Source organism: Panicum hallii, chromosome 1 (assembly GCF_002211085.1).
Source record: "Panicum hallii strain FIL2 chromosome 1, PHallii_v3.1, whole genome shotgun sequence".
NCBI lineage: Eukaryota > Viridiplantae > Streptophyta > Magnoliopsida > Poales > Poaceae > Panicum > Panicum hallii.
Window position 1 is genome coordinate 35,536,345 of NC_038042.1, and position 72,089 is coordinate 35,608,433.

Below are 72,089 nucleotides of genomic sequence, written 5' to 3' on the forward strand. Positions count from 1 at the left end.
CCTTGGTATCAGCAGACGGTTCAGCTTACCAACATCGCTTGGGGTAAGAATCTTGCTAAACAAGAACTCCATCTCAATCACCTCCCTGCCCCTCTTGCTGGCTCCACACAAGCCTAATCCTCCATGAGAATTGCTCAATCCTAAGGGGAAAACTGGTGCGGACATAGTTGCCCATGGAGAGACATATAAACGGGATGAGAAAGGGTTTACCATATGGAAAGGATTCTCACATAGTGGGGCTTTCTCGATCTGCTGCCCCATCTCCCTTGAAATCCTAGTTGCCAATAAAGCCATGGATCTAGAGAAGTAAGAGGTGTGGGAGAGGTAATGGCGAGATTGGGGTTGAGATAGATCTGGCGAGGGGCTGAGGAGTTAGTATATTAACATAGTGCCTACTATGCCTATTTGTTGTGCCTATTAATTTTTCCTTTTGGCATTATGCGAGAAAGTAGCTTTAGTGAGCTGGATCTATATTGGAATCCGCGGCTCGCCCACGGGAAGGTAGAGTGTTCTTTCAAGGGCTTGTCGTATTTGTATGCCTTTAATGTAGCCTTTCTTTTCTCCACTATTCTTTTGTTACCTACATATGTACATGGTGAGCATGTTAACCTGTGAAGCAATTATTTTTTAAAAAGTAAGGCACTAAATGTGAAAAAGTATATAATGAAACCATTTGAACATAATAAAAAAGTGAAATTAAGACATATCCATGAGAAATATGTGGTATGGATAGGTACAACACATTGATCCACTCTAGATCTAAAAGGTTGTGTCACTGCAATGAGTGGATGAGTCAAAGTAAGATTAAACAAGCTAACTTGGGTGAGTGAATTAGAAATGTTTTAACATAGTGCATTATTGATAGTGTAGTCCTAAGTCCAACATCTCATAGAAAGGAAAAAAACCGTGTACACTACTACAAATAGAGTCATTTCCCATGGTTCTTGGGTCTCCTCTACCATGATTCTTTGTACCTAGGCCATTTTTTGCCACAATTTCTATAACTAAATATCTTGCTCTGGCATGGATACGATAGGTGTGAGGATTGGATCAGAGTAACTTGGACATGGGACTTTGTCACTACACAATACGTCCAATCTGACGACATGCTTGACCTGAGACTCGTGTGGATTGGTACCAGACCTTTATGTGACAGGTTATTTTTTGCCTGATTTACTATGGCCCCTACAAGCGATGGATAGAGAGTTATACAATCCCAAGTTGTAGCCTTACACCCATTAGCTCCCTAGCTCAGGAAAAAAGGATAGTGCTAATTGTGTTAGTCTCTTCAGCTGATATTGTCATTACTTAGAAGGTGACTCCATTCTTTGTGGTAATTTGTGTGGATACTTGTTGACAACCAAATTTGGCACAAATCAGGTTTGCTAGACCACTTGGGCGAACTGGCCTGACCGGTCTTACAAACCGTTCAGATCAATTTTAGTAACATTATCAAATTATTAATTGGGATGCAACATTGCATAGATCTCATCGAGACGATCGAAATGCATATGTAGAAAGTCCAGTTTGGAGTTTGGATGAGGAAGTTACGGCTCTAGAAAGACCTCATTTGGGTTAGAGCGGTTCTTGAAACCGATCCAACCGGGTCTTGAAACCAGTCTGATCGGGTTTCACTGATTTACATCTACTCAATCCTTTTGTGGTCCATGCATCCGAGTACTTTTGGTGTGTTGACTGGATTTTGCATCAACATACTTTTTGGCAACTGTTGATAGTCGTTAAGTACCAGTTTTGACTGTCAAAACCTGCATAAGAACATAAAACATAAAGTACCAACACTTGCCATCCCTAGTAATAGGGCTTACATCTAACCATTTCCACAAGTGTTAGTATAAAAATGTATGCAGGTGTGTTTATGTATGAAATGAAGTGAAAACACAAGGAGGATCCAAGGAAACACACTTCCGGCCAACCAGGAGCAAGCACAAGGACCCAAGGGCCCATAAACACAAGAGTAAACTACCTTAATTTTGCATGGATCACCCGTAGTTGTCATAAGGGCCCACAAGGTAGTCACCCAGACAAAGGAGGTGGTGAGAGGCGGTGCCCACGGGTCGGCCGAACCACCATTTTGTCCGAATTGCCCATGGCCCCTCTCATCTCCAGCTTGCACATGTTGACTGCTGTCCTGTCCTAAGGTTGGTTACGCATGTCCCCAGCTGAATTATTGGCCAGAACTGACCTCTACAAGCCTATAAATACAAGAGGAGGGTCTCCATTCAAGACACACCAACACACACTCAACACACTTCACACTTTAATATTTGAGCTCAAGGCTCCATCCTAGAGACTTAGTGCTGCTCTTGTAGCGCTTAGAAAATAGGGAGAGAGTGAGGGGGAAGTCAGAAAAGTGCAGGGTTTGATGAGCCACATCTGCCGATGTACAACGTGGAAGAGGCGCTGACACTTCGTGTCACACCCGGTTTTTAAGGACAAAACCGAATGCATATATGTATGCCAGGATCAAGTTCCATACATATAGTGACTTCATCAGTGAATAATCAGCAACAATATCGCAAAAAGAGAATTAAAAAACTATAAAGATTATCAGAGTTATACAGCTTATCCTGGAAACGATGACTCCAAACTTCACAGGCAATCGACCGGGGGTTGCGTAGGCCTAGAACTCAGCATCATCTTCAAAAGACTTCACATCACTTTCTCCTCTGAGCAGCAATTATAACAAGCATGAGTACACTTATGGTTGGTACTCAGCAAGTGTTGGAAATTATATGACATGAAGGCCAAAATCAAGGAAAGGCTGACTGGCTTACTACGATAAGCAATTTTAGTTGGTCAAATTTTATTAGCACCTGGTTACTGAGGTATAAGTTCATACCAAAACCCATATTAAAAGAAAATAGAAGAGATATAGCAGAAGCACAACCACAACCATAAACATGGCCCACGATTTAATTCAGCTTCAAGTTCATTAATCATGTGAGGATCCAAGCCACTCTTAACCATGAGCACGGCTGATATATCAGTTTTCACTTTGCAGAGGTTGTACATTTTACCCACAACTCGTGTCTTCCGATTTGCCCGAGGTAGCTAGCCTCTTAAACACTTTCGAGGTGAGTGGCAAGGGATTCACTACGAGGCCTTTACAAAGATTCCCTAACTTATGACAATCCACTAAGGTTTCAGGCCGCAGTGGTCATAACCCTCCCTAATAAGGCGGTACCTTAGCCAAGGACCATAAACAAAGCCTCCAAGAGGACCGGGCTATACACCATCAACGCACTCCCCTCTTGCCATTTCGGTAAGATCATCACAAGCTAGAGTTTCTAATTAATTAGTCAAGACTAGAGCCATATAGTATTGTGGTTGCACTATTTTCCTAGGTGGTTCTCCATATTTCGATTAAAATATATATTCTTGTGATTAACAACACAAAAAGTATGAACATGGATAAAACAGCTGTAGCATCATCATCGTTATCATCAGGGTTATATATTATTCCCAAACCATAACAAGTTATAGCAACTAAGCAATAGCTACCCAACAATAAAGGTAAAACCCAGGTTGACAAGGAATGATTGTAAAGACTAGGCATATCCATAATTAGGATCCATCAAAATTAGGACACATGCATGCATAAAGAAAAGTTATATTTATTGTGATTATTAGGACAAAAGCATGATCAAGGAAATACTTGCCTTTCTTTTAGAGATTAGCTGCTCAGAGTCTTCAACTCTTGTTTTCTAAATCTTCAAATCTCTTAGATCACGCTCCTTCTAATGTCACACAAGTATCGGGCCGAAATCATGCAAGCAAACAAACAAACAAGAACAACTAAGAACGGGTACACCAAACAAAAGGAAAGCTTTAAAAGAGCATACTAAAGGATAGGACTCGTTGCTACGGTCACGAGAATGAAGGGAACACGAAAAACGGAGCTAGAGTTCAAAAGAAACAACTATCAGAAGGTTTATATTATAAAAGAAATAAAAGAACTATAGGATTTCATTTATTTTAATTTAGAAAACTAATATAAAAGATATAAAAGAGAAATATCTCTCATTATAATTAACTCATATTATATTTGCATTTATAAAAATGAAGTACAACTTAATCAAATTTTATATATAATTGTCAATGTACAAATTATCCTATTTAAAAAATTAATTATAAAAGAAACTAGTGAGAGCATATAAATGCATAACTTCATATGATTCGTGTTGAACTAACAAATTAAATTACACACACACTTAAGTTGATATTAATCAGATTAACATTAATTATGAAAACTGGAGTAAAGACTTAATTGGATTTTATTTCGGAAAACTAGATGAGAGGATATTATTCAAATTAAATTGATATCTAATTTTAAAAATAGGAATTACGGTACAACAACACTACTAAACGATAGCTTATGGTTTTAGAAGACTAACACAAAAAGAACGGATCGAAACGGATCTAAAACGCGGAAACTATGCATGAAACAATGCTCAGGGACCTATACGTAATTAACTATAGACTTTGGGGGTTAGCAGGAAAGAATTACAAGACACAGGAAATAGTGCTTGCAAATTAGGAAAAGTTCAGGGTTAGATCTGAAAAATTCCACGGTGGGGCTGGATTGAGAAGATGTAATAGATCCAGGGGGTTTTCTGCAAATTTTGCAAGACACGGAATATTACACGATAATTACAGAATTCTTTGGGGACAAAATTGGAAAAAGCTTGAAACAGATAGCAATGGTGACCGGCGGCCACTGTTCTTCAAATTCCCGTCGTTCTAGCGCACGAGAGGTCGCAAGGAGTGGGGCAAATTAAAGAGGACGACGAGGGGATTCGATTTCATACCTTACTTACCGCGGGGACGCATCGTGGCGATCGAATTTCGCTAGAGAAAGAGGCGCCGGCGGTTTGTTCCGTGCGATTTGTGTGCTCGTGTTTGTGGCTCCTCTGTTCATGGCGGCGGTACTGCAGTGGTGGCTCTATTTGGGGCGGCGGCCTATAGGGGGGGCTACCGCTGTAGGGGCTCGGCGTGTAGGGGGGAGGAGGCGGCATCCTGGTGACGCGCAAACTCGGCCGGCTGCGGTTCTGCTTGTCCTCTATTTCTGGGTGGAAGTGTTGAGCAGGGGCGGTGCAGGGGGGAGTGCAGGGCGCGCAGGGGTAGGAGGAGAAGGATGTGACGGCGACGGCTGTGCTGCGGCACTGGTGGCGGCGCACAGGTAGGGACATCCCGCGCGGGGATGAGGTTGTGACGGTTCATGTACTTTTAAGCTAGGCACATTATTTGTTAGTGCGAAGTATGTGCTTGTTAGTGTAAAGCTTGTGTGTGTTTAAGTAAAGCTTTTAAAAACTTAAATGCAAGTAAAAAGGGTATTTTTATAATTACGAAAAAACCTAGGGTTGTTTTTGCAAAATGTAATTGGATAAGAGGTAACTTCAAAATAAGTGAAGGGTGGTTTTGTTAACACGTTTTTCTTACTTTATCCCCTGTAAAAAAATATATATAATAATAATATAATAAAAAAATATATAAAAATATGTATATATCCAAAAGTTTCATTTGAAATGTATGTGTTGAAAAGTGTAAAAAGGTGATTTGTAAAAGTAACTTTCAAAGTTACTAAGGGCTAAAGTGTAAAAAGGTGCAAGTCATCATGACATGTCTATCCAGTCATTATGACATGTCTATCCAGTCATCATAATATGTCTATCCAGTCATCATGACATGTCATAAATACTTGCATTTAGGTCCTAAATGTTATGAAATTTACACCCTTTAGGATAAAAATATTATAATTTTGACTTTAGTCCAAGGTTTTAAATTAACACTTCATTCTTTGAGTTTTTGAATTTAAACTCTAAAACAAAGTTGTAGGATTTGAAAAGTTGCACAACTTTTATTTTAAACACTTTTTCATTTGAACACTAGAAAAGTGGGAAAACTTGGTTTACAATGAGGTCCCTGTATTTTTTGTAATTGCAGAAAAATCCCTGGCTGCATCCCACTTTGCTTCCTCTTCTGTTTCTTTTTCTACGAGCTATGTGCCGTGCCTTATCCTCCTCCTCCTCCTCCTATTTAAGCCTCACACTCTCTTGCTCTCTTGCATTTGTCCTCCTTCCATTCCTACTTGTTCTCCACCGAAGCTAGCAGAAGCTCTAGCTGCCGTCACCTGTGTTCCTCTCTCTCACGATCAAGCCAGCAAGCCAAGCGTCCTCTCCCTTCTCTGATTTCCTCCTCCACCGAGCAAACCAATCACCACCAGCAGCTCCCTATGTTCCATCCTTGCTAAGTGGAGCAGCACGATGATAACCCCAAGCCCGGTGACTCGACACCCCCTCCGTGCTCATTGCTCAAGCGGCCACGTCGCTGCTGCTGCTCGAGACGCCCCTGCATTAGAGCAGCGCAGCCGCAAGCTAGCAGCTTTGCTGATGAAGATGGTGACCACAAGCAGAGAGTGATGAACCGCAAGCTGAAGCCAAGTTGCCGCCTTCCTCGCCTGCAACCTGTTCGACGAAATGCCCCAGCCATATCGCTGTCCGTCGCCGCCGTTCCTGGCGAGCTGAACCGCGAGCCTTCGTCAAGCCAGCCATGTTCTACTCCTTCGCCCCACGAGGAGCTTCACCCCCGTCGACCACCGGAGCACTGTCGTTGTCGATCTCCTCTCCGCCACTGCCTCGGCCACCGTGGGAAACCCCTCTCCGGCCCTTCCCTTTCCTCCCCAAGGCTACTCCTAAGTCCGCCTCGGCCTCCTGAAGCTACTCCACCCCTTGGACCTCGCCGCCGGTGAGTCGTTATGCCGGAACTCCGCCGTCCTTCTCCCTGTTCCTTGTTTTCCTCCGGCCAAGGACTACATTGCTTTGATTCAAAAAGTTCTAGGGTTCTTTCTGTAAAGTAGTCTAAGTTTTCAAATCTATTTCAGTGAACTTTGAAAATTTCTATAAAATTTTAAAAAATTTAGAAAAATGCCAAACCAATTTTATTGGAATCCTTAAGTAAAATTCGACTACTTTTATGTAGGAAGTTTGAGCTGTAGGTGTATATTTTCTGATGTAGATTAAATATTAGGAAATGAGTGTTTTATTTGTATCTCATGATATATGCATGTGTTGTGGCTGATTTTTGGAACTTAGGTTGTATGTCCCATGTGTAGCTTTGTGTAAAAACCTCGAGTTCTTTACTGTTCAATTACTTAGAAATTCGAGTACTTTTGTTGTATGTTGATGCAATGCTTAGATTTTATTTAAGGATGTTTCTATTAATATTTATATCTGAAATTTATACTCTAACTTCCTTTTTGCCTGTGTAATCCATAGTAAAAATATTAGGATTAATATTAAGTTATACACCAAGTTGTGAATTTATACTTGTTTCCAAAGAAAATTCATGAACAATAGCTCTAGTTCATGAAAAATTATGAAATTATTTTTAAGGTGTTACTCTTGAGTAGTGTGTCATATCTATAAAGTTTCAGCCCATGATCAGGTGTAGAACAACTAGGATAAATAGAACTTGATATGATAATGCTATATTCCTGATTAATCAAATTAGGTCCATAATTAAATAATAACCTAGGGTTATTAAATATCATTAGCTAGCCAAATAAAATAATCAAATATTCTACCTCATGCAGTTAATTAAATGTTTAGGGTAACCAACCGTGTTACTTAATGTAACTAGATAGTTTAATTAATACTCAATAAATGATTGCCCAGTAGAAGAATGAATGATATGATTGGTAAATAGAATGTTGTTTATTTTGCATTGTTGATAAGTTTGGTAGTATTAGCTTATAATTTAGTGGTGTTAAATCGATTTACCTAAAAGTATGTGTTACAACTTGTATGCCAAACTGATGTGATGCAAAATATTTTTGTGGTAGATCTGTGTAATGTTTAGTAACCCTTTTCACACGAGTGCTCATGCCTTTGCCCTTGTCTTGATTGCAATCTTGTTAGAGCCCCTTTCTATATAAAGATCCTGGTTATGCCTTGTGTATCGACTGCTTAGTCAATACACCTTTGTAGCTATGCTTCAGCAATCGGCTACTAGCTCAGCCGATTTTTGATAGGCATGACCCTATCGGCCATATGCCTTTTGGCTACGCGTCTGTAAAACGCCCATCAGCTATATGCCTACCCATCACATGCCTTCTTTAGCTGCACATCTATCGGCACAAGCCTATCAACCATATCCTCTTCAGTCTAGTTCCGCGCTTGTGGTTCCATCAGCCTATACCAAGTGTAGTGTTCTGTTCCACCTAGTTCTTGTAGCAAGTTCGGTTTAGATGAACCCATCGGCTGTACGTCAATTGATTATTATACTGATGTAATCAAGTCGATACAACCACACCTAGTTACCTAGAATAACACTTAAGCACATCTTAGTTAGGCACAGTTATTACAGAGTAGGACAATCAGCTACACGGCTGATATGACCCAATAAATATAAGAGAACATTAAGGGTGAAAACCAGCTACACAGCCAACCCACCAATCGACTGAATACGCTGAGACACAGATCATACGGATACATAGTTCGACTAGTCTACCAGTACACCATCGGCTAGTTACTCGCACTAGTCAACTAGCTATGCCGATACATCACTCGACTAGTTCTACCCAATGTGTAAATCAGCTAATGTGCCGATGCGCATAGTGATCAGCTAGACATCCGATTTAGATGGCATATCGGCTGCACTTGCCGAAACACACCACCACAGATCGGCAAGTTAGCACAGTAAGAGTCTCTGTTAGGCACGACCAATACAGCTTTAGCCAATCAGCTAGCACCAGTAGACATCCAATCGACTAGACCTGATGCACATGAATCGGCTAAGGCCAAGGCCAATGCACCAACCAATCGGATAGACCAAAAACTTGCTGATAATCCAATCGGCAAGATCCTTCATTTTTCTATCCTTTAACTTTTCTATCCATATCAGCCGATTTGACCTCAGGTGAACCCAAATCGGCTAATCTTTTTTGCTCATATACAGAGATCGCTCCTGCCGATTTCTCTTCCAAACAGAAATCAGCAGATTTCCTAAAACTGTATTGATAGCTCCCCTCTTTACCAATTCTATGAGCTGAACCCTTATTGTTTCCAATCGGCTTTGTGGTAATCCTCAACATATAACCGATTTTAATCAGTTGTCCAACTAAAGCTCTACCCAAGTTAGTTTCTGATCTTTTTGATTGTTATGTGAGTAGTATGTTAAATGAGTGTTGGATTACAACTTTATTGTAAAGTAAGATAGTTTCGTATGCACACTTTGAATGTAATGTTGCATTGCATGTAGATATGACTACTTCTGCAAACAGTACCTACGAGATCTCCCAGGAGTCTGCAGAGAATGTTTCTGAAGACAAAGGGAACGTCACCAAGGGATTATCGGAAGCCCCGAACCAAAGTTCAGAAGACAACAATACTAACATCCCTGACTTCAGCCCCACCAGTAAAGGCAAGCCTCGGACACAACCTACTATTTTATTTACACTGCAATCTATATCTGTGACAGTTCATGTATTTGTAATGCTAGGCATATATTTTGTTAGTGTGAAATATGTGTTTGTTTGTATAAAGTTTATGAGTGTTTATGTGAAGTTTTTGAAAATTTAAAAGTACAAGTTAAAAGGGTATTTTTGTAATTACAGAAAAATCTAGGGTTGTTTTTGCAAAATGTATTTGGATTAGGGTAATTTCAAAATAAGTGAAAGTGGTTTTGTAAACATGTTTTCCTTGTTTTAACCCTAGTAAAAATATATTCATTTATCCAAAAGTTTCATTGAAAATGTGTATGTTAAAGTGTGTAAAATTTTGGGGAAAGTGGTAAAAACAAGGGTATTTATGTAATTTTATAAAAGTATAAGTCCTTTTACGCAAATATTTGATTTACAAAAGTAATTTTCAAAAGTTACTAGGGGCCAAATTATAAGAATGCAGGTAATCATGGCTTACCTGGAAACTTGCATTTAGGCCCAAGTTGTGTGTAAAATATGTAACAAGGACAAATCTTTATAAAACTTAAAATTTGTCCAAAGTTTCAAAATAAAGATGCATACTTTGAGTTTTTGAAATCAAACCCTAAAGCAAAGTTGTAGAGCTTGAAAAGTTGTACAACTTTCATTTTGGTCATTTCTCCATTAGAGCCCTGTATCAGTGGGAAATTTAGTTTTACTTTCAGACCCTTGAAGTTTTTGCAAATTGCAAACAAGTCCCTGGCGCTCTCCTATTCCTCTTCCTCCTCTGGACGCCTCCTCTGTTCCTCTGCTCCACTGCCGCCGCCGCCAATTTTCCTTAACTCCGGCGTCAGTGCAGGCCCCCTCGCCGCCTCCGTCTCCACCTCAAGCGCCGCCTTATCTCTTCCCCGAGCCTATCCCTTCTCTCCCCGCCCATTCCTGTGCTGCCACGCGTGGGCACCGGCTGCCTGAGCGCCGCCCGCACTGTTTCTGTCCGCCGCCGTGGTTTTCCGGCCGTGCGCCCTCTCTCCTCCCTTCCCTTTCCTATAAATAGCACCCCCGGGACCCATAGAAGCTGTTTCCCCACTCCGTTGCACCCCTCCCACGCTGCAACCGAGATCCCCGCGCCACCGTGCCGTTGCTGTTCTTGCCTCCCGGCGGCGGCCCCTGTTCCGACCGCCTCAAGCCCGGCTAAGGCCTCAATCGGGTGTGTCTCGGTTCCCTCTCGCTCCCCACCCCTTCCCCTTGCGGATTCACCACTCCATCGCCGGAATCGGGGTGAACCCGAGCTTGCTCCGGCCGGCCATGGCAGGAGGGCCTAACTGCGAGAATTTAGTTCTTTTCAAGGGTTCAAATGAAAGTTTCAGCCCTTTCTTCCTTTCCAATGTGCTGAACTTTGAAAATCCCTAGCAAATCGTAGAAAATTCAAAAAAAATGTGGAACCAGTTGTATTTGAATCTTCATTTCAAATTCTATCACCTTTGTTTTGTGACCATGCTGTGATAATGGATAGTTTGTGCTGTATTTAGAATGGAAGTGAATGGATGATTGTTATTTCATGTGAGTGCTATTTTTGACTTGTAAATTCAATAGAGAATTGTAGAAAATTCCAAAAATTGCAAAACCAGTTTTGTTTGAAACTAGATTTTGAACTCTACAACTTCTATTAAGTAACTTTGGTATGAAACAAAATATTTTTGAATCTATATTGAATCTAAGACATGAAAATGTAATATCCAATCCGTAATTCCAATTTTTACCCTACAGGTTAACTTTGTGATCATGATTTTTGATATACAAATTTCTATAGATGATATATAAAGTGATATAAAATCTTCAAATCTAAATTCATGATATAATTTAATTTCTTGTAAGATAATCATTTCAAATTATTTTGAGCAAAAATTTGCTAAACATGCCTTTTAAACTTTAATCAATTAGATCCCTTAATCATGAATTATGAAGTAATCTATTTTTTTTAAATATTCAAATTCTTATAACATTCTTTACTCAAAAAGTTTAAATTCAAATCTAAATCTGAATTTAACTCTAATTTATGTTTTAATATTTATCTTGGATTAATTCAATTTGTTTATAATACAATTAACTAAATCTTTTCAGTGAAGCTTATCTAAATAGATCTTTTAATCAAAATCTTTTAAATACACAATAAGCTGTGTTTAAGTTTTCAAAACTTTATAATTCTAATTATTATTTAAGGTTCACATTCAATTTTGAATTTAATTTAAACTTGAAATATTTTAATTCCTGTTTTCAATTAAATCAATGCTATAATCATGAAATGAATGTAAATGATTCAGAGTTTAGGTTCCCTTTTTGTACCATAAGTTCTTAAGTGTTAACCTATTGGATTGCAGCTAATCTTTGAAATATAGCTTGTGTCCTTCTTGTTTAATCTTATGTAAAAATTTTCAAGTCTTTTCCTGCTCTTTAGCTATGGAATTTAAGTGCCTTTGTGTTGTAGTTGATGAAATGTTTGTATGTAGATTTTAATCTTGCTAGGACCTTTTCTGTAAAATTAAGCACACCCCGGCCTTTATCGATCACATACTTTAGGATACACTTAACGACTACATACCTATTGGCTAGGTACTCTGTCAGATTAAAATGTGAATCGGCTATGTGTGAACCTCTGTTAAACAGCCGATTTATCTGAGTTTCACACTAGATCTTAAGATTCTTGCTTTCGGCTAATCCAAGCTGATTTTAGTTGTTTTCCATATAGGTCAATTGTGTCCGATCAATTCTTAGTTTTCCAATCTTTACCGGCACACTTCTATCTGCCGATCTGTCGGCTAAGAAATCAGTCACGTACAACCCATCAACTATACACCTATCGGCCACATTCTCGTTAGACTAGTTTTGCACTTGTGGTCTCACTAACCTAGTTTAATATTAGTGTTCTGTTACACCTAATTCTTGAAATAAGTCTAACTTAGTTAACCCTATCGGCTGTACGGCACTCAATTGTTGTGTTGACATAATCCAGCCGATGTAACCACACCTAGTTACCTAGGATAACCTTTAAGCACATTTCGGTTAAGACACAACTGCTTTAAGAAGCATCCCTCTGCTAAAGTGATCGATGTTTTCATCGATCAATTAGAAAACCAGTGCACCTATCAATCGGCTACCCAGACCAAAGTGCACAACCTTGAATCAGTAAGATCGCACAGTAGACACGCCTTTGTTAGACATGACCAAAGCACGTCAATCGGCTAAACCTGATGCATCCTCATCAGTTAAAGCCAAGACCTATACACCAACCCATTAGATAACCAAACATGCTACCTAATGAAGTTAGTATAGATGTTTAGAGTAACCCACCCTGTTGCTTAACGTAACTAGTTAGTTTGGTTGATACCCGATAAATGACTGCCTAGTACAGAGTAGTTAGATTGTTTGTCAAAATGTAATGTTCTTTTATTTGAATTGCAACTTTATCGTGAATTGAAATGAAAGTGTATGCATCCATTGAACTCCATCTTGCATATCATGTAGACTCGATCTCTCCCGCCGACGGAAATCATCAGCTAATTCCGGAATCAGAAGGAGGTTATTCTGAAGACCCTAAGAACTTCGTCAGGGAATTCTCTGAAGGCCCGAACCAAAGTTCGGACGTTGTTAACTTGACTAACCCCAGCCCCGCCAGTAAAGGCAAGCCCCGGACATATCCCCTTACTTTGTTTACACTACAATCTATGCCTATCTATATTATAGCTTGCATTAAGTCTAGGAGTTGAAGTGAAACCCTAGATGCATGAATCCTAGGAATCCAATGTAATGCTCCCGAGTCCTTATCGGTTAGATGCTTCACTAATAGGACCGGTAGAAGTCGGGTGATTTCCTGTCACTCGCGCGATATAGGAGTTGTAATGTTTACATTCCTGTTATCACTATAAGGATGCCGGACGGGAGTTTTATGAGGTATCATGGTTGAGGTGATACCCCGTCTGTGTTGATGTAATTTTGATAAGGTCGCGGTGTGTGCCGATCGGGGTTAAGCGTTTGAAAGTACTAACCACATGCCGTGAATTTTGGGTAAGCGGTAAGCCTAGTAGCCAATCGGCCCGAGGAGTGGACATACCTCCCACCACTCGATTTGCTTCTTCTGGTTACTTATGTTCGACTGAGGAAATACGTGTTGCAAGGGCAACCAGGAATACGGGTTTTGTAGTCGCGCTACAGACGTATGTCCTGCACACATTGGGTGTGCGTATGTTCCTGCAGTCGCTTGTGGTGGCTCTGATCCACGAGTCGGAATGAAAGGTAAACGGTTGCTTCGAAATGACCCTGTGGTGTTCCAAGCGTGTGTGTTAAGTTTACCTTGCAAGGTTAAATTCGATTCGAATCGTCCGCCTCTCACGATGATTGAGACTGCTTAATTCCTTTATCACACAGAGTAACAAGAGCAACTATATGATGAGTAATACTGATGGTTGAGATAAAGATCCTACCATGCTTGAGTAGTTATAGGTGCTCACCTAGAAAGGATAATCAACTAGAACCTGAAAGGTAAAAGTTGAAATTAAGGATCTACTCTTTGTTGCTTTTCAGCTAAAACTAAACCCAGAACCATTATAAGCTTTCATAAGTCTAGTTATGGGCTAAGTATACCCAACCCCGGGTAAGCCTTGCTGAGTATTAGTATACTCAGCCTTGCTAGCTTTATGTTTTTCAGGTAAAGCCTTTGAAGACCCTACTCTTTCCTTGTCATGGCCCTGTGCTTTTCCAGAAGATTGGTCCGAGGAATGGGATCCGTCCCCGACCAATACTGATGATCTCGAGTGATGTCGTGTCTGGGCTTAGCATGACATCCACCTTGACGACGTGTTGTAATTCTTCGCGTATGTTTTCCGCTGCTTTTAACCCTAGCTTTACAGTTTGTAATCTTTTCTCTAAATTTGAAACTTCATGCTTCTTTTTGGAAACTCTTGTAATGTAATTCTCGGTAATGTAAAATGTGATGGTGATTGTATCTCTGGACTCACCTTCGTGTGAGGTAACCTTATTTGATCCTGTGTATCGGTGGTTTATCGGGACGTTACCCGACAGGCCAAGGGATTATACCGTTTGAAGCACGTTGGAGCCCTCGGAAGTGGACTCGCGTACTTGAGCCGGTATAATTCAGGTTGGTTCTGCCACAATATCTATTTATATCTATCTATGCATTACGTTCATAGGAATTGTATGAGAAACCCTAGTTGCATTTCCCTGGGAACCAATGTATTGAACACTAGAACTTGAGTTCGAATAACCGCTATGCTAATAGGACCGGTAGAAGTCGGGTGATTTCTTGTCACTCGCGCGATATAGGAGTTGTAATGTTTACATTCCTGTTATCACTATAAGGATGACGGACGGGAGTTTTGAGAGGTATCATGGTCGAGATGATACCCGTCTGTGTTGATGAATTTGATAAGGCCGCAGTGTGTGGTAGTGCGGGTTAAGCGTTTGAAAGTACTAACCACATATCGTGAAATATGGTAAGCGGTAAGCCTAGTAACCAATCGACCCGAGGAGTGGACATACCTCCCACCACTCGTCTTGCTTCTTCTGGTTACTTAAATTCGACGTGTGGGAATATGTGTTGCAAGGGCAACCAGGAGTACGGACATGTAGTCGCGCTACAGGCGTACGTCCTGCACTTTGGAAGTGCGTATTGTCCTGCAGTCGCTTGTGGTGGACCTGTCCACGAGTCGGAATGAAAGGCAAACGGTTGCTTCGGAACGACCCTTTGGTGTTCCAAGCGTGTGAGTTAGGTTTATCCTTGCAAGGTTGAAAATTCGATTCAGAATCGTCCGCTTCTCACGAAGATTGAGACTGCTTGATTCCTTTACCACATAGAGTAACAAGAGAAATTTCATGATTATCAAAGATGATGTTTGGCTAAAGTTTCTACCATGCTTGAATAGCTATAGGTGCCTACCTAGAATGAATAATCAACTAGAACTTGAAAGCTAAAAGTTGACATTAAGGATCTATTCTTTGATGCTTTTCAGCTGAAAACTCTACCCAAAGCTAAAAGCCTTCATAAGTCTAGTTACATGGCTATGTATACCATGAACGGGTAAGCCTTGCTGAGTATTAGTATACTCAGTCTTGCTAGTTATATGTTTTTCAGGTAATGCCTTTTAAGACCCTACTCTTCCCTTGCCTTGGCCCTGTGCTCTTCCAGATGATTGGTCCGTGGAATGGGATCCGTCCCGGCCAATGATGATGATGCCGAGTGATGTCGTGCCTGGGCTTAGCATGACATCCGTCTTGACAACGTGTTGTGAATCATCGCGTATGTTTTTCGCTGCCAAAAACCATAACTTTAACAGTTTGTAATGTTTTCTCTAAACTTGAAACTTCGTACTACTTTTGGAAACTCTTGTAATGTAATTCCCTGTGATGTAAAATATGATGGTGACTGTATCTCTGGACTCACCTTCCTGTGAGGTAACCTTATTTGATCCTGTGTTCGGTGGTTTATCGGGACGTTACCCGATAGGCCAAGGGATTATACCGTTTGAAGCACGTTGGAGCCCTCAGGAATGGACTCACGTACTTGAGCCAGTATAATTCAGGTTGGTTCTGCCAAAGAGGTGAGGCACTGCACTGTGCGTGGAGGAGCGCACACCGGGCAGGGGAAGAAAGGGCGACGCTCCTGGTGGAGGGTAGGGCGCGTATGGCCAGGGGGAGAAGGGCGCACAGGGGTGGCGGCGCTCAGGACAAGGGCACGCGCTGGGGGGTAGCACGGGGAAGAAGGGCAATGCACGGGGGGGGGGGGGTCTAGGGCCGGTAGCAGCAACAGGGGCACCCGGGGGAGAGAGGCAATAGGGAAAAAGAAGGTCGTGGATTCATAGGAGCGTGGAGACCTGAGATTTGGGAAGCAGGGTCGAACAGGCGCATCGGGCTGGGACTCGTTCTTGAGTTTGGATTGCCCATGGGAGACGAGATTGGGCTGACCAGCGGGTCCCACAATTTAGCGAGCAAAGAGATGATAGAAGAGGTAACGAGAATGGTCGAGCGAGTTCGGTTGTGGGCCGAAATAGGTTCGGGTGAGGGCCGAACATGAAAACAAGCTGACAGGGCTGGTTGAACGCGAATGAGTAATTCGGGAGCGCGGAAAAGAGAAGGAAGGGATCAAGCCAAGTCGTTGGGGCTGACGGTGATCGAACATCGTCGCAAAAAACTGAAGACGAGCCACGAGGCATCATTTTCAAGCGTGACTTGATCGGGGAGAAATGTTAGAGAATCTGGAGCTCGATGGGGTATCTTAAGGATTCGGAGAGGATAATGTTAAAAGGATGTACAACAAAGATACGGCTCGATCCGACTACGATGAAAATCAAAATAGAAATATTTTCCAGAACATATTTTTAAGCTTAAAATAAATCTAGAAAAGTCCAGATAAATATTTTAACCCACGAAAACTATATCCGGAAGCACCCCAAAAATTCAAAGGAAAACTCGGGAGATAATTTGGGACTCGAGGATTCCTAATAAAATATTTGGGACTCATGAAAAAGAATTTTAGAGCTTTCCAAATAAAAATGGATCTAGCTCTAGGATAAATAGAATAATTGCTAGAAAAATCTTTAAAATTCTCAAAAAATCCTATTGATAGATGAACACATTGTAAAATATATTCACATCCTCCTCGGCACTCTCACCTCACGTCTCTCCTCATTTTCTATGTGTATTCTTGTAGGGCTTCATGTTTGAGCTTCTCTTCACTTGTTTTGTTAGAAGCGAGGGAGAGGGGTCCTATTTATAATGTGGAGTTGCCTTGGGATTGTGGAACATCTCCTTAATGCAAGGGAATATTCTCCCTCCAAGTTGTTTTCTCTTGCCACCTATCATATGGGGGAGGTCGGTTAGCGCCAAACTCCCACGCCAAGGCATCCTCCCTCTGCCTTCTTGCATATGGCTGAAGGGGACTACGAATCGTTGCTGGTCTAGTTCGGCTGAACTATTTTCTTGTTTCCTACAACCCAATGTTGCCGTTGTTGACGCTCATTATAGACCATTTTTAGAGCATGAATTCCTACATAATACATATAAAATCAGTGGGATAACATTAACATAGGTCCATTATCTAACGAATTCCACATGTCCCCTGGAAAATAGTGCTATGCAGAAATTTGAGCAGAAATGGAGGGAAAACACACCTTTGAATCCAAGGCACAAAATACCGACCAATCACAAGCAAACACAAGGATTGAAGGACCCACATGACAGCCTAAACACACTCTCAATCCAAGGCTAAGCAGCTCCGACCAATCAGAACGCACCGTTTAGGCTCACACGGATCAAAGGGTCCACCAGCATTGGAAACCGACCCAAGGTGCCAAGTCATTTACCAGGGACCAAAGGGCCCACCTGCCAGCCTCCTGCGCGAAGCTGAGGTTAGCTGGTGCCCAACCTGGTTTGGCCAAACCAGGTAGGGCACAACCGACTTAACCCCTACACGTGGCACTTCCTCATTAGCTCCTAATGGTGGTTCAAGGAGGCCTCTGCTGTTTTCCTGGCTGTAGAACCCTAGTGCCACACTTAGGAATCCTCTCCGCTCCTTGCCTCTAGCCAGTATGGTGTTCTTGGATGAACCTGAACCTAAGAGAGTGTACACACGTTCCTTAGTGTGGATACAATACCCTGAAATACTCTCGGGTGAAAGCTACAACGGTATTCCCTGCGCTTGCAGATTTATCTATGACGTTAAAAATACCCAACAAGCTTTCTAGCGCTGTTGCCGAGGAATGATTGCTATATTCTCTTCGGAACTCGTTCTCCCCCATATCTTTTTCATTTCTTTCATTCTATCTTTACCCCCGCTATCCATGGAGTAGCCATCCATTTAAAAGCTCTCCGCACCTAAGGGTGAATTTTGTGAGCCAGCCCATTCTTCTGATCCAATTCTTTCATCTAGCTACGAAATCAGCCCTCGCTACATAGCCAAGGTTCAGGAACATTCCTTTTTAGGATGGGACAATGAAAATCCTTACCGTCATCTGCGTGAATTCGAGCAAGTGTGCTCGTGCCTGAAAATTTCAGGCATGACACATTAAACTCTCAAGTGGAAGTTATTTCCCTTCTCTCTTATAGAGTCTGCAAGGCAATGGTACACATCCAACATAAGAAGTGCGAACGAGGATTGGAATGATCTTCGAGATTGGTTCTGTCTTGCATTTTTTTTCCACTCTCCCATATCTGCACCTTGCGAGTAGAAATTTTGACCTTGCATTTTTTTCCACTCTCCCGTATCTGCGCCTTGCGAGCAGAAATTTTGACCTTCCATCAGAATGAGAAGGAATCTATTTGTGCAACTTGAGCCAGATTGTCATTTTTAGCTTAATCCAGTCCTGACTTGTCTTTACCCGATCACTTGTTACTCCAACATCTTTACACGGGTCTTAGCAAGGAAGATGCATGCTACCTCGATATCACAGCTAGAGGTTCGTTCTCACACAAGACCCTAGCTGAAGTAAGGGAAATCCTCGACAAAATCATGGAAAAAACCTCCTTTCTCTGCAAGCGTGAGCCTCCTTGTGTAGAAATAGAGGTACATCATGAGGAAGCCTTAGCAGCTGTCAGAACGGGTACACAGGACTGTACACGTGGCATACTTTTCCTAGGATAAGGGTTGGGATATGGCCCACGCTCTACATCCATTGTAACTACTTGTAGTCTAGTAGAACTATTCCTACAGTAGTAAAACTAGTCGGATACAGTAGGGAACTACTAGAAAAGTACTCAGGTAGGACTCTAGGGCATGTATCCAACTAGGACTTCCATGTAAACCTATCCCCCCAGACTATATAAGGGCGGACAGGACCCCCTCTAGGGGATCATCGAGGGAATCACCCAAGAGATTACCCGATCACCATCAAAGGCAATACAAACCACACAGGACGTAGGGTATTATGCTCTCGGCAGCCTGAACCTGTCTAAACCTTGTGTTCCTTGCACCTTTGAGTTCCTGATCTCAGCGACACCCTACCTACAAACTCACCACCTCGGGGTATCCCTCAGTGGGCGTGGCAGTAAAACACCGACAGCTGGCGCGCCAGGTAGGGGTGTTCATCGAGCATCCACTGGAGAACTCGATGGCATCTCTTAGCTTCACCAGCAACATGCTTGACGAGGGTACAACCTTCATCTTTGGCTCCTGGATCTTTGTTGCCAACGGCTTGGGTGGCTTCATCAGCCACCTAGTCAATTACAGGAAGCCGAAGGCCCCTGCAACAACTCGACGCTGCAACCTCGACTCCTTCATCGATGCTCTCGACAAGTTGTTGCTCCCCGATCTGCCCAGGCAGATTGAAAACACGTCTATTTTCAACGCGACCTGAAGTCGTGCTGCACCAGGACTACCAGGATCAGATTCAAACTGATCTGAGGAGGCTTCGCGACCCAAATCCCTCCCTAACTTGGAGGAGGACTTGGATCGCCTCTTCAAGATTCGAGACGAGGGAGCCACCGCGCGTCGGGGGCTCCCTGTTCTCGACTACGACTCTGACTCAAACAGAGAGTACCCATCAACTACAATTCCGGTCCGAAGAAGACTCGAGGATGTGGGAGCCACCACTTGTCAGGAGGCCTAGTTCTCGTTATCCACTCACAACCCAATGATTACTCCGAGTCGTTTTCGGGTAGTCATCAGGGTTTAACTATAACATCCATGCCGCAAGGTTGTTTCCGGTACTGGAAGGGTCTAGAGCCCTCTAAGGTACTCGAATTCGACTCCTGCCTTGTGGCACAATCCACCCTTCGGCGTGTCGACCCAAGGAAGCCGGAAGGTTTCGACTACTCCGCTCAACTTCACCCCGCGTCACAACATCGACGCACTACAGCGATGACCTCAACTACTCGACTCGCACCACAGTCATGATTGCCTTGACAAATTGGCAGTGCCAACAACAACTTCGACAACTCGTCTCGACTAGAAACTAGTCGGGACCGAGCCGCAAACTACTCGGTGACTAGCTCCGCTTGGTCAACAACTAGTCAGAATCAACTCCGACTAGTTGGCTCCATCAACAAATTGCTCATGGATCAAGATTGGTTTGAGACAGTTCAACCCAGGATCCTCACCGCATTGGAAGAGGATCTTGATCATCCTCCACCACTTGGAGAAGGGGAAGCCACCGCTTGTTGGGGGTCTATCATTTCCGACAACTACTCGGATTTAGCTCCTCATGTGATCCATGGTCTGGTAAGGGGATCAGATTCGTTGGGCAGGTTTGGGCATCAGAAGGGGATGAAACCCTCCAGGTCCCTCAAATCAAGTCCACCATGATTCATTGCCACACCTGTGCAACTCCCCTTTCAAGAAGGCAGACCCCTCCCCCCATCTGACGACAAAGACGAGAGCCAAGCGGTGCGGAGTGCCAAACGCTTCGCCCCCAATTGAGAAGTATTCATGATTCACGCCGACGAGGACTGTGAAGGCCTAGATCTGGTCCAGCTAGATGACTACAACGACTACCTCCTTGATCCACTCGACGAAGATGTGGATGTAACAATGGATAGAGAATCCTCATCCAACATCAAGGTGGACAATGCAGATGACATCCAGAAGGAACACCACAGGCTCATCAATGCGAAGCGTGCCCAACGTAGGCGCCGCGTAGTCAAAATGAACCAGTAGGGGAGCGGTACACGACTCCTCCATGGGGGACCTTCATGCCATCATCAATGCTAGCAGGGACGCTCGCAATATCATCACTGCTAGGTGGAAGGAGCGTGAAGAAGTGGAAGCCTACAGTGCCACCTACCATCAACACCCTCTCGACTACTTGGAGACTACTCGGAAGCGCAAGACAGAAGCCGTGGAGCAATCCACCCGCAGAAAAAGACTCCTAGTTCAAAGAAACAACTCGAGAAAGCCCTCCACGGGCAATGCCTGCGCCACCTGAAGAGCAAGCATTCTACTTTTGAATTTCAAGCCCTTCAGAGGGCCCTTGGAGCTTCGCCAAGTCCACGAAGAAAGGTGACGGGACTACCTGACTAATGATTTACTCATAAATTATGTACCCGGCATAAGGAGGTTTTCTGAGGGTCTTTAAGGTGTGGCATTTGTTTAAACTATTGTTTTGGTATTATATCTTGAAACAAGGGGTTCTGTATGCCTAAAAGCACCCCTTTTTTACCACTTAGCCAGGGTCGCTATTTATGTTCATTATTTGGGTCAATAACGACTCCCTTGCTAAACTCAGGGAACCCTGTCACAGTCGAACCATGCGACTACCAAGAGTGGTTGCCTCGTTTGACAGTGACTAGTTGAACATGTTAATCAGCCAAATAAAGCACCTACATGATTATCTATCAAACACTTCCAGTAACACACAGATTACTAGTTCCCGACTAGTTTGCTGTATTACTGAAGGGGCCTTGCTCCCAAACTTCCAGTAACACTCCGTTTACTAGTTTTCGTCTAATATTACGTGTAGCTTACTGAAGGGGCCTTGCTCCCGCACAACTTTGTCAATGGTTTCGACGGAAGCAGCATGAAGCAAATGTACCACCAGCATGGAAATCAAACGTTCAATCAATGACTCGGAACCCCTCGAACCGAATCCCCCTCAGTCAGAGCTCCTCTACTACAAGTCGGAGGAGAATTTGGATTGACTACGACAAGTCGGAGGAAGATTTGGATCGTCAACGACAAGTCAGAGGAGGATTCGGATCGTCTACTACAAGTCGGAGAAGGACTAGCCAACATCCATCGAAAGGCTCCCACCACCCCCTCCCCCCCCCTCCCGACTACTCGGACTACATCAACAACGCCAATCTTGGTAAGGCGGGCCTCGGCATAGGAAGGGCACGAGTCCTCCAAGCTACCCAGTTCAGCCGACCTTTCTTCACCTACGATCTTGGTAGGGTAGGCCTAGCATAGGAAGGGCACGAGTCCTCCAAGCTACTCAGCTCAGCCCACCTTTCTTTGCCTACGATCTTAGTCGAGCAGGCTCGGGTATCACAAGGGTACGAGTCCTCCAAGCTACCCGGCTTAGCCCACCTTTTTGCGCCTCCATCTTGGTAGGGTGGGCCAAGGCATTGGAAGGGCATGAGTCCTACAAACTACCCGGCTCAGCCCACCTTTTTGTATTTCAATCTTGGTAGGGCGGGCCAGGGCATCAGAAGGGCACCAGTCCTCCAAGCTACCCAGCTCAGCCCACCCTTCTTGCACCTCCATCCTAGTAGGGCGGGCCAGGGCATTGGAAGGGCACGAGTGTAACACCCTAAGGTAAATTCCTTAAATTTTAATGAATTTATTTGGGCTTAAATAAATTTTCCAGACTTTTCTTTAATTTTTGTGGCATTTAAAGCAATTTATAACACAAGAAAATAAAATTTATTTTAAGAACAACTTGTTTGTGCATTCATGCTGCAGCATTATTTTATTTGTATTGAGTGTGTAGGGTTGAATTCAAATTTTGGTTTGAATTCAAATAGTTTGTTTGAAGTAGTTTGAATTAGTAAAGAAAAGAAAAAGAAGAAAGGGAAATGGACCAGCCAACGCAGCAGCCCAAAACCCTTCTTTTTCTCCTCAGCCGCGGGCTCTTTTTCCCATGCTCTCTCCTTTTCCCCGGCCCAAAGCCGCCCAGCCCACCACGTCCGAACTTCCCCTCTTGGCCCAGCCCACGCTCTCCGAGCTGTCTCCTTCGCCTGGGCTGCCACGCGCTCCCTCGGCCCAGTCCGACCCCTCCTCTTTTCCTTCCGCGTGGGCCTCCGCGTGCCGCTCAGCCCAGCCCGCGCGCGCCAGCTTCCTGGGCCGCTCGCTGCCGCTCGCCCGGCCCAGCTGCCGCGCGGCCCCTTTCCTCCCTGCTCTCCCCCGCAGCCGCTATCAGGATGACCCCACCTGTCGGGGTCATCGCCTTCCTCGCGACCGAGCTGGACTCGAGCTCGACCGCACCCCGGCGCCGCCCCGCCTCGGGCCCGCTCGCCAGGCGCCGCGTGGCCCCTATTTAATGCGCCGCCTCCCCTAGGGTTTCCCCTTAGCCACCACCGTGCTCCGCCACCCCGAAACCCTAGCTCACGCGCTCGCCGCCGCCGCGCGCCCCGGGCCGCCGCCCCGCCTCCTCGCCGGCCGCCACCGTCGTTCAAGCCTCGGGAGCTCATCCCGGTGGGGTAAGGAAGCCTCCCGACCCATCCTTTCCCCCGGTCTCGCCCTACCGCCGCCGCGCGCGCTCACCGGAGCACCCGAGCCGCACGCCGCCGTCGCCCGGCCGCTACGGCCACCGCCTCCGCCCTCTTTGGCCCCAATTGGCTTCCCCGTGCCCTTCTCCAACTCCCCGACCGGATCTCGTCGTCTTTTGGCCACGGAACCGCCCGTTCGCGCGTCGCCGGTGAGCCTCCGCCGCGGCCTCCTCTTCTCCGGCGAGAGATCGCCGCCCACTTCCGCCCCTTTGCTCCTGGCCGTTTGATCCGAGGCGGACGATCAAGATTAGATCGGAGGCCGGCGTGCCACAACGGTTAGATCTCGATCCAGCGGCTAATATCGTAAGATACCGGTTCGCGGGTGTATCCAACCTGAGCCGTCCATCGTCGATCCGACGCATCGGATTAGATCCCGACCGTGGTGGGATCTCAGCCGTCCATTTCAAATCCGGTGGATCGCGCGAGTTGTAAACCTAGATCCGTTCCCGACCGTCCGATCTCGATCCAAAGGCTGAGATCATCCCGTACCCCTTCGCGTATGGATTCTAATCTAGGCCGTGCAGATCTGATCCGAGGGCCCAGATTAAATCATACCCTTTCAACCAGCCTTTTTGTTAAGAAGCCCCTGCATTTTTGAGGATTCAACCCGCAGTACACCCCGTAGAGCAAAAGTATTTGCATTCAGGTCCTTTTTCTTCCTGTTTGACCCCTGGCATTTCTAGAAAATTGTTTTTCAACCATAGTTTTGTAGTTTTCGCAGTCTAGCCCCTAGGTTTAACCTTTAATTAGGTTTTGGCCCTCAGTTTTTACACAAAACCCCCCCTGGTTTTCCTGTTTTCTTACAAATAAGCCCCTGGATCTTGTTTTAAGCGTAGTTTTCACGTTTTAGCTCCGTTTTAGGTGTTCTTTATATCCACGCGATCGTTGTAACGCATAGAATAGATCTAGGCCAGTTTCATGTGCTGTTTCATTGTATTGGTGTACTGTTTTCTTATAGTTTGCTATTGTTCGTGCATGTGTGTATGTGTGGACTATGCCTGATGACCGTGAGTAGACGCGGAACCTTTGGACCAGTACCAGGAGCCGCCATCTTCCGAGCAGTTCGAGCAGCAGCCGGGAGAGTACGAGGAAGGCAAGTATAACATGAACCTCCTATCACTTTTAAATACAATTTCATACTGCATTTAATTCTGTATGCCTATAAGGATTTCCTAGCCACCTTTATATCCTTATATATATCCTATGGGTTGCATTTTTGGTTAGTTGTGCTAGGTTGCTGCGTTATAACGTATCTGGGTCCTTTTTAATTAATTTGATTAATGGTCTTATGCAACTTAATTCTGGAGCCGGCCCTCTGTGCTGTGTGCTTGAGTGGTTTGTGCGTCCTTAAAATATGTTTTTGTAGAAACATGGTTTAGGGGGCCAGCACGGTGCTTAGTGCTTGGTTGGCCACTCTCCCTAAGGACCGGTTCATAGAGCGACAACCTGGGACAACCGCGCAACCACAAGACTGGTATGGGACGGTCTTGACTTACTAATTAGGTCATTTTGGTTCGGGAGTAACTTACCTGCGTGGGCAAGAGGGGTGGTAAGCTTCAATGGTCCCTGCTCCTCCAGCTTGGTCTGTGCTGTGTGTCTTGTACCCCCGGAGGTGGGCCCCATCGTCGCTGATCCAGAATCCTTAGCGGTTACACCATACCAATGTGATCCTTTGTAACGGTCTCGTAGTGTGCTTGCTAGCCATCTCACCTAAGGAAGTGCGATGAACAACTAGCGTAGCTCACGACTTGTGGGTAAAGTTGTGCAACCTCTCGAGAGTGTAAAACTGATATATCAGCTGTGCTCATAGTCATGAGCAGCCCAGATCCTCTGTCTGATTAGTGGGGTTATCAACCTTTGACGAGGGAGATTCCCTGGGTGGTTTTGGTTTGGATGGTTCTCAGTAGTTCTTGATTAATACTGATTAATTTATTATGCAATTGGGTTTATGGTAATTCATCCACTTGTAGTAATTAGCTCTAATAAAATTTGCCAAGATTAAAAGCTAATGCAGTTGAGTCAGCTAACCTTAGAGCCTCATGCTCGTGTTATACTTGTTGAGTACTAGTTTGTACTCACACTTGCCTCTCTACTCTTCTGTTCTATTTCGGATGTCTTCGACTGCTGCTCAGTGCCCGGCAACGTGGAGGACTACGTCAGCGGCTTCGACGACTTCTAGGCGTTTGTCTCCCAGTCGACGTCCCTGTGGCGCCCAGCTCTTCATGTATCTCTTTTACGCTTCCGCAACTCTTGAACCGATTCTTGATTCGGTTGTAATAAATAATTTATCCATGATTTGTCTACGATTATTATTAATGTTATTCTTGACATGTGTTGTGATATCTTGATAATCTGTTGTATATATGCGTGACTTGATCCTGGCGCATATATGATTGCTCGATTTATGTTCTTATAAATCGGGTGTGATAGATTGGTATCAGAGCCGTGTCGACTGTAGGACGAAGCCTAGATAGAACTGGTCGAGTTTAGGGATTTCCTCTCGCTTGCTCTGCTTCCGCAAAACTCAACCATCATTTTTCTGCTTCCATTCCTTGAGTCTTAAGCCCTAGATTTGCTATCTCCCCATCTTTTCTGAGAAGTAGCTTGAACTTTCCGTAGACGTTGGCCTGAGTCGCCTAATCTTATAAGCTATAAGTTTAGGTTGCCCCGATGAAAATACGCTAGAACGAGTGTGTTGGTCGGGTAGTGTGATAAACTCGACTAAGTTGTGAATATTGAATGTTTGTTATTGTGCAAATGTTTGATTTGGATTTTTGGTTGATTGCATAGTCTGGTAATTAAACTTGTTCATGCAAATCGACCCTAACCCAACTTGAACTAAATAATAAAATATGATTTAGATCGTTGGGGGTAAAACCTATATTCCTTTCTCTCTGTTATATCCTATCGAAGTTTCATTTCCGCAGCTGCACAATATCTCGTTCTCATAAATTTCGTTGGTTGCAATCAGATGGTGAACACCAGGCGCACCGGTTCCGGTTCTGACCCGCAGGAGCAGAACAACCAGGGTACTGGTCAGCCGCTACCGATGCCGCCACCACTGACCCCGGAGCAGTTCTTCCAGCTCCAGATGCAGATGATGGCGACCCTGAACAACACCGTTCAGGCTCTGCAGCAGATCCATGCTCAGCCACCGCCTCCTCTGCCGCCTCAGCCCCGCGACAGGCGTGCGGACTTTCTGAGAGGTCATCCTCCGACTTTCTCTCACGCCACGGACCCACTCCAGGCGGACGACTGGCTTCGTTCGGTGGAGCGCCAGTTAGTTGTTGCGCAGTGCGACGACCGAGAGCGGGTTCTGTACGCAGCAGGGCAGCTGCGAGGCTCCGCTCTTGACTGGTGGGAGTCCTACCCAGCTCGGGATCGTGAGGCTCTCACGTGGGACCAGTTCCGTGAGCGTTTCAAGAACCATCACATTCCTGAGGGCATTATGAAGATGAAGCAGAAGGAGTTCCGTGCCCTTAAGCAGGTAAATTTGAATGGAATTCTCGGCAATTTCTCTTGAGCTTGATCTATCCTGGATTTCTTTCGTAAACCTGACAAATTGAGCGATCTCTACCCTTGTTATCTGTGTCCGTTATTTCAGGGACCGATGACGGTGACGGAGTACCGTGACCGTTTCCTTCAGCTTGCCCGCTACGCCCCTGCTGACGTCGCTCGCGACAGCGACAAGCAGGAGTACTTCAAGGAGGGGCTGGATGATCACATCCAGTATGCGCTGCTGAACCACCGCTTCGACAACTTCAACCAGCTGGTTGATGCGGCCCTCAACACCGAGCGCAAACGTCGGGAGATTGAGGATAAGAAGAGGAAGATGGCTCCATCCTCTTCGGCCAGCAACACTCGTCCCCGCTATCAGCATCCACAGCAGCAGCAACAGAGGCCGCCCCAGCAGTACCAGCAGCGGCAGCAGTACCCGCCTCGTCCTCAGCAGCAGCAGCAGGCGGGACAGGGTCAGAGGCTTCCAGCGCCTCCGGCTCCACCAGCTCAGAGGCAGGGAGCGCCCACTCCTCCTCCTGGGCAGCAGGCTCCGGCACTTCCTCGAGTGTGCTTCCACTGCGGCGAGCCAGGGCACTACGCCAACGTCTGCCCTCGGAAGGCGCAGGCAGGACAGCAGGGGCGTGCAGCACCGCCCAAGGCCCCAGCTCAGGGCAGGGTGAACCACGTGACGGCTGAGTCAGCGGCCGAGGCTCCCAACGTGGTTATTGGTACGTTCATGGTTAATGCCCATCCTGCTAGAGTGCTTTTTGATACTGGTGCTACGCATTCTTTCATCACCCGGTCTTTTGTTGAGCATCATGGTATTCCTACTAGCACGTTAAAGAGGTGCATGTTAGTATCTTCACCGGGAGGGCAGTTGAGGTCTCATGTCTTCTGTTCCAGAGTCAGTGTGGCTATAAGGGGGGTAGATTTCAGTGCAAATCTGATGGTGCTAGACTCCAAGGGCATTGATGTGATCCTCGGGATGGAGACTCTTGCTAAGTGGGGAGTCCGAATAGATTGTGCTCAGAGGACGGTTCTTCTGTCAGCACCGGATGGTCAGGAGGTCACTATTGGAGCTACAGAGCCTTCTGGATTTCTTCATCAGATGGAGGCTAGACCCACGGATGGTATTCGCGTGGTGTCTGAATTCCCGGACGTTTTTCCGGATGATTTGCCAGGTATGCCGCCTGATCGCGACATTGAGTTTTCTATTGATCTCTTGCCTGGCACAGCTCCTATTGCTAAGAGGCCCTATCGTATGGCACCTGTTGAGCATGAGGAAGTTAAGAAGACTATCGACGAGTTGCTAGCTAAGGGTTATATCCGTCGCAGTTTCTCTCCTTGGGCCTTCCCTGTATTGCTTGTAGAGAAGAAGGATGGCGCGAAGAGAATGTGCGTCGATTATCGGGATCTGAATGCAGTCACTATCAAGAACAAGCATCCATTGCCCCGTATTGAGGATCTCTTTGATCAGCTTCAGGGTGCTTGTGTATTCTCGAAGATTGATCTGCGTTCTGGGTATCACCAGCTGAAGATTCGTTCCGAGGATATCCCGAAGACGGCATTCACCTGCAAGTATGGGTTATACGAGTATACGGTCATGTCCTTCGGCTTGACTAATGCTCCGGCTTTCTTCATGCATCTGATGAACAAGGTTTTCATGGATTATCTGGACACCTTTGTGGTGATATTTATTGATGATATCCTGATATATTCCAAGTCAGACACGGAGCATGAGAAGCATCTGAGGCTTGTGTTGCAGAGGCTCAGAGAGCACAAGCTGTATGCCAAGCTCAGCAAGTGCGAGTTCTGGATTGACGAGGTTCCGTTCCTCGGTCATGTGATCTCCAAGGGAGGTATTGCTGTGGACCCCGGAAAAGTGAAGGATGTGCTTGACTGGGTTGTTCCGCAGACAGTGAAGGAAGTCCGCTCTTTTCTGGGCTTAGCAGGTTACTATCGGAGGTTCATTGAGAATTTCTCCAAGATTGCGAAGCCTTTGACTTCCTTGCTGGAGAAGGACGTGGGTTTCTCTTGGACTGATGAGCGTCAGAAGGCCTTCGAGGAGCTGAAGAGAAAGTTGACTACGGCGCCAGTCCTTACTCTGCCAGATCAGAGCAAGAGGTTCACAGTGTATTGTGATGCTTCGAGGGATGGTCTTGGTTGCGTTCTGATGCAGGAAGGCAGAGTGATAGCTTATGCCTCGCGGCAGTTGCGCCGGCACGAGCTGAATTATCCCACTCATGATCTGGAGTTAGCCGCAGTTGTGCATGCTCTGAAGATATGGAGGCATTACTTGTTTGGGCAGAGGTGTGATATTTACACCGATCACAAGAGCCTCAAGTATATTTTCACTCAGAGTGAGCTGAATATGCGGCAGAGAAGATGGCTAGAGTTGGTCAAGGATTATGACCTGGAGATTCACTATCATCCGGGCAAGGCCAATGTTGTAGCAGATGCTCTGAGCAGGAAGAGCTATGTTAACATGGCCGTGGCTTTTCAGATGCCTCAGGAGTTATGTGAGGAGTTTGAGCAGTTGAGCCTGGGTTTCTTGCATCATACCTCGGGTACATCGTTCGAGGCGGAACCCACTCTAGAGGCTGAGATCAGGCAGCATCAGAAGGAGGATCAGAAGCTGCAGGAGATTCGTGAGTTGTTCAAGATTGGCAAGGCTCCACATTTCAGGGAGGATGATCAGGGTACCTTGTGGTACAAGGGTCGTATATGTGTGCCAGATGTGGCAGATCTCAGGAAGTTGATTCTGAGTGAGGCTCATGATACAGCATATTCTATCCATCCAGGCAGCACGAAGATGTATTACGACCTGAAGGAACGATTCTGGTGGTCCGGAATGAAGCATTCCATTGCGGAGTACGTGGCTATCTGCGACACTTGTCAGCGTGTCAAGGCGGAGCATCAGAGGCCAGCAGGGTTATTGCAGCCGTTGAAGATTCCAGAGTGGAAATGGGAGGAGGTCACTATGGACTTCATCGTTGGCTTGCCTCGTACTCAGAAAGGGTACAACTCCATATGGGTAGTAGTGGACCGGTTGACGAAGGTTGCTCACTTTATCCCGGTGAACACTACTTACTCCGGTGCGAGACTCGCAGAGTTGTACATCTCCAGGATTGTCTGTCTGCATGGTGTTCCTAAGAAGATTATATCTGATCGAGGATCTCAGTTCACTTCACGGTTCTGGGAGCAGTTGCATGATTCGTTGGATACGAAGCTACGCTTCAGTACTGCTTATCACCCTCAGACAGATGGGCAGACAGAAAGGACCAACCAAGTGTTGGAGGATATGCTTCGAGCCTGTGCTATTCAGTATGGTACCAGCTGGGATAAGTGCCTGCCTTATGCGGAGTTTTCGTATAACAACAGTTATCAGGCTAGTCTGAAGAAGTCTCCTTTCGAGGCTCTGTATGGTCGGAAGTGCAGGACTCCGCTGTATTGGGATCAGATTGGCGAGAGGCAGGTGTTTGGTCCGGATATTGTTGAAGAGGTAGAGTAGTTAGTACAGCAGGTACGAGAGAATTTGAGGGTCGCTCAGACTCGTCAGAAGAGCTATGCGGATGTTCGTCGCCGAGATTTGACCTTTGCAGTGGGTGATCATGTATACCTGAAGGTCTCGCCGATGAGAGGAATCCGCAGGTTTAATGTACGAGGGAAGCTAGCTCCTCGATACATTGGTCCGTTCAAGGTGTTGGAACGGAAGGGTGAGGTGGCATATCGTGTGGAGTTACCTCCCAGTCTCTCAGGAGTGCATGATGTGTTTCATGTGTCTCAGCTGAAGAAGTGCTTGAGGGTGCCAGAAGAGCAAGCACCGATAGAAGGGTTGGGTGTGCAGGAGGATCTGACCTATATCGAGCATCCGGTGAGGATTTTGGAGACATCTGAGAGAGTTACCCGGAACAAGAAGATCAAGATGTGCCGGGTGCAGTGGAGTCATCACACGGAGGACGAGGCTACTTGGGAGCGAGAAGATGAGTTGAGAAAGACATATCCCGATCTCTTTGCTAGCTAGCCTATCAGAATCTCGGGACGAGATTCCTGTAAGGGGGGTAGGTTTGTAACACCCTAAGGTAAATTCCTTAAATTTTAATGAATTTATTTGGGCTTAAATAAATTTTCCAGGCTTTTCTTTAATTTTTGTGGCATTTAAAGCAATTTATAACACAAGAAAATAAAATTTATTTTAAGAACAACTTGTTTGTGCATTCATGCTGCAGCATTATTTTATTTGTATTGAGTGTGTAGGGTTGAATTCAAATTTTGGTTTGAATTCAAATAGTTTGTTTGAAGTATTTGAATTAGTAAAGAAAAGAAAAAGAAGAAAGGGAAATGGACCAGCCAACGCAGCAGCCCAAAACCCTTCTTTTTCTCCTCAGCCGCGGGCTCTTTTTCCCTTGCTCTCTCCTTTTCCCCGGCCCAAAGCCGCCCAGCCCACCACGTCCGAACTTCCCCTCTTGGCCCAGCCCACGCTCTCCGAGCTGTCTCCTTCGCCTGGGCTGCCACGCGCTCCCTCGGCCCAGTCCGACCCCTCCTCTTTTCCTTCCGCGTGGGCCTCCGCGTGCCGCTCAGCCCAGCCCGCGCGCGCCAGCTTCCTGGGCCGCTCGCTGCCGCTCGCCCGGCCCAGCTGCCGCGCGGCCCCTTTCCTCCCCGCTCTCCCCCGCAGCCGCTGGCAGGATGACCCCACCTGTCGGGGTCATCGCCTTCCTCGCGACCGAGCTGGACTCGAGCTCGACCGCACCCCGGCGCCGCCCCGCCTCGGGCCCGCTCGCCAGGCGCCGCGTGGCCCCTATTTAATGCGCCGCCTCCCCTAGGGTTTCCCCTTAGCCACCACCGTGCTCCGCCGCCCCGAAACCCTAGCTCACGCGCTCGCCGCCGCCGTGCGCCCCGGGCCGCCGCCGTCCCGCCTCCTCGCCGGCCGCCGCCGTCGTTCAAGCCTCGGGAGCTCATCCCGGTGGGGTAAGGAAGCCTCCCGACCCATCCTTTCCCCCGGTCTCGCCCTACCGCCGCCGCGCGCGCTCACCGGAGCACCCGAGCCGCACGCCGCCGTCGCCCGGCCGCTACGGCCACCGCCTCCGCCCCCTTTGGCCCCAATTGGCTTCCCCGTGCTCTTCTCCCACTCCCCGACCGGATCTCGTCGTCTTTTGGCCACGGAACCGCCCGTTCGCGCGTCGCCGGTGAGCCTCCGCCGCGGCCTCCTCTTCTCCGGCGAGAGATCGCCGCCCACTTCCGCCCCTTTGCTCCTGGCCGTTTGATCCGAGGCGGACGATCAAGATTAGATCGGAGGCCGGCGTGCCACAACGGTTAGATCTTGATCCAGCGGCTAATATCGTAAGATACCGGTTCGCGGGTGTATCCAACCTGAGCCGTCCATCGTCGATCCGACGCATCGGATTAGATCCCGACCGTGGTGGGATCTCAGCCGTCCATTTCAAATCCGGTGGATCGCGCGAGTTGTAAACCTAGATCCGTTCCCGACCGTCCGATCTCGATCCAAAGGCTGAGATCATCCCGTACCCCTTCGCGTATGGATTCTAATCTGGGCCGTGCAGATCTGATCCGAGGGCCCAGATTAAATCATACCCTTTCACCCAGCCTTTTTGTTAAGAAGCCCCTGCATTTTTGAGGATTCAACCCGCAGTACACCCCGTAGAGCAAAAGTATTTGCATTCAGGTCCTTTTTCTTCCTGTTTGACCCCTGGCATTTCTAGAAAATTGTTTTTCAACCATAGTTTTGTAGTTTTCGTAGTCTAGCCCCTAGGTTTAACCTTTAATTAGGTTTTGGCCCTCAGTTTTTACACGAAACCCCCCTGGTTTTCCTGTTTTCTTACAAATAAGCCCCTGGATCTTGTTTTAAGCGTAGTTTTCACGTTTTATCTCCGTTTTAGGTGTTCTTTATATCCACGCGATCGTTGTAACGCATAGAATAGATCTAGGCCAGTTTCATGTGCTGTTTCATTGTATTGGTGTACTATTTTCTTATAGTTTGCTATTGTTCGTGCATGTGTGTATGTGTGGACTATGCCTGATGACCGTGAGTAGACGCGGAACCTTTGGACCAGTACCAGGAGCCGCCATCTTCCGAGCAGTTCGAGCAGCAGCCGGGAGAGTACGAGGAAGGCAAGTATAACATGAACCTCCTATCACTTTTAAATACAATTTCATACTGCATTTAATTCTGTATGCCTATAAGGATTTCCTAGCCACCTTTATATCCTTATATATATCCTATGGGTTGCATTTTTGGTTAGTTGTGCTAGGTTGCTGGGTTATAACGTATCTGGGTCCTTTTTAATTAATTTGATTAATGGTCTTATGCAACTTAATTCTGGAGCCGACCCTCTGTGCTGTGTGCTTGAGTGGTTTGTGTGTCCTTAAAATATGTTTTTGTGGAAACATGGTTTAGGGGGCCAGCACGGTGCTTAGTGCTTGGTTGGCCACTCTCCCTAAGGACCGGTTCATAGAGCGACAACCTGGGACAACCGCGCAACCACAAGACTGGTATGGGACGGTCTTGACTTACTAATTAGGTCATTTTGGTTCGGGAGTAACTTACCTGCGTGGGCAAGAGGGGTGGTAAGCTTCAATGGTCCCTGCTCCTCCGGCTTGGTCTGTGCTGTGTGTCTTGTACCCCCGGAGGTGGGCCCCATCGTCGCTGATCCAGAATCCTTAGCGGTTACACCATACCAATGTGATCCTTTGTAACGGTCTCGTAGTGTGCTTGCTAGCCATCTCACCTAAGGAAGTGCGATGAACAACTAGCGTAGCTCACGACTTGTGGGTAAAGTTGTGCAACCTCTCGAGAGTGTAAAACTGATATATCAGCTGTGCTCACAGTCATGAGCAGCCCAGATCCTCCGTCTGATTAGTGGGGTTATCAACCTTTGACGAGGGAGATTCCCCGGGTGGTTTTGGTTTGGATGGTTCTCAGTAGTTCTTGATTAATACTGATTAATTTATTATGCAATTGGGTTTATGGTAATTCATCCACTTGTAGTAATTAGCTCTAATAAAATTTGCCAAGATTAAAAGCTAATGCAGTTGAGTCAGCTAACCTTAGAGCCTCATGCTCATGTTATACTTGTTGAGTACTAGTTTGTACTCACACTTGCCTCTCTACTCTTCTGTTCTATTTCGGATGTCTTCGACTGCTGCTCAGTGCCCGGCAACGTGGAGGACTACGTCAGCGGCTTCGACGACTTCTAGGCGTTTGTCTCCCAGTCGACGTCCCTGTGGCGCCCAGCTCTTCATGTATCTCTTTTACGCTTCCGCAACTCTTGAACCGATTCTTGATTCGGTTGTAATAAAATAATTTATCCATGATTTGTCTACGATTATTATTAATGTTATTCTTGACATGTGTTGTGATATCTTGATAATCTATTGTATATATGCGTGACTTGATCCTGGCGCATATATGATTGCTCGATTTATGTTCTTATAAATCGGGTGTGACAACGAGTCCTCCAAACTACCCAGCTCAGCCCACCTTTTTGCACCTCAATCTCGGTAGGCGGGGCCAGGGTATCGGAAGGGCACAAGTCCTCCAAGCTACCCGGCTCAGCCCACCTTTCTTCGACTACAATTTGGTCGGGCGGGCCTTGGTATCGGAAGGGCACGAGTCCTCCAAGCTATCCGGCTCAGCCCACCTTTCTTCGACTACAACTTGGTCAGGCGGGCCTGGGTATCGGAAGGGCACGAGTCCTCTAAGCTACCCAGCTCAGCCCACCTTTTTGTATTTTCAACCTAGCCGGGCAGGCTCGGGTATCGGAAGGGCACGAGTCTTCCAAGCTACCCGGCTTAGCCCAACTTTTTTGTGCCATCAACCCCAACAACCTGTCTGGCCTAGCACCATTTCAAAAAGGCAGGATCCTCGACTCCTCGATGACTACTTTGCCATCGCCAGGGTACTCGTCAACCCGCCGATGACTACTTCGACTACACAACTATGTCGGGAGCGGGACTCACACCACCAATGACTAATTGGAATTGATTCCGACTAGTCGGGATCATCAAACCGGTACAGCTTCATCAACAAGTGACACGACTTCATCGGCAATCACCAACGAATTAAGATCGCCAATCACCCACGAGAATACTAAGATCTGATTCAAGGAGATTTTACGAAGATCTTTAGGGAATTTGATTAACCATTGTCTCGAGTTTTATCTCGACACAAGGGGTTTTTTTCCCAAAGAATTCATTCAACTACTCAGTCAGGGGATCAAGGAGATTACACAAAATAGGGCATATTCGTTCATCCTTAAATTCAGTGCCGTACGAACTGTCTTGGCCCACCCAAGGTACTCCTTCAGTCTAACCGAGACATCTTCGCATGGCAACTTGCGACTTGTCTTGGCACGCCCAAGGAGTTTCTTTGGACTAGCCGAGTCATCCTTACTCAATGACTACTTCTGTAACAACGCACGTACAAGATTGCGTTGTCCCTTCCTTTGGGCCAACCGAGACATCTTTGCATGGCAACACACGACTTGTCTTGGCCCACCCAAGGAATTGATCAAAATCACGTGTAGGACCTTGTCCTCAACCCCTTCGGGCCAACCATGATGTTTTCGCAAGTCAACATGTGAATTCTCATGGCTCGCCCAAGTATATGACTGAAGCTACTAGCAAGATTCATCTCTCCCTTGCTAATTGACTTCCAGTCACCTTTACACACTTCCATTAATACACTACTAGTCTCCGACTGGTATGCTATGTTATTGAAGGGGCATCGCTCCCAGACTTCTAGTAATACTCCATTTTACTAGTTTTTGACTAGTACTACGTGTAGTGTACTGAAGGGGCATCACTCCCATATTTCCAGTAACGCTCTGTTTTACTAGTTCTTGACTAGTACTACGCGTAGTGTACTGAAGGGGGCATTGCTCCCATATTTCCAGTAATACTCCATTTTACTAGTTCTGGACTAGTGCTACACGTAGTTTACTGAAAGGGCTTCGCTCCCAAACTTCCAGTAATACTTTGTTTACTAGTTCCCGACTAGTACTACGTGTAGTTTACTGAAGGGGCCTCGGTCCCATATTCCTAGTATAACTCCGTTTACTAATTCTCGACTAGTACTACGCATAGTTTACTGAAGGGGCTTCGCTCCCATACTTCTAGTAATGCTCCGTTTTACTAGTTCTCAACTAGTACTACGTGTAGTGTACTGAAGGGGCTTTGCTCCCATATTTCCAGTAACGCTCCATTTACTAGTTCTCGTCTAGTACTACGCGTAGTGTACTGAAGGGGCTTTGCTCCCATATTTCCAGTAACGCTCCGTTTACTAGTTCTCGACTAGTACTACGCGTAGTGTACTGAAGGGGCATCACTACCAGACTTCCAGTAATACTCCATTTTACCAGTTCTCGACTAGTACTACGCGTAGTTTACTGAAGAGGCCTCACTCCCATATTTCCAGTACAACTCCGTTTAACTAGTTTTTGACTAGTACTATGCGTAGTTTACTGAAGGGGCCTTGCTACCATACTTCCAGTAATGTTACTGAAGGGGTTTTTCCCATACTTCCAGTAACGTTCAGACTACTAGTCTCCGACTAGTGCTCTATGTTACTGACGGGGCCTCGCTCCCATACTCTCAATATTTCTCTGTTTACTAGTTTTCAACTAGATATACATGGGGTTTATTGCAAGGGCAACGCTCCTAACACGGTTTCATGTCTATCAGTTACAACATACTTTTATGTTTACCTTGCAGGGGACCTGATCAGGACCGAGCTGCTGGGCGAGCCGGATTCAACTCCGATCAGTTGTCTTCATCAACATTCGCCAACAACTACTCCAATGTCGCGAGAACACTCGACTACTTGTCGCTAATTACAGAGACTACTCGTCGGATTCGATTCCAACTAGTTGGGTTCATTAACAACCATCGGCGACTACTGGACTTCGTGAAGAATGCACGGCGACACGCTGGCGACTACTTCGACTACTCATTTCGCCTACAAGCTAGTCGGAATCGACTCTACTTGGTGATACACTGGCGACTACTTCAAAACTAGTCGGAATCGACTCCGACTAGCCCGCTTCATCGACAGTTAAAGATTCAGCGGGTGACTTGGCCAATACCTAGTTCGGGGGCTGATGCCACTGACTCCTAGGCATATCCTATGCGACTCATCTAGCTCCCAAGCTCAGGGGCTAGATGCGACAGGGCTCTCAGCTATGAAGATTGCATGCCAAGATTCTTTGGACCCTTTATTCCAAAACTTGGGGATTTGGATTCAAGGCTCGGGGGCTACGGGACATGTGTCATCAGCGACTTATTTTTCAAATCTGCTGGAAGATAAGGATAGAAGACTCAAGATTAAATTGACCCTCAGTGTGATTCTACGAGTCAACCTAAGGCTCGGGGGCTACTCCATATAGAGTGCGAGTTTAATCGCACCCCATATAAAAGAACACAACTACTCGGTGCATGAGCATCTCATAGCCTCGACGCAGCCAAGGAAGTACTCGAAGGATACCTTCAAGATGAAGTTTGGGAGAACTCGAAGATGCCTTCAGAAGTACTCGGACACCTGCAGTACTCGGTTATGAAGATCTCAGGGGCTTGTCAGACCCGGGTACACGGGACTGTACATGTGGCATACTTTTCCTAGGATAAGGGTTGGGAAATGGCCCACGCCCTACATCTATTGTAACTACTCGTAGCCTAGTAGAACTACTCCTACAATAGTAAAACTAGTAGGATACAGTAGGGAACTACAAGAAAAGTACTCGGGTAGGACTCTACGGCATGAATCCGACTAAGACTTCCATGTAAACCTGTCCCCCCAGACTATATAAGGGTGAACAGAACCCCCTCCAGGGGATCATCCAGGGAATCACCCAGGAGATCACCCGATCACCATCAAACGCAATACAAACCACACAGGACATAGGGTATTATGCTCTCGATGACCCGAACCTGTTTAAACCTTGTGTTCTTTGCACCTTTGAGTTCCTGATTTCGGCGACATCCTACCTACAAACTCACCACCTCAGAGGTATCCCTCGGTGGGCATGACAGTAAAACACCGACAGCAGCCGAATTCGAATCTTTATACACGTAGTCCTTAGATTCGACTCCTAAATCCTTTCCTGAACCTGAACCCGAGACACCGAAGGAAGAGGAACCTCAACCTTCGGAATTCCTACACAGTTTTGAGGATGTTATCTTTGAAGATTACGGAAACACCTCAAACTACTTCTGCATGAAGAGACCACCAGTTTCAGTCACTCCTACTATTCCTCTTGAAAACAAATTCCTCACAGAAACCATCAAGGAGTCGACAATTATCAAGGGCAATGGACTATCAAGGGAAGCAGAGTTATCCCTAAAGCAATTTGGATCAACTCCCCATCCTTAAAAATTCAATGCCAAATCCAAGGAACCATGGTGAATGCTCTCTACAATCCCACCGTAGGTGCTAATTGCGTTGACCTTCCTAGGCAACGAGACCCTAGCACCGACTCGCAGAAACTTCCAAAGTTCCTCTAGAGCTCTCATGGAAGGGTATGGGATTCTACAGAATGTGTCTATACGACACAACAATGTCGAGGTCACCCTAGATTCCTATGTCTTCGAAGCCCCTGACTTTGAACTCTTAATTGGCCATCCCATAGAAAAGCTATTCTGAGATGTGCCCAGATCAGGGAACCTCGACATCAAACTAGGGAAGGATTCTTTTGTCCCGATCTCTTGATCTATCAATCCTTCGACAGAACCTATCCCTATGTATGAGCCAATCGAGCAAGTGATGGCCATTTATCCTCTTAACCCTCTTGAATCCATTCTTGAGAAAGATGTTGAACACTTCAAAGAGGACGATTTAGGAGAAGATCTTCATCTCCTTACCAAACGAGCATCATCACCTTCGATCAGCCTCAAGTCTCTTCCCACTGGCCCACAAGATGCTAAATTTTTTAAGAAGGAGAACCCTTGGGCCATGGAGAAGATTGAGGTGCTGACTCTTGAGTCCGAGAGAGAGGGTTCTATAGGAGCATGGAAGCTTCTTTCTTGAAAAACCTCAAGAACCATGCTCACATAGTGCACCTCCAGAGTCAGCCACGCTTTGTGCCATGAGCACGTACGAGGATCACAACCACCTTAAGATCCTCATTTGAGAAATGTTTAGGGGGTTGGTTGTAGATGCCTTTGTCTGCCATAAATTTTGCAAATCTCGTGGTTGCATTTGTGGCACTAATCTTGCAGCTGAAGCATCAACATTAAATTGACAATTAGTGGTGAAAAGGAATATCATCGCCAACGATAGCTGCAATCCCATGTCGAGCTTGTGACCATAAACAATGCACTGCCGGGAGATAGCCTGGATTATCATTTCCTTCTTGAAAAAAAAAGGTAAGATCATATCTTTAGGATAAACTCTCCTTCGGGTATTTTTTGTCACCAACCATTTCAGGTAGAGATTAAAAAGAACGAAGGATAGGTGACACCTAAGAACATGAGAGCTACACCGAATACAACATCATGGTAATTCTTGGTGAGGGGACGCTTATGAAGGGAAGCTTGAACTCCACACAATTGAGTTGCACTACTCAGCAATGCAAACTCCAAGTGTGGGGGAGGTATGTAAGGATCCAAAGTAAGTTCCTTTCGTGCCAAATCATATCTTGGTTTGAAGCTGGTGTTAGTTCTTGCATCTTGCTCAAAAAAAAAAGAGAGAAAGAGAGGAGTTACCAAGGTGGAAATTCTGAGTTCTTCATCAACAAAACGCCATAGTAAGGACCTCCAAGTATGTCCTGTCGGTGTTTAACCGGCTGCCCACCGAGGGATATACCCAAGGTGGTAAGTTTTGGGTGAGGGGACGCCGAGATCAGGAACTCGAAGGTGCAAGGAACACAAAACTTAGACAGGTTCGGGCCGCAAGATGCGTAATACCCTATGTCCTGTATGGTGGTTTGTATTGCCTTAGGTGTTGAATGACCTAGAGATCGTGTTTTGAGAGGGGTCCCTATCCTCCCTTATATATCCGAGAGGCCAGGGTTACAAAGATACTTACCAACACCAGCTAAGGAATCATACCAGAACACATCTCAGGTAGATTCCTTCTGTATCGGTTAGCTCTATCTCCTACTTAAACGGGATAAATAAGAGATAAACGAGATAAATAAGAGAGAAGACGGACTTAATCTCTTAAACCTCTTTAAACTACATTATGTACACAGCCCCGTGGCCCCGGATCTGACAAGCCCCCGAGCTCTTCGTAGCTGAGTACTGCAGGCTTATCGAGTACTTTCGAAGCAATCTTCGACTTCTTCCGAAGCTTCATCTTGAAGTCCTTCTTCGAGTACTTGCTTGGCTGCATCGAAGCTATGAGGTGCTCATGCCCCGAATTTTATTTCTGATATGGTGTGCGATTGAAAAATCGCACTCCATATGGAGTAGCCCCCGAGCCTTAGGTTGAATCGGAGAATCAGGCTGAGGGTCACATTAGTCTTGAATCCTCCTTACTTACTCTTTCAATTAAATTTGAAAAAATAAGTAGTCGATGCCACGTATCCCGTAGCCCCCGAGCCTTGAATCCAGATCCCCTAAATTTGGAGATAAGGATCCAAAAGTCGTGGCATGCAGGCTAAAAATGTCAACTTGATAAATTACCAAAATGATGATACAAATGATGGAAATTAGATCATGAAATCGAAAACCCCCTTTTTTCAGGCTTATGAACCCTGAAAAAATGATTAATCGAATATTTAATCCAAACAATCCACCAAATGACCCCTCATCTTCGGAATATTCCCAAAAATGACTCGCGAACTTAGGAACAGTAAACTTTTCCCCAACCGCTGGTTATTTAACCCCACGGCAGTAGTGAGAAAAAATTGTGCTTCCAATCTGCAATCCGCCCAAAGCAAGAAAAATCCCCAAATCAAGCCGTGCGCCCGCCGCCACCCTCCCGACGAAATCCTTCCACCCAGATCTCCCCGCCCCTCTCCCCGCAGCCCCCGAGCGACTCATGGTGAGCGGATCGGAGATGGCGCCCAAGAGATCAGAGCTCGAAGGGAAGAAGAAGGAGGCGCAGCCACCGACCGGGGAGTGGACATACAGTAAGTGTTCCCTCCATGATCTTAAGAGGCTAGTTTTCGAGGGGTTCCTGCAAGAGAAGAATCTTGTCAACTTGCAACCCTCTCTCCATGAACCTTTCCCCATGGAAAATGTTGACGAAATCATCACATTTCACCATTTTGCCGAACGGGGATTGGCCCTCCCCTCTTGTTCTTTCTTCCACGGCCTTCTGTATTACTATGGGCTTGAGCTCCATCACCTCAACCTGAATTCCATCTGCCACATTTCAATTTTTATCCATTTCTGTGAAGCTTTCCTTGGAATCGAACCCCACTGGGATCTTTTCCGCTTCCTCTTCCGCGTCAAACCATAGCCCACCTCGAAAAATCTTTACGTTGCAGGGGGCGCCAGCATCCAACTGCGTTAGCAGGCCGGCGACAAATATCTATCATACAAATTCCCCTCCAACCTTCCCGGGTGGAAAAATCACTGGTTCTATATCGAGAATCATGCTCCCCAACTCCCAGCAAAATCAAACAGACCGCTTGTAGTGAGGCTGGAGTGGAATCTTGAACTTTCCAGTGGAGACATGGATCAAGTCAAGGAACTGCTAGACATCATAGAGGTGCAGAAGATGATGGGAATGACCCGTGCCTCCGTCATGTTCGCATTTTTCAAACGCCGCGTCCAGCCGATCCAACAACGCCACCGACTTGGATTCAAGTACACAGGCTCTGCTGATCCTTCTCGCATGTGCGCAGAGGAACTATCAGATGAAGCCGCACTCCTCCGAGTCCAGCAGGTGTTACTGGACGTGGACGCAGTGCCTTATGTGCCTGAGTTGTTTTCCGCGCGAAATCCGCCCAAACCGGTGAGTATTCGACTACTTTTTGTTGAAGACGAACTCTATTCTGCTGCTGCTGACTGAAAGCCTTCTGCAGGGACACACAGAACTATACCGCAGTTACCCGCCACGACCCGACATCCCCCGGCCGGACCACCTCCTCCCCAGCGCCGTTGTCGAAGCAAAGAGGGCTCGCATAGCCCAGGCTCTGCATAGCAGCGACTCCACAGAGGAGGAGAGCCCCCTGGTGGAGAAAGAAGCTGAAGGAGAGGCGAGAAGGGACAACTCCTCCGAGCCAGCCGTGGAGTTGACCGAAACTCTACCTTTGGTCCCACAGGGTCGTCAGTTGGTGCAGAAGCGGAAAGCTAAAGCCAATCGAATCTTCCGAGTACTGACTTGCCGCTTTGTTGTATTGCTGTATGTTGATATTGTGACGTGCTGACAGTATCCATTTGTAGTCCTTCCGTCTCATCCTCCAGGACCGAGCCCGAAGAAATAGGAGCAGCCCCATCAGCCACCACGACCGTCACCATCGCCGTGACAGTTACCGCGCCACTAGCTGGTGAAACCCCGCCACCGCCGACGGAAACCCCGCAAAGGGCCGTGCGGGTGAAAAAGGCCATCAAAAAGAAATCTACACTGTGAGTTTGCATTTGGTTGCACAATAAACATTCTGCTGTCTTGACTTGTATGATGACTGGCTCGACGTTGTTAGGGCCGCGAGCGCCGTAAACCTCTAGCTGGAACCAGCCATGACTGCCCCAGCCCCCGGGTCATCGACCCAAGAAGAGTCTACAAGCGCGGGGCCAGTCACGGCTGCGCCAGCCCCCGAGCCGTCAGCCCCAGAAGGGTCGACGCCCGCGGAGTCAGCCTCCGGGGCGGACGCGACGCTGCCCGACTTGCCGCCTCCCGAGCTCCAACAAGTCGAAGCCGGAGCTGGTGGCAAGGAACAAGTCGGGGTCCCTGTTGCCGCTCCTACGGATGGTGCAAGTGAGCGTCTGACCACCCACAGGTAGCTGCCGAGATCCACGAGCCGTGTGCTAAAAACATTTGTAATTGCAGATACCCATTAGATGCCCTCGGAGGAAGCCGCGGGAACCTCGAGGAGACCCGGTGAGCAGCTGGTGACCGGGTCCGGGTGTCGGGATGTCGTCGCCACCGACCTGGTGGACGATCCGTTGCTGACGGACAACAACATAGAGAACTTCAAGAAGGCGTATGACTTTGCCCTAGTAAGACCTGGGTGCTTTTCTTGCTGGTAAACACTATCGAGTTGCTTATCTGAGTCTCCTTCCTTATGCAGAATGTGATCTCCCACTCCCAGAAGAAATTAGAGAAACTGAAAACCGTTGTGGGTGGTTACCAAGAACTTGCTGCCCTGGAAAAGTGCCTTGCCGACGAAAAAACAAAGAACTGCTCTCTCAAGAAAGCGAACTCCAAACTCCGAGAACAACTCGAGGTGCAAAAGAAAGCATACCAAGAGCAGCTCAAAGAGCAGAAAAGGGCGCATCAGGGTAAGCCAGCGCTTCCCTCGAGTACTTGTATTTGTCAATTTATCAAGGATTCTGAAAAACTCTGCACCGCAGAACTTAGGAAAATCTTAATGTATAAAGAAGAACTGCTTACTGACGTGAAGACCCTGCTGTATCGCCGTACAGATGATGTCGAGAGGTTGCAGAAGGTGATCGGCGACACCGAACAACAGTTCGTCGACTGTCTTCAGCAAATCAAGACGCTGGGCAAGAAGGATGAGCGACGCCAAAAGGAGTTGGAAGACCTTAGGGGAGCCGTCCAGGAGCTGGTGGACCTTGGGGGAGCCGCCCAGGGGCTCGTGGACATGGTGGATCCACCGGAAGAAGGCGAGGTGAGCCCACGGCCCCTGCTAGAGCGACTCCGCGGAGCCCCCAAGAAGGTGCTCAAAATGCTCTCAGAAGCTCCAGTCGCGTGTGTCAGCAACGCCCTCGCATTTGTGAAGTCTTTCTTGCCGAACGCGCGCCTAGAGATATTTGCTCAGGGAATGGTAGCGGATTGCACCGAGGAACGATTCGACGGGTACCTCCAAGAGGCCCAACCTGTAGCAGAACAAATAGTACAAAGTGTGCTGCAAGATTAGGTTGTGAAGAAACAAGTACTCATTCTCCTGTATATATATTGTACTTGATGTCTCTACTTGTGTGTGTGCCTTGGCTGAATCAGAATTCAGGCTTAGAGGCTAAGTAGTAGACACTGCCCTGGGTGCAGCGACCCTGAAGGTGGCCATAGCTCCAAGTAGGAATTCATCTAACAAGTTAGCCACAACTCGATCGAGCGGGTTTAAACTGTTAGGAAAGGACGCAAGCATCATCACGGAATTGCCGTGCTTAAGGCAGAAAACTACCCCGAGTGCATCGACTCTGGGTGTAGTCAAACTCGCTCAACATGCGAGCGCGCTCCACAAGTTAGGTAGGAACCGGACGGACGGATCAAACTTGTTGGGAGCAAATGCAGGCACTGCCGTGGGTCTGTCGTGTTTGTCGCAGAAAACAAAACTACCCTGAGTTCAATGACTCAGGATGTAGTCGAGGTAGCTCTTCATGCGAGCCCATCCAACAAGCTGGACATAAACCAGTCGAATGGATCGTTTTTGTTGGGAAAAAATGCGACTACTGTCGCGTGCGACCATCCAAGGTCGCGGCGGAAGTCAATTCGTAGAAGATTTGAACGGAGCCGAGGGGTCTGTCGGAACACGAAGTCAATAAGGTATAAATGTGGCCGTAGCCTCCGTTTAATTCATGATAAGGAGTCGATTTATGTAAATACTGCACGTGGCCGTAGCCTCCGTATGTTCATGAAGGAAATTATAACCCGAATCTTGTGGCACACAACCTCCAAATTGATTCGAGAAAAGGAAACCGCCTAGGCGCTCGGAGATTCAGCTACCCCCAGACATCTTCTCATGGGTAGAACTTGCGCAGGTTTTGGATGTTCCAAGAGTTCGGGACATCTTGGCCATCAGGGTATTCTAGTCGATCTGACCCTGGTCTGGTAACCTGCTTGACGACGAACGGACCCTCCCACTTGAGTTGAGCTTGTGCAGGCCGGACTCATCTTGGATGCGACGTAGGACCAAGTCGCCTATGCTGAATGACCGTTCCTTCACGTTGCAATCGTGATATCACCAAATCCCCTGCAGGTATCGGGCTGACTGAACGAGAGCGGTGCAACGAGCCTCCTCAACGGAATCGAGCTCTAATTGCCTCGCCTCGTCCACCTCTCCTTCAATGTACATTTCAACCCTTGGGGATTTCCACATGATATCGGCTGGCAAGATAGCTTCAGATCCATACACGAGAAAGAAAGGCGTTTGTCCTGTGGCTTTGGACGACTACGTCCGAAGCCCCCAGGCGACATGTGGCAGCTCATGTATCCATTTGCCTCCCTTCTTGCTGTTTTCATCATAGAGTCTCTTCTTGAGGCCGTCGATTATCATGTCGTTCGCCCTTTCTACTTGTCCATTGGCTCTTGGGTGTGCAACAGAAACATACTTAATCTCAATGCACGCATTCTCACAGAACTCCCATAACTGGTTGGCCATGAAATTGGATCCCAAGTCTGTGATGATGGTATTTGGGAAGCCGAAGCGATGCAAGATATCAGAGATGAAGTCAACAACCTGATCTGGTGTAAGCTTGGCTATCGGCTTGTACTCGATCCACTTGGTAAACTTGTCGATAGCTACCAACACATGGGTGAATCCGCCTAGCGCCGTTGTGAAGGGCCCAATCATATCAAGGCTCCAACAAGCAAAGGGCTAGGATGGCGGTATGGTGATGAGGTTGTGGGCTAGAACATGAGACTGCTTGCTGAAGAATTGACAATTTTGGCACCTGTGCACGAGATCCTCCGCATCGGTTACTGCAGTGGGCCACCACAAACCGGCCCTGTATGCCTTGCCAACCAGCGTTCTTGAGGCTGCGTGGTTGCCGCAGACACCTTCATGGATCTCTCGTAGTATGTCATAGCCATCTTCCCTTGTGACACACTTCATGAGAACCCCTAACCGAGCGCCGCGCCGGTAAAGCTTGGTGTCGACTAGGACAAAGCCCTTGCTTCTACGCATGACGCGTGCCGCCTCTGCGCTCCTGGCGTCAATTCCTGCTGGTAGCCTTTGATCTCGGATGAAGTCGATAAAAGCCTCTCGCCAGTCCTCCCCCAGCGCCATAACCTCTCGATCGGGTTGTTGGGGACCCGCGTTGATGGTTACTTGCGGAGAAGACTTGATGGATGGCTGCTTGAGTTCCTGGACAAAAACTCCCGGTGGAACCTGAGCACGAGTTGACCCCAGCTTGGACAAAGCATCTGCACCAACATTGTGCTCCCGTAGCACGTGATGAACCTCCAAGCCGGAAAATTTGTTTTCTAACTTGCGCACTTCCTGCACATAGGCGTCCATCGTCTCCTTGTTGCAGTCCCACTCTTTGTTGACTTGCTGGACAACAAGAAGAGAATCACCGTATACAAGTAGTCATTTGATCCCTAGTGATATCGTCAAACGAAGCCCGTGAAGCAATGCTTCATACTCAGCTTCATTGTTGGATACCTCCCATAGGATCTGAAGGACATACTTCAATTGTTCACCTCATGGAGAAATAAGCAGAACTCCGACGCCGCCGCCATCGAGCTTGAGGGACCCATCAAAGTACATGGTCCAGTGCTCTGGCTTGTCGACTGGAGTTGGGACTTAATTCTCCCTCCATTCAGCCATGAAGTCGACTAGAGCTTGAGACTTATTGCAGTGTGTGGCTTGAAGTTGATTGACAAAGCCCCCAGTTCCACTGCCCACTTTGATATACATGCCGTGGCATCTTGATTATGAAGAATATCCGCCAGCGGGAAATCCGTAATCACAGTGATCTTGTACTCGTTGAAGTAATGGCGCAGCTTTCTTGATGCGATTAGAATTGCATATAAAAGCTTTTGAACAGCGGGGTATCGTACCTTGGATTCCGAGAGTATCTCACTGACGAAGTAGACAGGTCTCTGCACTCCAAATGCATGGCCTTCCTCACCTCGCTCAACTACAATAACACTACTGACAACATGAGTTGTTGCCGCGATGTAAAGTAGTAGATCTTCCCCTGGCAATGGTGCCGTAAGGATCGCAGGAGACTGAAGGTGATGTTTCAGAGCTTGCAGAGCCCGCTCGGCCTCCTCCGTGCATTGGAACTTATCTTGGCATTTCAGGAGCTTGAAGAAGGGTAGTCCTCTCTCCCCGAGTCGGGAGATGAACCTGTTCAGGGCTGCCATACAACCTGTTAGCTTCTGCACATCCTTGGTTGTGGCAGGAGCCTCCATATCAGTAATGGCTGAAATCTTTATAGGGTTGGCTTCAATGCCCCGATTACTGACGATGAACCCAAGCAATTTCCCTGAAGGTACTCCAAAAACACACTTGGTTGGGTTGAGCTTCCACCGAAATCTACGCAGACTGCTGAACGTTTCTTCCAAATCTACGATCAAATTGCTGGAATCCCTGGTCTTGATGACCACATCATCCACATAGGCCTCAATGTTTTGATGCAGCTGATCCGCAAAGCACATCTGAATCGCACGCTGGTAGGTTGCTCCTGCGTTTTTCAACCCGAAGGACATGGTTTTGTAGGCATATGTCCCGTACCGGGTGATGAACGCTGTCTTGATTTGGTACTCCTCCTTGAGTGCAATCTGATGATATCCTGAATAACAATCAGGGAAACAAAGAAGGACACAACTAGCCGTCGAGTCGACAACTTGGTCAATGCGCGGGAGCCCAAAGTGATCTTTGGGACAGTGCTTGTTGAGATCAGTGTAGTCGACACACATTCTCCATTCATTGTTCTTTTTCTTTACAAGAATGGGATTGGCTACCCACTCTGGATGGATTACTTCTTTAATGAATCCAGCCGCGAGAAGTTTAGCTATTTCCCGCTTAATCGCCTCACGCTTGTCGTGGGCAAACCTTCGCAGGCGTTGTTTTTTCGGCACCGCCTTTGGGTGTACATTCAGTTCTATGCTCGATCAGCTCCCTGGGCACACCTGGCATATCCGCTGGTTTCCATGCGAAAATGTCTCGGTTAGCCCGTAGGAAACTGACGAGCGCAAGTTCCTATTTCTCGCCTAAGCCCGCACCAATAACTGCGATCTTAGATGGGTCACCCTCCTGGAGCTGGATCGTCTTGAAGGCCACATCATCTGTTGACTGAATGTTCGACTTACTGGCCTTTCTCGAAGGAATCTCCAGCCTGGACTAAGAAAGCTGCTGCACGGCCGCGAGTACTTCTCCCGAAGCATCTGGCACACGAGTAGTCGAAGCATACTGGATCGCCTCCTGATTGCAATCATACGACTTCTTCAAGTCGCCCCGGAGAGTGAGTACTCCACTGAGTCCTGGCATCTTGAGAAGCAGATAAACGTAATGTGGCACTGCCATAAACTTGGTGAGTACCGGATGACCCAATATTGCATGGTAAGAAGATTCGAAGTTAGCCACCTCGAATTTGATGAACTCAGTGCGGTAGTTCTCCCTCGTGCCGAAGGTGACTGGAAGAACTACCGTACCAAGTGGGTGTGCCGCGTTACCTGGGACAATGCCGTAAAAGGGGGACTTGCTCGGAACAAGCATGTCCTTGAAGTCTAGGCCCATCTTCCTCAGAGTGCTGGCGAAGATGAGGTTAAGACCGCTCCCACCATCGATGAGCACCTTGGTGAGTCTGACCTCCGCCACCACGGGATCCAGAACCAGTGGGAACTTGCTGGGCTTCGAAAAGCTCATCCACTGGTCGTCACGGGAGAACGAGATGGGGACCTCCAACCAACGAAGTGGTCGTCGTACCGCCGGCTCGATGGACATGATCTCCCAAAAAAGCAGCTTCTGGTCCCGCCTGGAGCCGAAATCCCCATCACCTCCGAAAATGACGTTGACGGTCTTCGAAGTGTCCTGGAACTTCGGGTTGCGCCCTTGGTCCTCTTGGTCATCATCCTCGGGTTCTTTGTCCGCAGGCTTCTTATTCTTCTTACCACCACCGGAGTTGCCGAACGTCCTCCGGAGATGGTAGCAGTCGATGGCCGCATGGTTGGCACCTGGATGCCATGGGCACTTCTTCTGCAGGAGCTTCTCGAACTCCTCCTGCGTCGTCAACTTCTTGCCTCGTGAAGGACGATCCGTAGCCGCGATGATATCATCTGGCTTACATTTTCGGGGTGTACCCAAAAAGTCCCGCTGGCCTTTGTTGTTGCGGTTTTCGTTTGGGCGCCTCAGGTTACTATCTTGACGCCTCGGGAACCGCTCCCGCATCTTCTCCTCCTGTTCGGACCAATTGTGCATCATATCATGAAGTCCTGCAACAGTCTTCGGCCTATTCCGCTCAAAATCCCTGTAGATGCCTGGGTCGGTGATGCCGTTGTAGAAGCAGTCGATGATGTCGTCCTCCGAGATGTTCGCAATTGTGACACCCTAGGTGTCAAATAGCTCAAACCAATAGAAATAATGTTTGGTGTGTGTGAAATTGTGTGAAAATCTAATAAAGTTATGAGAATAAGGGTATTTGTGTAAATTTATGAAAATACAAACCCTTTTATGTAATTTAGTTGGAGTATAAAGTAACTTTCCAAAAATTACCAAGGGTCAAAGTGAAAAGGTGAAAGTAATCATTACCAGCCTTAAATGCTTGTAAGTAAGCCCAAAGGTTCATAAAAATTGCTTTGTTAGGACAAAACTTATGAAAGTTTGATTTGAGTGCAAAATGGTGAAATAAAACTTTGTACTATAGGTTTCTGAACTTGAGCCCTAAAGCAAAGTTATAGTTTTTGAAAAGTTCTACAACTTTCATTTTGATCATTTTCTCATTAGAGCTCTGGGTCAGTAGGGAATTTCTGTTTACAGTGAAGTCCCTGAGGTTTTTGAAATTTCCAACTAAGTCCCTCGGACCTCCTCCTCTTCTTCCTCCTCTGGCAACTCCTCTGCCCCGCCGCTGCACCCCTGCCGCCGGTGTCAGCACCGTTTCCCCGACCATGTGCTGAGCCTCGGCCGCTCCCCGGCGCCACCTCCAGCTCCTAGCTGCCCCACGCGTCGACCCCAACCCGAGCGCCGCTCTAGCTCTTCTTGCTGACCCCCTCACCGAGTGCCACAGCACTGCCAGTGCCGCTCGATCTCACCGGCACTTCTGCTCGCCGCCCACCGTGTCAACGCAGCCACCCAGGGCCGTGGCATTGCGCCCTTTCCACTCTCCTCTATCTCTATGGCCTATAAAAGGCCGGTTCTAGCTCACGGTCGCACTACCAGAAACCACCGTTGCCCTCCATTGTTGCTATTTAACCACCCCACGCCGAGCTCGCCCCTCCGGTCTCTCTTCTCTCGAGCTGACCCCCAAAATCGCTTGCCCCCAGCCCCTTGAAGCTCCTCCACCTGTTCCCCATCGACCCCGCTTGCCGGAGCACCACTGCCACCATTGGCAAGTTACTGTCACCGTCGTCGGCCCTCCTCCAGCCACCCCGGCGTCAACCGAGCCCATCCAAAGGTAGCCCTCGTGTCCCTCATGCTCCCCCACCTATCCCTCGCCTCCGGGAAGCACCCCATCGCCGGAATTGAACTCCCTGAGCTTTCTCTGTTCCAAAAATCGCGACCAGGGACCCCATACAACAATAGGAATAGTTCCAGGGACCTATCTGCACAGACCCTGACTCATATGAACAGTATCGCGCTGGACCTTTTTGAAATCTTTAGCTAAAATTTGAAAAATCGTAGTAAATCATAGAAAAATCAGAAAAATACCAAACCAGTTTTATTGCAATCCTTACGTAAAATTCGACTACTTTTATTTAGGAAGTTTGAGCTGTAGGTGTATATTTTCTGATGTAGATTAAATATTAGAAAATAAGTGTTTTAATTGTATCTCATGTTGTAGGCATGTGTTATAGCTGAAATTTGGAACTTAGACTGTATGTGCTATGTATAGCTCTGTGTAAAAAGTTTGAGTACTTTACAGTTCATTTGCTTAGATTTCGAGTACTTTTTGTTATATGTTGATAAAAGTTACTTAATTTGATTCCAAATGTATTCCTTCATGTTTAGGGCTGAAAAATTTATCTTAGCTTTGTTACAATAGGAGTAATCTAAGATAAAAATTTGAGAGTCAGAGGCCTAATGTAACCTCAGCCATGAATTTAAGTTTAGATTCAAAGAAAAATTCATGACCCATAGTTCTAGTTCATGAAAATTTATGAGAATAATTTAAAGCTTTGTTCATGAGTAGTATAGCATAGCCACAAATTAACAACCTAGGATTATGTGTAGAACTCCTAAATTAAATAGAGTTTTTAAGTGGGATTAGTGTGACTATTTAAAATAATCATGCTACTTAAGGTAGATAGCTAAATGTTTGGTGTAGATAACCCTGCTGCTTAATGTAACTAAGTAACTTAATTAATACTCGATAAATGACTGCCCAGTATGGGAGTTTGTGTTGTTTGCTGGTGTGTAATGTTGAATGTATTGGATTGCAACTTTATCGTGAAGTAGAATATCAATTTATGCTTTTCCTAAACTGCATCATTTTGATCACATATAGACTCGACGTTTCTTGTCGACGGTGACTATCAGATCCTCCCAGAACCTGAAGTGGAAGTCTCTGAAGACGCCGGGAACATCACTGAGAAGTTAACTGAAGCTCCAAACCCGAGTTCGGCAGGATTTATTAATATATCTGACCCCAGCCCCGCCAGTGAAGGCAAGCCCCGGACATAAACCTACTATCTTATTTACACTGCAATTTACCTTTATATATATACTTGTGCATTAAGTTCTTAGGAGTTGTCTGGAAACCATAGATGCATCTCCCTAGGAACCAATGTATTGAATATTAGAAACTGAGTCCGACTAGTGCTATGCTAATAGGACCGGTAGAAGTCGAGTGATTTCCTGTCACTTGCACGATATAGGAATTGATTGATTACAATTTTGCAATCACTATAAGGATGACGGACGGGGTTATAAGTAGCATCTTGAAAAGAAAGGATACCCCGTCTGTGTTGATGAATTTGGTTAAGGTCGCAGTGTGTGGTAGTGGCAGTTAAGCGTTTGAAAGTACTAGTCACATGCCGAGAAATATGGTAAGCGGTAAGCCTAGTAACCAATCGGCCCGGCAAGTGGACTCGTCTCCCACCACTCGACTTTTATTTTTTATATTTACACGCACCGACTGTGGGAGTACGTTCTATAGAGCAGACGGGAATACGGTCATGTAGTCGCGCTACAGACATATGTCCCGCACATTGGATGTGCGTATGGTCCAGCAGTCGCTTGTGGTGGCATTGTTCCACGACCCGGAATGAAAGGCAAACGGTTGCTTCGGAACGACCTGTTGGTGTTCCAAGCGTGTGAGTTAGGTTTACCTTGCAAGGGTTGAAATTCGATTCAGAATTGTCCGCTTCTCACGAAGATTGAGACTGCTTAACTCTTTTGCCACATAGAGTAACAAGAGCAATGTTATTCATAAGTAATGCCGATGTATGCTTTAAAGACTCTACCTTGCTTGAGTAGTTGTAGGTGCTTACCTAGAATGGTTAAATGAATTAGAACTTGAAAGCTAAAATATAAAATAAGGACCTATTCTTTGTTGCTTTTCAGCAAAAGCTAAACCCTGAACCTTTTGCAACGCCTGCATGGTCTAGTTATGGGCTAAGTATACCCAATATCGGGTAAGTCTTGCTGAGTATTAGAATACTCAGCCTTGCATTATGTTTTGTTTCAGGTAATATTCCTGAAGACCCTACTCTCCCCACGCCTTGGCCCTATGCTTTGCCTGATGGTTGGTCCGTGGAATGGGACCCGTCCCCGGCCAACACCGATCCTAACGAGTAATGTCATGCTCGGGCTTAGCATGATGTTGATACTGGCGACGTGTATAGTTATCGTACTTTAATTTCCACTGCTGTAAACTCGAATGTTTAACTGGTTTGTAATAAACTCCTAGCACTCCAGCACTTATATTTACTGTGTAAACTCTTGTAATATAAGTGTCTGTAATGTAAAATGTGATGGTGATTGTATTTCTGGACTCACCTTCGTGTGAGGTAACCTTATTTGATCCTGTAACGGTGGTTTATCGGGACGCTACCCGACAGGCCAAGGGATTACACCGTTTGAAGTACATTGGAGCCCTTGAGAGAGGACTTGCGTATTTGAGCCGGTGTAATTCAGGTTGGTTCTGCCACAGCTGGTATCAGAGCTATAAGGTTACTCTGGAGATACATTTTACCTTAAAAATACTTTCAGTATAAAAGTTTGACTAACAAAATATTTGGCAAAACTACGTTGGTCTCGTTAAGGCTTGTGCTTAGTACGTAAAGCCCTAGGGTAATGTTAATATGGGAATTATAGGTGGCTATAAGTATATGTATATCACTCTAACTTCCAGCACTACATTTCGGTTAAACTTAAATTTATGCACAACCCAACTTTACTTTCTGTAACGACATCTTCGATGGTGAGGTAAGAAGGTAAGGATCCTCAGCTAACTGGGGAGTTAGCCTTCCCGTCGGTGATGCAAACCGAACGCTGTTTCTCAAGCAGTGGCCTACTTGAGATGCTACCAATATATCAACTTAGGTTGATGATATTGGGAGTATATGGTCAGTAGCAGGGTATGAACAGCAATGCCCCCCCCCCCCCCCCGCATTTTGCGGTATTCCGTGAATACGTTGTTTCGATAACGTATGATAACGTTGTCTGTACAGTGGTAATTGTACAGATGCTGTTTCTATAGTGAACAGTAATGTTTGAGGACGCTTTCATGAGTGCTGGCATGAAAGGTTCATCTACAATGTGGTTTTCTGCAGGTACACTAACCACGATTAAATAGGCTAAGACGAATAAGGATATTCGATTAGTTATTATAGGGAGAGACGAACATATTGTGCCACCGGAATTAATCGCATAAGTCCAAGTATATTGGCAGTTGTTTTGAATGTGAGGACGCGTAGCACGTGCATGCATATTCCTTGATTTGATTGAATGAGTGACATGGTTTGATAATTTAGGGATATCTGGAGTGTGTTAGTAAACACTACAATTTTGAAATGATTAGTTTTTGACAGCTTAAAGGTTAATGTTTCTACCTTTATCGTTTTATTCCCAAGATCTAGAACAATCTTTCGATCTTCAGATTCTGCTGTTATCAGGGTAGGTCATCTTGTTTCCTTTACCCTGTGAGGATAGCTGCATTCCAATCAATCTATCAATCTAACTCACATTTTTCCGCAGTCTTCTCAAGGAGTATGGTTGAAAACTTATAATCTCACCGTTTGAGTTCTTGTTTCAGATGGTTGAGCTTCCAAGGTTCTTTTGGGATTCCGCAGGACACGCTCATACCAATGCTTTGCATTGGGAGGGTTTTCCTCGTCTCTTGTGGGAATCTCTACAGGTGTTTGGCTACACTGAGCCTCCACCTTATGATGGAGTAGAGTATGATGAAGAAGATGTTCCTCGTTGCCAGGTGAAAATGACTATTCCTCCACATCCTACCTTATGTCTGTGGCAGCCTATTGAAGTAAATGTGGTTGGTCATCGCCTTGCCGATACTTTTGAAGCAGCAGCTATAGAAGCCATACACATCTTTTGTGATCAACACCCTGAGGAAGTTGCAGGATATCCTATTGGTTTATTCCCTACAATGGATTCTCGTGACCCAGAATGGACTTTTAGAGTGACATACTGTGACCATTTACTGGGAACTCTGGCTGGAGAGACTCTACGTACTGTAGTCCGATTCATGAGTGCACAGTACCGCTATCAGACGCTTCAGCAGCATAGTGTTTATCGCTTGACCAACATAGCTCAAAGGTATCGTAATCAGGTTGGCCGACAGAATACGCAGATTGAGGCACTCCAAGCTACTATCACTGCCAAGGAAGAAGATATTACTCAGCGCGAAGAAACTATACAGCATCGAGAAGAACAGATTGTTGAGAGTGATGTCCTCATTACTCAGCGTGATACTGTTATTGACTTCCTCCAAGAGCAAGTTCATGAGCTCAACCTTAATTTGGGCCAAGCTATTGACCACATCAACATGCTTCATGAGCAACCAGAGCAACCTGTTGTCAATGAACCGGAGGATGATGAAGAAGAAGACCCTGAAGAAGTCGAAGGAGTCTCTGAGATTGACTCTGAGCATGGAGATCCTGTTCTTAGTCCTTACCATTCCTCCTCCGGTAGTCAGTCATCCGTGGGCAACCTCGATGACTTCTAGTCTCGTTTGAGTTGATGGTATCCTAGATGTAGATAGTGTGATATAGTGTGACATAGGAGTGAGTAGTTGGATGACCTACGAGCCACTTGTTGCAATAGGTGTGTCACGGGTTGGTTTGGAACAATGTGATGTAATATGGAATAAGTTTCAATTGGTTATGTAAATTTGGGTTACTGTTTGGGATGGTGGAGTTAACACTTGAGATTTGGAGTTATTACTTTGCACTGTGCTAGTATATGCTATGATGATACAGTATGATTTCTGAAATTAGAAGCAAGTATTGGTGAATGCTCATGGATAACTTCTATATTTCAGATGGTTGGCGCTACGCGTGGAACCCCGGAGGGATTCAGACAGGAACAAGCTAGTGGTTCACAACAACCACCTCCGCCACCACTAAATCTAGCGGAAGTGATGGCCCGTCAGACTGAACTCCTAAACATGCTAGTGCAGGCCCAGCAACATCAGTTCCGTTCTCCTCAACGTGGACGTGAGGAGCATCCATCAGCTGGATATCAGGATTTCTTCAGTACGCAGCCTCCACTCTTTCATAAAACGGAAGAACCTCTTGATGCAGATGCATGGCTCCGTACCATTGAGTCCAAGTTTGCATTACTTTCCGTCCCATGCTCCAAAGCAAACAAAACTCTCTTCGCAGCCCAACAGCTTCGTGGTAACGCTCGCATTTGGTGGGACAATTACTATGCAATGCAGCCAGATGGACATGTTGTCAATTGGGAAGAATTTAGGACAGCCTTTAGAGCGCACCATATCCCGGAAGGACTCATTGAGCGGAAGCTCAATGAATTTTTGGCACTTACTCAAGGGAACCGCACGGTACTTCAATATGCACAGGCCTTCAATCACCTGTGCCAGTACGCAGGCTACCATGCTGACACGAACACCAAGAAAAGAGATCGCTTCCGTCGTGGATTGAACACTAAGCTAAAGGAGCGCTTGAATCTGGTCAGGGCTGACAATTTCAACGAATTGGTCAACATGGCCATTACTCAAGAGGACTGTATCTCAGCACATCATGCTGAGAAAAGGCAGAAAGTGTCTACTGGACCCTTGAATGCACAACCTTCGAGGTATCGGTTAGTTCAAAACCCGGCTTCCCGAGCTCCACCTAGAAATGCTCCCGCAGGCAGATGGGTAGCTAGACCTCCTCAGCAGTCCCGATATAGCAGGCCACCAGTGCCTCAACCTCAGCTGCAGCAATGACCAGTGGGTCCAAGGCCAAACCCTCCGCAGTCTAATCAAGGGAATAACATCAATCGATGTTTCAACTGTGGTAGTCCGGCACATTTTGTTAAGGACTGCCCACAACCAAGGAGAACATTTCCTGGACAGGCCTCCAACTCCAACTCCAAGAATAAAGGCAAGAAGCAAGTGATGCAGATCTGTCAAGGCAGAGTAAATTTCACCACTCTATCGGAACTCCCGGAAGGTGCACCAGTAATGACGAGTACATTCACTCTACACCATTACCCTGCTATTATACTTTTTGATTCTGGTGCAACCCATAGTTTTATCAGTATAAGGTTTGGGACCAAAATAGGTTTCGATTTCTACCCCACTAATGGAACTTATATGATAATAACCCCTGGGGGTAGAATTGCATCGAATCAAATTTGTAGAGGTATACCAATCCAGTTGGGTAGCACTCTAATAAGAACAGACTTAATTTCATTAAACCTCGAAGGAATGGATATTCTTCTAGGTATGGATTGGATGACCAGACATCGAGTATCTTTAGATATCTTTTCTCGAGTGGTTGAAATAAATTCTCCGGAATATGGACATACCATCCTTCATCTTCCATCACCGGAATATAGCAAATCTTGTGTGTATACTACAGCGGGAATCAAGTTAGAGGATATTCCTGTTGTATGTGAATATCCAGATGTTTTTCCAGATGAGTTACCTGGAATGCCCCAGATAGAGATGTTGAGTTTATTATAGAGTTACAACCTGGCACCGCCCCCATTTCTAAGAGACCCTACCGTATGCCGCCCAATGAACTGGCAGAGTTAAAACTTCAACTTCAGGAACTTCTTGATAAGGGTTATATCCGCCCAAGTGCTTCACCTTGGGGATGCCCTGCCTTGTTCGTCAAGAAGAAAGATAATAGTCTTAGACTATGTGTTGACTATCGTCCCCTCAATGCGGTTACTATTAAGAATAAGTACCCTCTTCCCCGCATTGATATCCTATTTGACCAGTTAGCCGGAGCCAAGATATTTTCAAAAATTGATCTTCGCTCCAGGTATCATCAGATAAAGATTAGACCAAGTGATATTCCGAAAACCGCCTTCTCCACCAGATATGGACTCTATGAATATCTGGTTATGTCCTTTGGTCTTACCAATGCACCGGCATATTTTATGTATCTCATGAATTCTGTCTTCATGCCGGAACTTGATAAATTCGTCGTGGTATTTATCGACGACATTCTGATCTATTCCAAAACTCTCGAAGATCATGCTAAACATCTTCATGTTGTTCTTCAACGTTTGCGAAATCATCATCTGTATGCCAAATTCTCTAAATGTGAATTCTGGCTTGACACCATCAAATTCTTTGGTCATACCATCTCCAAGGATGGTATATCTGTTGATCCAAGTAAAGTTCAAGAAGTGATGGATTGGAAACCCCCTACTTCGGTCCATCAAATCCGCAGTTTTCTCGGTCTTGCTGGCTACTATCGTCGTTTTATCCCAGATTTCTCTCGAATAGCCAAGCCCATGACAGAGTTGTTAAAGAAAGGAGTGAAATTCTCTTGGAATGAGAAATGTGAAGATGCTTTCCATACTTTAAGAGCACATCTTACCACTGCTCCAATTTTGGCTCAACCAGATACATATGGACCTTTTGATGTTTATTGTGATGCATCAGGCACCGGACTTGGATGTGTACTCATGCAGAATAATCGCATGATTGCATATGCCTCTAGAGCACTTCGGACGTATGAGCAGAATTATCCTACTCATGACCTTGAGCTTGCAGCCGTTATACATGCACTTAAACTTTGGAGACGCCACCTTATGGGTACCAAGTGCAATATTTATACGGATCATAAGAGTTTAAAGTACATCTTTACACAGGCAGACTTGAACATGAGGCAAAGGCGTTGGTTGGAACTTATAAAGGATTATGATCTTGAAGTCCACTACCATCCAGGCAAAGCCAATGTGGTTGCGGATGCACTTAGCCGCAAGTCACATTGTTATTGTTTATCAGTAGAAATTTTTAGCAATACTCTTTGCTGGGAAATGAGCAAGCTTAATCTGGAAATCGTTCCTCAAGGCAGTCTGAACCATATAGCAGTTAAGCCTATACTCCAGGATGGTATTGTGATGGCACAACAACACGATAAGGGAGTTAAAATGATCAAACAACAATTGGCCCAAGGAGAAGAGAAGTATAAATGTTTCCAAGAAGATTCTGAAGGAATTCTATGGTTTAAGGAACATATAGTTGTACCCAAGAACCATCAACTTCGCAAGCAAATAATGGATGAAGCTCATCTATCTAAATTTGCTATGCACCCTGGTAGTACGAAAATGTACCAAGATTTGAAACGGAATTTTTGGTGGACTCGTATGAGAAGAGAAATAGCAAAATATGTTTCTGAGTGTGATGTTTTCCAGAGAGTTAAGGCCAGTCATTTAAGGACTTCTGGTACACTACAGCCTTTGTCTATTCCTTCTTGGAAATGGGAGGATATCAGTATGGACTTTATCGTAGGTTTACCCAATACTTCTCAAAGGCATGATTCTATTTGGGTGATTGTGGATAAGTTAACCAAGACCGCTCATTTTCTTCCAGTACATACCACTTACACTGCTAGAAAGTATGCAGAAGTATATCTAGACCAAATCGTTTGTCTCCATGGGATACCTAAAACGATTATCTCTGATCGTGGAGCACAGTTTGTTGCCCGTTTCTGGGAACAGTTTCAACAAACTCTTGGAACCAAGTTAATCCGAAGCTCCGCATATCATCCGCAAACAGATGGGCAGACAGAAAGGATCAACCAAATTTTAGAAGATATGCTTCGAGCTTGTGTGATCCAGTATGATAAGCATTGGGACAAATGCTTAGCTCTGGCAGAATTCTCCTATAATAACAGTTATCAGTCAAGTATCAGAATGGCTCCTTTTGAAGCCTTATATGGTCGTCAATGCAGAACCCCTTTGAATTGGTCTCAGATTGGTGAACGCAAAATCTTTGGACCTGATCTTGTTAATGAAGTAGAAAAAAGGTAAAGATCATTCGGAATAATCTTAAGGCCGCTCAATCAAGACAAAAGAGCTACGCAAACAAAAGAAGGAAACCAATACAGTTTGAAGTAGGTGATTTTGTATATCTACGAGTATCTCCTACTCAAGGTGTTCAACGATTTGGTATCAAAGGCAAACTCGCTCCTCGCTGTCACCGTCGTCGGCCCTCCTCCAGCCACCCCGGCGTCAACCGAGCCCATCCAAAGGTAGCCCTCGTGTCCCTCATGCTCCCCCACCTATCCCTCACCTCCGGGAAGCACCCCATCGCCGGAATCGAACTCCCTGAGCTTTCTCTGTTCCAAAAATCGTGACCAGGGACCCCATACAATAATAGGAATAGTTCCAGGGACCTATCTGCACAGACCTTGACTCAGATAAACAGTATCGCGCTGGACCTTTTTGAAATCTTTGGCTGAAACTTTGAAAAATCATAGTAAATCATAGAAAAATCAGAAAAACACCAAACCAGTTCTGTTGGAATCCTTACATAAAATTTGACTACTTTTATTTAGGAAATTTGAGCTGTAGGTGTATATTTTCTGATGTAGATTAAATATTAGAAAATAAGTGTTTTAATTGTATCTCATGTTGTAGGCATGTGTTATAGCTGAAATTTGGAACTTAGACTGTATGTGCTATGTATAGCTCTGTGTAAAAAGTTCGAGTGCTTTACTGTTCATTTGCTTAGATTTCGAGTACTTTTTGTTATATGTTGATAAAAGTTACTTAATTTGATTCCAAATGTATTCCTTCATGTTTAATTTGATTCCAAATGTATTCCTTCATGTTTACTTAATTTACCTCTATATATATACTTGTGCATTAAGTTCTTAGGAGTTGTTTGGAAACCATAGATGCATCTCCTTAGGAACCAATGTACTGAATATTAGAAACTGAGTCCGACTAGTGCTATGCTAATAGGACCGGTAGAAGTCGAGTGATTTCCTATCACTCGCGCGTTATAGGAATTGATTTATTACAATTTTTCAATCACTATAAGGATGACGGACGGGGTTATAAGTAGCATCTTGAAAAGAAAGGATACCCCGTCTGTGTTGATGAATTTGGTTAAGGTCGCAGTGTGTGGTAGTGGCAGTTAAGCGTTTGAAAGTACTAGCCACATGCCGCGAAATATGGTAAGCGGTAAGCCTAGTAACCAATCGGCCCGGCAAGTGGACTCGTCTCCCACCACTTGACTTTTATTTTTTATGTTTACACGCACCGACTGTGGGAGTACGTTCTGCAGAGCAGATGGGAATACGGTCATGTAGTCGCGCTACAGACATATGTCCCGCACATTGGATGTGCGTATGGTCCAGCGGTCGCTTATGGTGGCATTGTTCCACGACCCGGAATGAAAGGCAAACGGTTGCTTCGGAACGACCTGTTGGTGTTCCAAGCGTGTGAGTTAGGTTTACCTTGCAAGGGTTGAAATTCGATTCAGAATCATCCGCTTCTCACGAAGATTGAGACTGCTTAACTCTTTTGCCACATAGAGTAACAAGAGCAATGTTATTCATAAGTAATGCCAATGTATGCTTTAAAGACTCTACCTTGCTTGAGTAGTTGTAGGTGCTTACCTAGAATGGTTAAATGAATTAGAACTTGAAAGCTAAAATATAAAATAAGGACCTACTCTTTGTTGCTTTTCAGCAAAAGCTAAACCCTGAACCTTTTGCAACGCCTGCATGGTCTAGTTATGGGCTAAGTATACCCAATATCGGGTAAGTCTTGCTGAGTATTAGAATACTCAGCCTTGCATTATGTTTTGTTTCAGGTAATATTCCTGAAGACCCTACTCTCCCCACGCCTTGGCCCTACGCTTTGCCTGATGGTTGGTCCGTGGAATTGGACCCGTCCCCGGCCAACACCGATCCTAACGAGTAATGTCATGCTCGGGCTTAGCATGATGTTGATACTGGCAACGTGTATAGTTATCGTACTTTAATTTCCACTGCTGTAAACTCGAATGTTTAACTGGTTTGTAATAAACTCCTAGCACTCCAGCACTTATATTTACTCTGCAAACTCTTGTAATATAAGTGTCTGTAATGTAAAATGTGATGGTGATTGTATTTCTGGACTCACCTTCGTGTGAGGTAACCTTATTTGATCCTGTAACGGTGGTTTATCGGGACGCTACCCGACAGGCCAAGGGATTACACCGTTTGAAGTACATTGGAGCCCTTGAGAGAGGACTTGCGTATTTGAGCCGGTGTAATTCAGGTTGGTTCTGCCACAGCGATGGTGACGTGAACGTCAAAGAAGCGACGCGTGTAGGACTGCAGGAGCTTGTTACGTTCCTGTTTACACTGAGCAAGATCGTGACGAGTACCTTCACGAGCAATCGCTCCCTGAAAGTTGTCAATGAAGACCCTCTGGAGCCGGTCCCAGGAGTCGATGGAGTTGTTGTTAAGGCTCTCCAGCCATGTGAGCGGCACAGGGTCCAAAGCCATCGGGAAGTAGATGACTTTGGTGATGTTCGAGCCCCCTGCGACCTCAATAGCCGTGGAGTAGCAACGGAGCCACTGCTGAGGAGCCTGCTTGCCGTCGTACTTGGTGATGCCAATCGGCTTGAAGCCCTCAGGGTACTTATAGCTGCTGAATCGCGCAGAGAAAGCTGGGAAACGATCACTGCAATCAGTCCCTTCAGTCTTGACTTCTTCACGTACCTTACGCCTGGAGGAGATCACAGTCCGCGCATCGCAGCCTTCATTAATGTGCTGGCGCAAGTCTTCTGTAGGAGGCCGATGATTGGCCTGTCGCGGGTTACCCGCTGAAGGTGGTTGTTGCCTCCCGCCAGGGGCCTGGCTCCCGCGAGCGTTGTTGTTGTTGTGGCTGGGCTGATGTCGAGGGCGACCGCCAGCCGTTCGGCTGTGAGCCTGGCTCTAACTCTCACCCACGCGCTCCTCCCTGATGGTGGACGTCGGGTTTTGCTGATCCAGCTGGATACAGACCCTCTGTGCGTAAAGAAGTGCTTGACCCACATCCGGATCGTGGCTGCGCTCGAGGATGGCCGTAACCCTGGCGATGTTGGCCGCCGGGGTCCTGAAACCCCGTTCGCTTACGGCGACAAACTTAGGATCAAGCTCGCGATACATAGATCGCCTACGCTCGTTAGCCCTCCTTCGCCGGATTGCGCGGGCCCTGTTCCTGGCCCTCCGTGCCTCGCGATTGGCGTCGTTCTCCTCACCGGCGTTGGCAGCGGCCTCATCTTCAGAGACCGCTTCGAAGTCGACAATGGGACAACCACTATCATCATCGCCTTCTTCCACCATTAGCACCTGGCGGGAGGTGAGCTCGTCAGAGCTCGCGTCGACTAGTTCAGTCAACCCCTCCGCCACGAAGGTCAGCGACCTGCCCTCCTGAAAGGGCAAAGGCTCGAGATGGACCACAAGTCGACCCTCAGCCTCGAGTAGATCGGAGAGCGCCATGCCCCTCCAATGCACAATGCGCCCCTCCGGCATGGAGGTGATCATGAGATCACTGGCGCCAAAACAACCCGAAGCCCCCAGACACACGGTGGCTTCAGTCCTTCCAACCTGGAGCAGAGAGTCTAGGTCCTTCTCTAGCATGGAGAGGGACCCAGAGACGTTGGCCTCCTGGAGATCAGTGGCTGGATTGCGTGAACCGAGTCGGGATCGGTTACGCGAATCCTTAGATTGGAATGAGTCCAACCCAAGGGAAGTTGCCGCAACGCTAGATGAAGTCGAGCCTGGAGCAGACTCCATCTCGATCTTTGTTGCAGAAGCATAGGTTGACGAACCATCGAGATTGCCGACGAACTTGTCGAGGTCGCTGTGGGGATCCACAGTGGAAGTCTTTGGCTTCATGTCAACGAGGAATCACCGGAAATCGCCCACACCATCTGCGATGCAGACCCACGAGCCAAAAATGAATGTCGTGCCCTGAGAGGGAACTGACCTGGTGAATTTGAAAGATGCCATCGAGCTCGCCGGTGGATCTTCGACGCGCTCCCCTACCTAGCGCGCCAGCTGTCGGTGTTTAACCGGCTGCCCACCGAGGGATATACCCAAGGTGGTAAGTTTTGGGTGAGGGGACGCCGAGATCAGGAACTCGAAGGTGAAAGGAACACAAAACTTAGACAGGTTTGGGCCGCAAGATGCGTAATACCCTACGTCTTGTATGGTGGTTTGTATTACCTTAGGTGTTGAATGACCTAGAGATCGTGTTTTGAGAGGGGTCCCTGTCCTCCCTTATATATCCAAGAGGCCAGGGTTACAAAGATACTTACCAACACCAGCTAAGGAATCGTACCAGAACACATCTCGGGTAGATTCCTTCTGTATCGGTTAGCTCTATCTCCTACTTAAACGGGATAAATAAGAGATAAACAAGATAAATAAGAGATAAGACGGACTTAATCTCTTAAACCTCTTTAAACTACATTATGTACACAGCCCCGTGGCCCCGGGTCTGACATGTCCTGCTTTTGACTTTAGACAAAGCCCTTCCGGGAGGTAGCCCGAGGTTCACCACTCTCTTACTCATGTTATCTCTGTTTGAATAAAGCTTGATCATGCTTTAATGCTTCCTTTATCTGTGCTCATCTGCTCTGGTTGGAATATATGCTGCAGCGTACATTTATAGGCTTTTTAAATTAAGCATGGTGCTTAGGTTGAAGAGTCCTCTTTGATCAAATTGGACATGGTGTCAAGTTTGATTGATGAACCCTAGAGTCAATGCTTGTACAGATCTTGGTTGTATATGTGGACTAACCCCTGTAGGAAAATCTTCAAAATCCAAATGGGTGAGTCATTGAGCTGAATTCAAATGGGAAGGTAAGCAAAGGCACTGGATTCATGTGCATAATATACGAAGGAGCTACATATCACCCTTCAAGGGACCATTCGTAAGTATATCCTCTTTCGCTTATGTTGATGCAATTTTAATTCAGCCTTGTTTGAGTAAGTCTCATGGTGAAAATAAAATTAAAAAAAAGAAATATTTGAGTTCGAATAAAGTAAGGCTCCCTGGTTCTCGAACCAGTGGAGTCCCTTTTATTTCCACCTTTCGGTTTTTGAATAAAGCACCAGGTACAAGAACAAGTGTGGGGGAGATCTCTCGAAGTTTTCACGCACATACGCTCAAGATCACCCACAAACATGTGCACAAGACCGAAAGAACTAGCATGTAAAAGGCCTAGACCCCATAACGACGGTTTGTGCTTCCTACCCCATAGTAGGATGAAAAGAGGCAATGCCTTGGTAATGATACATACACACTAAGTGACTCAAGAGATCCTATGGAGAAGTAAAGCTACGGTTGGTCTTTTCAAAAATCTTTCAACCACCCAGTTATACAACAGAAAAGTGGAGGAGACTGAAGTCAACAACGTTCAACTCTTCAACTACCCAAACCATTATGGTAGACACATCAAGATTCGCAGGTAAAGGTGAAGCTTGGAATAATTTGTATGCAGGTATCATATCAAAAGGAAGTGGTGTTCCACCTTAGTCCTATCCTTTACTCGAGGACAAGCAAAGACTAAGTACTCGAGGACAAGCAAAGACTAAGTGTGGGGAGCTTGTTGACGCTCGTTACGGACCATTTTTAGAGCATCAATTCCTGCATAATATAGATAAAATCAGTGGGATAACATTAGCATAAGTCTATTATCTAATGAATTCCACATGTTCTCTGGAAAATAGTGCTATGCAAGAATTTGAGTAGAAATGGAGGGAAAACACAGCTTTAAATCCATGGCACAAAACACCGACCAATCACAAGCAATCACAAGGATTGAAGGATACACATGACAGCCTAAACACACTCTCAATCTAAGGCTAAGCAGCTCTGACCAATCAGAACTCACCGTTCAGGCTCACATGGATCAAAGGGACCACCAACGCAAGAAACCGACCCAAGAAAGTGCCAAGTCACTTACCAGGGACCAGAGGGCCCACCTGCTAGCCTCTTGAAGGAAGCTGAGGTCGGTTGGTGCCCAACCTGGTTCGGCCGAACCAGCCAGGGCACAATCACTTAACCCCTGCACGTGGCACTTCCTCATTGGCTCCTAATGGCAGTTCAAGGAGGCCTCTGCTGTTTTTCTGACCGTAGACCCCTGGTGCCACACCTATATATATGAGGGGAGGGGGGGGGTAGAATTAGAACACACTTCACACTTGCACTTTTGCCTTCTCCTCTCCAATTCCGAGCTCTAGGCTCTATCTAGAGGTGTAGTGTTTCCTAGGCGGTGTTAGAAGATAGTAGGAGAGTGAGGGGAAGTAGGGGAAGTGCCGAGGTTTTCGGCACTCTCCTCCAGCTTGTACCTCGACGGATGCTTTTAAATCAAAGTAAGTGTTCATGACTTCCTTAGTGCTTTAGTTTCATAGTTAAGTAGTAGTTCTAGCTCTTTAGTTGCTTACTAGATCGATAGTTCGCTAGCTTAGTGGGTGCTCTAGTCTAAGACTTCTAATAGAGATGGATGTTCTTGGCCGAGGCTAGAGTTAGTAGACGACAATATAGACATTGTGTCTAGGCTAGACTTTACCTGTTGGTTGTGGTATATCCCACGGTTTGATGAGGTAGGTGACAGGTGGTCACAGCCCTATTTACTCAGCGTAACCCTCCCCATTTGGGTATATCCCAGTGCCATATTACCGGGGCATCTCGGTTTTACCCAGGCGGAGTCAGTAGCCCGAAGTAAACAAATAGAATAGTTCTACTTTACCTTTGATCCTTAGCCTTAGGAATCCTCTCCACTCCTTGCCTCTAGCCAGTGTGGTGTCCTTAGATGAAACTGAACCTAAGAGAGTGTACACACGTTCCTCAGTGGATACGATACCCTGGAATATTCTCAAGTGAAAGCTACAATGGTATTTCATGTGCTTGCGGATTTATCCATGATGTTAAAAATACCCAATAGCCATCCCTGGGGCCTAGGATGTCCAAAGAAGCTTTCTGCAAAAGGTCAGGATCATTTGGGCTTGTTTTGGTTTGGCCAAACTCACAACAGAACACCTAAGGTTCAGCCGAACATAGTCCACTCGTGAGCGCGAGTTGCAATCTTCAAAGATGCATAACTTTTGCATTTGGGCTCCACATTGAATGAAACAAAAGTCCATTTCAATCATCTTGAGGAGTTCTTTGCAATGGTTTACTCAGGCTTAGTATTTGAGATTTTTTGTGATGATGATATTAACTCTCCGTCCCATGTTCATTTGCATCAAGATTGTCTTTGCTCCACTTCATGTCATTCTAAGCATATTCCTTGAAAGCACTTCAAACCACAAAAACTCATGGAAGATGTTAGATTAAGCCCTACAACTATGGTGTTTCCATTGAAATACTCATTTCATTATCTTGTTGGGTGTCAGAAATTCTGAGTTAATGACTGCCAACTGTCATCAATTCTCTACATGAAGCTCCATCCAAAAGCATCTCGGGCTAGCCCAGAAGGATTGCAATGGTGGCCAGGGCCTTAGAGTTTCTGAACATCAAGTTGAACTTGCGGATGATAAATCTAGGCAAGGGGAGGATCGGTTGAACGCCTTCCTAACCGTGGTACCAGTGGGCCACTTCGCACATTACCTTTACCCAAAGAAAACAATTGGCAAGGTGAAAGGAGTGTTGACGGTCCTTAAATACCAGATTCAACTGTATAGACCTAAAAAAATTATATATAGCATAAAACATCAAAAATAGTGGTAGGGTTTATCACTAACTATTTCCACAAGTGTTGGTGAAATACTTGTGTGCAGGTGATTTATTATCCAAATTAAGGAAATATGCAAGCAAATAATAGAGAAAAGCACAACTCAGGCCAATCAGAGGAAAGCACATTGATCCATGGGTCTAGAAATAGGGAAAAACCTACTCAATTTGACGGGAAACATCTTGTACCTGCTTGAAGATCCACAAGGCAACATCCTAGACAAAAGGCGGTGCGAGAGGTGGTGTCGTGCTGAAATGAACCAGATTTTGGAAATGAAAATCCGATTATTTGTACCTTCGTGATAGACCCTGCATCAAGCGCTATCACGTATATAACTCATTCAAGATACATATCATAGTCATACAACGTGAAAAGGCAATACATGGGTTTATTTAATACATAATCCAAATGATTGTAGTACGGTTTCAATACAAGCCCCTTGGGCTAAATCGAATCATGAAGAAAATGGAAATGATAGCTAAGCTTCAGGGCCATCCTTCATCATCTGGAATCTCCACCCCAGGCAAACTGGAGCGTAGCACGAGCATTCATCTCATCATTCTTCGTGGTTGGAGTCGATCTTTGGGTCGGATCCTGCACCTACTCAAACTATCCCCAAGGAATGGGATAGGTTCACGTCACCATCCGTATGCAACCTTTAGGGTGGACTAAGCTAAAGGTATAACAAATATTCAAGGAAAAGCTGGGGTTTCCTATGGACAAGCAGCACCAGGAGTATATCTCAACCAAAAAAATCCTCAGACTTGGGCCAATCCGGCACAAACCTTCCCAAAACCACCCTAAAGGTTCGAGAACTCCCACTCCTCATACCTCAGCTGCCCCAGGCAGGAAGTTACCACTAGAGGGAGGTATAAATTCAGGTAACACTACTCTAATAAGAGCAATAGAAAAGTAGGGTTGTCCATGACCGAGGACGCGACTATATGCATAGTTTTCACCCTGCACGAGTTGTACACCTGGACCCACTCGGATCGAAGCCATCCAGGAGCGACCCAACTGAACAACGAGACACTGGTCTACTAACATAGAAACTAGTAGCCTCGGTACCATCCAGTTTTCCCGGGTCTTGGGCGCATCCTCCCGCAAGAGGTCGCCTCGGGATTATGAAGCCTCCCTTGCGTCTCGGGAAATGTGAGGTCAGCACCTCCTCCCCCTGCAGCGATACTCGATCCTCCTACCGGCTTGATACCACACTTGCTAGCTCCAGACTGGGCCCACCCGCATAATGGTACGTGCATAGTCCCACAAATCATAGTTACTCTCACCCGGTCCTCAATTGCTGAAGTGAACATCTTCGTCACATGCGTCTCCACCGTAATGGTCCGCAACTGCACCCATTACAGGTGCCCCCAACTCCTCGCCAAGTAACCACAAAGTTGTACCCGCCACCAGTGCTCCGTAGAGTGTGCCAAGATATGCACTCTAAGCCCTCGATCCAAAGATCAAGTTAAGTTCGCTTGCTCCCTGCTACAAGCCCTATTCACCAACTCCTGGAAAGTGTATCTCCGGTCACGCCAAGACTATCCATCCATCCCTACACATACACATGCAGAGCATAGAAAGGCATCTCATATTTATCAAGTGTATAGGATAGCAAGGAGCTCGGGTAAACTAAATAGGCTATGCAGGTTCATTTTATTGTAACACAACATGAAGCAATAGCATATCTAGCAAGCAATGCCTAATACGTATTCAAATTATATATGGGCATGAACCTAGGTTCTCTTCATAGTCTTTAGGGGCTTCCTGGTACTTCTGGTAGTTTTGGATGTCAATCGGCTCCTCGTCGAGTCCTATTCGTAACTACGAATAAATAAGAGGGCCAAAGTACAAAAGTGTAAAAAAGGTATTCAAATATGATCCTAAATCATAACAAAATTTACTCTTACGGGTAGATCATGATTTTAGAAGACTTATGAATCTGGTTTCATAATTTTCGGAGGTCCGGTTAATTTATTATGAATTTTCTAGGATTAAATCTATTTCTGAAATTAGTAAAAGGATTTTGAAAAATAAAAACACACTACCAGTGCCATGTGTCAGCACCAGGGCATGCCACGTGGCATGCTCACTTCAGCATGACGTCAGCACTAGGTTAGTGCTTGGTTGAGACAACAATGGACCCTGCTAACATCAGCGTTGAGCGGTCAACGGTCAACAAGTCAAGATGGGGGCCATGGGTCAGAGGACCCACCAGTAAAACTCAAAGGGTCACTTGACCAGTGGGAACCACATGTCAGCTCTCAACTAGGAAAAAGAAAAGGTAGGGGTCAACTCAGATTTATGGGCCGAAAGGCTTGAGTCGGCTCGGTCCGACCCATCTCGGTCGGGCTCGATGTCAAACCCGGGACTACGGGACTGCGTACATAACGTAGTTCATACAGGATTAGGGGATAGGACATGTCCTATACCTTATCTATGTTGTACTCTACTCGCATGCGAAGTAGGACTAGCTGATACAGAAGGAAGCTACTCGAGTTGTACTCGAATACGGTTCCTAGGCTAGTGTTGGACTAGGATTTATGTAACCCTGTCCTTCCAGATATATAAGGGCGGGCAGGGACCCCCTCAAAACATCAATCAACACCCAAGACAATACAAACCACCATACAGGAAGTAGGGTATTACGCACATCGCGGCCCGAACCTGTCTAAACCTTGTGTTGCTTGCACCTTCGAGTTCCTGATCTCGACGTCACCCTACCTAAAACTTACCACCTTGGGTATACCCCTCGGTGGGCAGGCGGTAAAACACCAACACTCGGCTATGCGGATCAGCTTAGGACTCGACTTGCAGGCCAGCTCGGGGTAGCGGGCTAGCTTGGCAAGCTGACTGGAATGGCTCGGTCCTTGGCTATCGGCTTGGTCTGCAGCTCGCAGACCGGCTGGGCTGCGCAGTACCAGGCCGGCTTGGCTTCATGGGTTGGCTAACGGGTGGGCTTAGGTTGGGCCGCTAGGTTTCCTCTCTCTCTCCTTCTCCTTCTGCTCGCTGGTTCCTCAGGCCAAAAGACGAACACGCCGGGAGGTTAATGGGGGCGACTTGGTCCGGCCCAACTCGAGTGCTGGCCCACAGGCCAAACGACTCGGTCGTCTCTCACTCTCTCCCTTCTCTCTCTCACTAACAAGGGTCGCCCACACTTCGGTCTCTCGGCCGGATCTGGTGCGGCCAGCCAAATCTGGTGTGGCTGCTACATGTGTGTGCGTGCGTGCGTGCGTAGAGGAGGGGTGTGAGTGTGGGTTGTGCCCACGGTGTCTGACGGAAAGCCCCAAAGGGGCCGGCGGCAGCACGCACATGACGTTGTGGCAGCGAACGTGGTGACCACGGCGGTGGCAGGCTGGCGCTACTCGGCTCGATCTGTGTGAGGCCAAGGTGTGGCCCTTGGCCATGCGGTTGTGTGCTCACGAGAAAACGATGGCCTGGCAGTCCAGGGTCGGAGCGCGACGGTGGCTGTGGCAGAACTGCCAGGATTAACCTGGCTCAAGTGCACTAACCATCATCCATAAAGATGAACCGGCTACCATGCACTTCAAATGGAGTAATCCGACAGTCTGTCGGGTAAATCCTAATGCGACCACTTAATATTTCGATCGAAACAAAGCGTACACATAACTTGCACGAAGGCAAGTCCAGAGATTACAACATTCCATAGCTTTTATCTCACAAGTCTGACATCAATTATTACAAGTCGAGTTCACCAAATGAGTACTTTAGAGTTCAAACATAGAAATTTTATTCAGAGTTTAACAGCAGCGGAAAGAAAACATGACCATCTAGCGTTGATTTGGATACCACAATGAAGCCCATACATGGCATCATTCGGTAGAGTCATTGTTGCCCGAGGATGGATCCCACTCCACTAACCAACCAGTCGGAAAAGTACTCGGCCAAGCCAAACCAGCTATCATATCTTCAAAAGACAAACCTGAAAACATTGCCACAAGCAAGGCTGAGTATACTAATACTCAGCAAGGCTTACCCGACTAGTGGTATGTAAATAGCGACTACTAAGCATGCATGGCTTAAGGTTCTAGGGTTTCTTTTTGCTGAAAAGCAACAAAGAGTAAGTCCTTAATTTTATATTTTAGCTTTCAATATTCTAGTCCATTTAACCATTCTAAGTGAGCATCTATCTCTAAGCAAATATGGTGGAAAACATTTAATCATCCAACAAGTTTCATCATAGCCATAGTTCCTCTTGTTACTCTATGCGGCAAGAGTATTAAGCAGTCTCAATTACCGTGAGAGATGGACGATTCTAATCGAATTTCTTAATCTTGCAAGGCAAACCTAACACACAAGCCTGGAGTACCGAAGGGTCATCCCAAGCAACTTTCCCCTCTCTTTCTGGGTTGTGGATCATGGTCACCCTCCCCGACTACAGAGCCACGCTCTGCACTTGCATGTCTATACCCATCTGAATTTTGTTCAAGTAGGGTGAAAGTAAAGTCCACTTGCCGGGCCAATCAGGTACTTAAGCTTATTGAGTACCATATTTTTGGCATGTGGTTAGTACGTTCAAACGCTTAACTATTGCTACCACACACTGCGATCTTAGCATTTTTCTCTACTCAGACGGGGCCTCAACCATGAGCATCGTACCATAGCCCCGCCCGTCGACCTTATAGTTGCAGTATGCGGTAAAACATTCAACTCCTATAATTCTCATGAGTGGCAAGAAACCACTCGACTTTTACCGAACCTATTAGCAGAGCAACTACTCAAACTTCCTGTTCTAGTATTCATTACATTGGTGCCTAGGATCATGCAGCTAGGGTTCCAATCAACTCCTATGAACTTAAATGCATAG